General features: G+C 52.8%; 2 protein-coding genes across 2 annotated transcripts; one reads left to right on the forward strand and one right to left on the reverse strand.

Annotated features, from left to right (window-relative positions):
• Positions 1-9015: 9015 nt before the first annotated feature.
• Positions 9016-43141, reverse strand: SSH1 (slingshot protein phosphatase 1). The gene is made up of 15 exons (XM_082293222.1): positions 43050-43141; positions 38523-38563; positions 25565-25668; positions 23859-23923; positions 23009-23130; positions 21618-21686; positions 21163-21228; positions 19751-19945; positions 19372-19465; positions 18184-18312; positions 17505-17551; positions 16139-16285; positions 15355-15555; positions 13992-14598; positions 9016-13560 (listed from the first exon to the last, which is right to left on the reverse strand). Exons 1-15 carry the CDS (start codon positions 43113-43115, stop codon positions 12289-12291), a joined length of 3225 nt encoding a protein of 1074 aa, XP_082149348.1. The 5' UTR covers positions 43116-43141; the 3' UTR covers positions 9016-12288.
• Positions 43142-45312: 2171 nt separating this feature from the next.
• Positions 45313-50780, forward strand: DAO (D-amino acid oxidase; the record flags this gene model as incomplete). Its single annotated transcript, XM_082293293.1, has 10 exons — positions 45313-45506; positions 45625-45739; positions 46057-46133; positions 46533-46598; positions 46952-47006; positions 47448-47552; positions 48026-48108; positions 49580-49697; positions 50215-50313; positions 50646-50780. 10 exons carry the CDS (start codon positions 45313-45315, stop codon positions 50778-50780), a joined length of 1047 nt encoding a protein of 348 aa, XP_082149419.1.
• Positions 50781-56085: the final 5305 nt, after the last annotated feature.

Genomic DNA, 56085 nt, shown 5'->3' on the forward strand with positions numbered 1-56085 from the left:
TTAGAGAGATCAGCAATTTAAAGTCATGTTATTTTGCAGCTTAACTTCTAAATCAAGTGAAATATGCCAGACAGGACAGTCTTGAACCCTGGGTTTGCAGGTATCCGAGTTATACAGCTTTTCAAGTACTTTTATGTCCTTATTTATCTATTTATTTCCTGAAGCCTTTTGATTATTGTTATGTTTACTTTATCATTATATTTAATTACCAGGCCATACTGGGTTCTTCCACATCAAATTTGTATATTTTTATATTTCTCCTTCTATGGCTTCCATAATTTAGGGATCCCAGCAAGGCCACACCCAGCAGCATTGGGAAGAGCTGCTCCTGCTGAAATCAGGGATGTGATCCTACTTTTCACCTAACATTATTGGAATTTAGTGATTTTTAATGCAGGGGAAAGTTCCCTGCCTATGGCAGGGGGTTGGAATGAGATGATTTTTGAAGTCCCTTCCAACTCAAACCATTCTGGGATTCTGGGATTCTCTGAAATCTGAACTGATTGCAGTGACAAACCCACCCCACCACACTTTCTGTCCATGGAATTAGATTTACTCTCAGCATTAATTTACTTTTTCTACCTTGTTTCCTCCATGTCCATGGGCACGGAGTGAGTGCCGGGGCAGCTTTATGAAACTACTCCAAATCCTGTTTTTTAAGAGACATCTCCATGATCATCAAGTGTTGAGCAGCTGCCAGGATGAAATTGTTCTCAGAGCCACCACATAAGGGCTCTGGATAATGGGAAATCGATGCTGTCACTGGCTGGGAGGATGTACTGCCCAGGGAAGTGTTCCCCAGCTCCTGCAGAGGGTTTGTCTGGAGAGAGAGGGAGAGCAAAATCCCTTTGGACAGGCCTTATTCAATCCTTGGCCAGAAAGGGGAGCTGTAGAATTAGGGAATGAAGATAAGGAGAGCAAAATGTTCCATCAGATGTTTCGAAACAACAGCCAGGAAAGGAGAATTGTCTGAAAGCGTGGCAGAGCTCATGGGCAAGGGAAGAGGAAAACATGGATTAAAGGACAGGGTTAGGAGCCAGCACCCCTGAGCTTTATTCCCATCTCTGTGTGACATGGAACCATCACTGTGCTACTGCCAGACCTCAGAACTGGGGTCACATCACAACCCCCCCTCCCCAAAGGGCAATAAAATCCTCTGTGGTGAGTGAGGGCCTGCGCTCACATCGCTCCTGTGCTGCTTGGAACGGCTGGGAGATGCTGGAGATGGACAAGGAATGAGTGAACATTAGGCCAGGATGTGCATTAATAATTGATGTTATTGTTATTAATGATTTACAATAGATTTCATCAAGCACATCTATTACTGCATCTCCCCACTCTCACACCTTTTGTGCAGCAATATCAATGTCAGACACATCCCTCCCAACTCAGCTGGAAGAAAGGCATCAAAAAAAGAGTTTTTACAGCAAAAAAGAAACCTCTAATTTCAAGCTGATCTATTTCCTCGTGTATTTTTCTCCGTCATTGGACAGGACTGTGAAATATATTTTCATTTCTATTTCTTCAGTGAAGGGGAGGTAGGTCCCAATACTTAATTAAAATGTTGGGCCACTGAATAAACCCAAAGCAATTGCTTGCAACAGATGGGATTTCCTTTGTTGCTGCCTCCGGATGATTAACGAGGAGGAGAGAGACAAGAAAGCAGAACTGAAATTAAAAAAAAAAAAAAAGAGAGAGAAAAAAAGAAAGAAAGAAAAAAAAGCAAGCTGTATTTTATTTACAACATGAATATCCTGGGATTGACAATTCCTAGCATCCTGAGCAGCAGGAAAAAATCAGGCAGGCAGGGAAGGAGCCGGGGCTGGGCGCTGGGGTTCCTGGGCACTGATCACAGAGCCTCAACATTCAAGCACTTTGGAATCCTTTTGCCATCTCCTTCTGTTTCTCTCCCTGCTGTCTAGGATCAGGTTGGACCAAAGATGCTGGAAAAATCAGAGGTATAAGAAAGGAAACACATAAGGGTAAATCCAGGTGAGGTGTCTGTGTTTGAGATTTGGGAAGATCAATGTTTAACCCAGCTTTTAAAACCCCAACAGACTGTCATGGACAGAGCAGAATGGAAAGCTGTTCCTGCTCTTCTTCCTGCTCCAGTGGAAGGTGTCCCTGTCAATGCAGGGGGTGGAACAAGATGGGCTGTGAGGTCCCTCCCAACCCGTACCATTCCGTGAGTCTCTGATTTTTTATTGCAACATTTCCACAGTTCAGCACTGAAATATTGTCTCAGCCCTCCCTGTTTCTTCAGGAGAGCAAGGAGGTAAATTTGTGTCAGGAGGGATTGAACTGCAGCTGATACTGCCTTGGGGAGGGAGCTGATTCCTTGTATCCCTTCCCACCTCCTTCTTCTGCCAGCCCTATTCCATCCACCTGCTCCTTCCATCCCGGGAAGGATGTGCTGCTCAAACATCCCAGTGCCTGGTGTAGCTGACGGGAACGCTCCAGCTCAGTGATACCAGACCCTCCAGTGATATCAGAACCTCCCTCTCAAGGAGCATGGAGATCCAGACACTCAGATACCACCCCCCTGCTCCGTGCTTTGAGCCTGGCACTGCTTGCAGTGACAAATATCTCCCACCTCTACTTCTTTACATCATGCAACGTGTCCTCAGCTGCTTCCTGAGAGCACAGGAGCTGTTTGTCATCCCTGCAGGGATTTTGTCATCCCTGACACACTCAAACTGTGGCACGTTCATGCTCTGACTCTGTCGCGACAGTAACCGACAGCACGGCGTGGGATAATCACACCTATTTTTTAAGCAAACTCAGTTCAAAGCCACCACAGATTTCCTGTGCCTCAAAACACTTATTTTCCCTTATAAGGAAATGCACAATTGCAGATTGTCACTGAACAGAAGATGGGAGTTAAGCAGCGTGGGTCGGGTGGCTCCTTGAGGGATCCAAACTCTCACACAAACACTCATTTCTATCCCTCCCTATTTCTGCAGAACTGCTGTTTTACCAGGAAAATTTCAGCAGAGTTCACTTTTCCATATTTTTTTGCAGTGAAAGGGTTTCCAAGTTGATGTCATTCTCCTGAAAGGCTTATTCAGTGAAGTCACAGTGCAAGAGAAAAAGAACTTAGAGAAAATAATGCTGCTTTTTTATAGCTAAAATAAAATTACATTGGCTCACCCAGCGCCTGGAGAGATAGAGGCAAATAATCCCACATGGCAGTGGGAGGAAGCATCCTATGGACACTGCTGCACTGTAGCTGCTGTGAGAAGCAGTGAACTGTATTTACTCCTACACGGGAGTCTGACAAAATAAATCTTTCTCCAAAACAGTTTCACTGCACCAAGGGCTTTGAACCAACACCTGATTCCCATCCTGCCTCCTGCGCCCTGAGCACATCCCGTCTGTCACCCGCCTATTCCCGGCATTTATTCCCCACCCACGGCCATGCTCCCACCTCCCCTCCCCACCAGCCCTGGAACAGCGACCTTTAGGACCCCCCAGCCCCACGGCAGAGCCGGGACCCCTCACTCCTCACCTTTTTTGGGCACTGGTGCCGCTGCCGTCCCCTCCGACGCCTTGGGCTTTTCGAAGGTTTTCTTGGCATCGGCAACTTTAAGCACATTCTCGTCCTCCTGACTCTTCCTCCCCTTCCGCTCCGGCTCCTCCGAGCCCCCTCCTCCCGCAGTCCTGCCTCCAGGGAGCAGCTCCGTGCCCGCCGCTGCCCACTGCTCCCTGCCAGGCTTGGCCTCATCGCCGAGGGGCTCCAGCAGCGCCTCCGTCAGCGCCACAGCCTTGCTCATACTCAGAGCCAGGCTCTCCTTGCTGTGGGTCCTGACAGGAGGGGCCGGGGGGGTTCTTTTCGGGATGTAGGAATCGAGTTCATCGGCTTCACCTCCAAGCTGCTCCCTGCTCTCCGGCAGCTGGCTGCTGCTTTGTCTCGAAAGCTTCCCGGTGTCTCTGGCCACCGAGGGATAATTTGTGACCGCAGGGACCATTCTCTCAAGGCTCTTCACTACCTGCTGGTCTGGCTCGGGCTTCCCGCCCGGATGCTCCTCGCCGGCCTGGCCGTTCTGACACAGCTCTGGCGTTCTGTCGGGCTGAGGGGTGAAGCTCCACGCCTGCCTCAGGCTCTCGGCTGCCTTGCTGCTGTCCCTGGGGATGTAGGAGACAGGTGTTCCTGCCTCCTGCTTGCTTTGCAGGATGTAATCCATGAGGATGGCATTGCGCTCGAAGCTGTCGGACCTGATGGGCACGGTCGGCTTGCTCCCCTCCGAGGGGCCCTTGGGGCTCAGTTTGGTCACTTGCCTGCTCTCCACGCTGCTTTCTGAGTCTGAGCGGCTCATCTGCCTCCTCAGGACTCTTTCCAAGGAATTGAGCCTGCTGAGGCTTGGACTTGCCACCTTCCCATCCCCTGCGTAGTCCTCCTGAATCAAGGGTAGCGTGTCCTCTGGCTCTTCCCATTCCTCCTCAGGTTCCGTTTCTGCCTCCTGGATGAGGCGCCGGTACTCGCTCTCCTCCAGCCTGTAGACCACCGGCCTCACTGTCCTGCCCGTGCCCACCCGCCTGGGCAACACCTCCAGCTCGTACACCTTCGGAGGGGCTTCTCCCTCCTGCCCTCTCCTGCACCCTTTGGACACGGGACGCTCTTCCAGGCTCAGGTCCCCTGCCAGCCCCCGCTGCCCTCTCTGCCCACTGCTGCTCATCTCTGACCTCTTGGCAGGGCCTCCGGTGTCACTCCGGATGTTGGGGAGGTCCCCCCGCTCCCGGCTGTGTCCCAGGCCCTCCTGGCTGAGCTGCAGCAGTGGATAATCTTCACACATCCCTGCGGACTCTCCCCGGGAAGCTGGGCAGTCTCTCCCCCTCGCCTTACTTGTGTCATCCCGTAAATATCCACAGTACTGCCAGGTGGAGGCTTCCATGGCTGGGAGCTCTGTCACCGTAAATCCTGGTTCCAAGTGCTTTGGGACTGGCCAGCCAAGATTTTTCCCACCTTGGGTCTCGGCAGGCTTTCAGCACCGCCTTCTCCTCGCTCCGCTCTGGGAGACGGCAGCACTTGGAAGCGTCGGAGCCCGGGTCATGTGAACTGGCGTTCCTTGGCCTCATGGCCAGCGGAGAGGAACATCCCGTTGGCACGATGGAGCCTGTGCTCTGCTGCTCCTGACACCACACCCAGCACAGCTGATGCCATGCTGGTCCCTACCCAAACACATCCCACCTGGATAACTGGAAAAGCCCCCTCCAGCTGCTGATTTGCTGGTCCATGGCACTTCACAGTCAGGAAGTCTGCATCCTTCTCCAGGGATTCTCCTCTTTCCCCAACCTGCTCCAGCAACAGCTCCCCACAGTCCTGTGCAGCAATCCTGGCTTCCCTCCGATTTCACTGCTTTCAGAGGGATTTAGTGCCAGGCTGTCTGGGCAGGATCACCTCTGTCAGCTCCTCGTGGGTTTCACAGAGAGATGGAAACCCGCATCCGTGCCCCTGGCACTGTTCCCTCCTCTCTGCCCCGCGCCTGTTGGACGCGGAGCGGCTCCCCCAGCGCTCCTTCCTTGGAAGCAGCGCTGAGCCTTGGGCTGCGTCCCAGAGATCAGGGGAGAGATGCCGCCTGCACGGAGCGTGCGGGGCAGAGCCGGGGCGGCTGGAATGATCTGCGGGAATACGTTATGGCAAAGGGAATTGCTGTGACAGAGAACAGCATCCCGAGACAAACACAGGAGCCCGACAGCAGCCTCAGACACAACTTTCCCTGCGGAGACTCCAAAACACAATTATCAAAAATCCCTATTAACGCGCCGGGCATTTCTCTAAATAACCCTCCAAGGAGAACGTTCCTCCCTTTGGATAATGCTCCGGAAGGCGGTGGAGCCGGAGAGCTGGAGGGCTCTAATCCATTTGTACACAGCTGGGATGCCTGGCATTGCAGCGAGCCGCAGCTCCCAGCCCCGCTCCCAGCCCAGCCGCTGCCCCAGCGCTTTGCCTTTTATGGTTCCCCGAGCCGGGAAGCATCCCGAGGCAGGATGCAGGAAAACACCTAAATCATCCCAAAAGAGATGCCTGCACAGGCACCTCTGTGGTGTCAGGGCTGAGTTACCCCAGTGTCACCTGAAGAGTTGGCAAACAGCCCCCAGGACCTGGCCCCAGCCCAAATGCATCCCCCAATATTCCATAGGGCCAGAAAACCCTGCAGGGCCTCATCCAGAGCCCTCAAGGACCCAGGCAGCCTCTGAGCATCATCGACCCAGAGCAGCTGTGTGGGTGATGCCTGGATCACAGTCATGATGCCACCACCTCATCCCATGTCCTGTGTCAGGAGTGAATCCCGGCCACTGTCGAGGGGAAGGAGCGAGGGATGAGGGTTATCCTGGCCCTTATCGGCCCGGAGCCAGCCAGGCCCCTGGCTGGGACAGTTCTTTATCAGGGCACATTGCAGAGCTGCTTTGCACAGACAAAATCCTGTTTGTTTCCACTGGAAGTCTTAAATCCCTGCCGAGGCTGCCCAGAGCAAACACAACCAATTCCCAGTGGGATCAGGGCTGGTGGCCGGGCTCCTGCTGCTCCTGCCAGCACCGGCAGTGGGAGAACCTGGCAGCAGCAGTCCTGACAGGTAGAGAAATGCTGAGCAAGGTGTGCTGGCAGGTGCAGGAGTGAGGGATGACACAGCCAAGTCACTTCTCCTGTGGGATGAACTCAGTGTTGGCACTGAGATCCGGTCGATAATTCCGAGTGTTCCCCTCGAGCCCTCATGGCAAAGCCAAATTCCTTCTGGGCTTCTACAAACCCTCATGATTTGGGGATATCATGATGGTTTGGGCTTGTCCTGTGTGGGGATCGCAGAGCCCAGGGCTGGTGTGGAAGGGGCACAGCCGTGTCCTTGGACCTGCCCTGGGCACTGTGTCCTGTGTTCCGGGGAGCTGCTCGGAGCTCTGACACAGCACCAGCGCGGTTCTGCTCCTGAGCCCTCTGCATAAAAGGAAATGGCAGCTGCTGCAGCGTTGCTGCTGCCCCGTCCTTCAAACAGAGGGAGGAAGAGACTTTTAGGGAATACGCACCGAGGCCAGAGAAAACCCAACCGGCAGCACAGCTCAGCCTGTGCCTGCTGCAGGAACAGGCTCCTCTGGCCTCGGCAGCGCCGACTCGCAGCTTCTGCTTAGAAAAATATTTACATTTCCACCTTTCCAGAGGCCAGTGTGGCTGTTCCTGCCACGGCCCAGCAGGAATGGACACAGAGGCATCATCCTGGGGCTGCAGGTAGCTGGAGAACCACTGCCAGACAGCAGCTTCTCCTCTGCCGGCGTGGAAGTGCAGCCACAGCCCTTGGAGTCCTTCCTGTGGCTTCTCTGTGCGCTACAATCAGCCTCACCCTCCTGCTAAATCTCATCTTTTTACCCAAAACCACCATTAAAGCACCTGCTCACCACCCCTGTGGTCACCCAACTCCACATGGAACTGGGAAACACTGGCAGGGAACGGTCCTCCCATCGGAGGGCCCTTGAGGAGATCGGTTCAGGAGCACCTGCAGCTCCTCCATGGGGGAGATGAGGGGCCTGGCTGGACCCTGCACCTTCCCACCACCCTAGTTCCTCATCCGAGGGCACCCAGTGCCAGGCTGCCCCTGGCCACGGCAGCTCCAGGCTCAGGCACCTCCTCTGGTCAGTGAGGCTATAAATAAACCCTCCCTGGTCGTCAGAGAGAATTTGTGTTGCTCCAGATGTTGCCTGGTTTTGTCATGGCAACATCACAACAGGATGTAACATTCGGCTGTGAGGAACTGCTCCAAAAAGGACCAATTTCCAATCCTAACAAGAACATAAAAAGAGCCAGGGACTCACCAGCAGCCCAGGCATGCTCTGGCCATTCCACAGTCCCATCTTGTGGTTCCCCATATCCAACTCACACCCACCTCTGGAGCCGGGAACTGCTCCGTGGGGAGGCTCCATCTTCAGGAAGCTGAGCTGAGCAGGGAGCAAAGTCTCCATCGATGCAGCCAAGGGATGTGTGAGTTAAATGAGCCAACAGCACACATTGGCCCCAAAACAGTGTGGGCTGAGGGACAGGCTGTGCTCTAGAACCTCAAACCCCAACGGGAAGCTGTTCTTCCCAATCCAGAGCTCCAGGTCTCCCAGCTCAGCACAAATTCCCAGCGGCTCCACGCTGGAGAGAATTAACCCCGGGGTGTACGAGCTCCACACAGCCCCTGCTCCTGCTGTTTCCCTTCCTTGTTCCATCGTGTCAGCTCACCTGGAAACTCCGGGGAGGCCCTGTCACTCGGCCAAGTGCTCCGTGCCAGGGTCCTGGATCAGGGCAGGGACAGGTCTGGTACCAGCTCCCGGTGCCTCAGCTCCCGCAGCAGCACCTGCCCCAGGCCGTGCCAGAGCTGCTCCCACACCTGGGGATCCATCTCTCCCCTGGGGATACCCTCAGGTGAAGGAGACCCAAATGTTCCAAACCCACCCCCGGCAGCCCAGGCCAGTGGCCTCCATCCTTTGCAGATAATTTTCCCAGCCAGGGAGCTGCTGTCCGTGCTGAGTCCCTGTGGGAGCTCCTTGGCTTCCACACCTAGGATGGGGCTTTTCTGAGGGAATTCCACAGCCCACGCTGCTGTGGCAGCACCAAGCCCCTCTCCCAGTCGGGATTTGCCAGGCTCAGCAGGGTGCAGGTGTCACTTTTCCATGTGCCACTGCTCCGCTGCCGGCATCCTCTCTGGAAGGTGAGTGGCTTCTCCTGAACCCAGTCTGGGGTCTCTGAAGAGACCAGGCGGAGAATGAGTAATTTCCATCCTATTCCCCTGGATCCAGCCTTCAGGGGCATCAGAAAACAGCCAGGACCCCAAAATGAGGGAAGCAGAGCCAGGATAGATGGGGAATGATAACAGGGCAGACAGTGTCTCCGGGATATGTCCAATTCCCTCTTTTTGTTTCCATCCCTTCAGGGCCTGTTCCCCACGGCTTCGCTGATCCTCCCCCACCTCCAAACAAAGCTATAAAACACATTTGTAAAAGGAAAAAAAAAAGTTTATTTTTTTTCCTCACAAGAAGCACATAAAATATCCAGGACACTTTTACAAACAAAAGTAAAAAAAAAAAAGTGCATGATGCATCCCTCCCGCGGGCGTACAGTACAAAAATCCTGCAGATTTCCATATAAAACTGGGGTAAGAAATACCATGGAATAAAGGAACGTTGTTACGGAGTACAGCAATGCACAGGAACAGCTACACGTCACTCATCCCCTCGTCAGGGGCTGACCGGGACAGTCCCCACCGCTCCGGCCGGGAGTCGGTGACACGGCCGAGCCAAACCCCCTCGGCACGGGAAGGGGCCCCCGGGAAGTCGGGCACTGCTGCCCCACGGAGCGACACCACCCGGACCGGGAATAAGGTGCCGGTTTGTGCATTTCAGGATTTCTGGCAGGACGGGACAGGGTTTGGATCTGCCGAGCAAAGCGTGGTCGGTGATGGGATGTGTCCCTGCACACCCCGCCCGCGTTCCGGCAGCGCTGCATAGATAAATGGGATCAATGGGATCAATGGGGACACCGGGAGCAGCCACCGGCACCTCGGCTGTCACGGAGCCCTTTGGTTCTGCCATGCCCAGAGCAGAGGGAAGCGGTAGCAGGTGAGCAGTGCCGAGCTCGGCGGGGACAGGAGGGCAGGACAGGAGGAGAAACGATCTCACTGCTACCGGAAACACCAAAAGCACCAAAAACTCCCCAGAGAACAGCAAACAGCAGAGTCCAACAGCTCAGCAGATACACAGTGTTTGTAAACTATGAGTAAGGCACTCCATCGTAAGGACACGTACGACACGTGGGGAGGACGAGCACATCAACCTTGTCATGCAACAAACCCGACGGGACGGGGCAGGTTTGGCTACAAACCCCCGGGGATGGCACAGCGGAGCTTCCGGAGCAGCTCCCACCAAGCCGTGTCTGTATCCCGACCACGCAGGGAGGGAGCCCCGAGCCCCGAGCCCCGACCGAAGCCTGGGGCTGATCCAGCCAGAGCCAGGTGGGAGCAGCAGCGGGGGAAGGCGGAGGGTGCCGAGCTGAGCCCCGGAACACCCCCAGAACTCGGCAGGCACTCGAGAAAGAGGAAGGAAATCAGATGTTCGCTTGTATCAGTTCACGGAATTTTCAGAATTAATTCAAATCTGTCCCCAGCACCTCTTCCCTCAGCCAGGCAGCGATGGGAAGGGTCGGCAGCACACAGAAAAATAACCAGTGGGTGGCCCTGGAGAGCCGAGGGTGATGGTGGAATTGTGCTGGGGTCACTGCGGGCGGCAGAGGTTCCCGGACAGGGGACGCGGAGGGTTCCCAGGCGCTGCTCCGACCCCGCGGCACCCAACAGCCCCGGCGCCTCCCGCCTGCCCCTTCCCAAATCCGAATCTGGGTGCGAAGGAGAATAAAGATGATCCAAACACAGGGAATGGATCCGGCCGTGGCTTATGGGGATCCATCCTGCCCCGAGCACGACCCAGCACTGCCTCAGCCCAACTAAGCAGAGGCTCCAGCACAACTTCCCTCTCAGAGCAGCTTTTGCTCCACACCAGATCTCCTGGGTGGAACAAGTGCAAATCAAATTCACACTCTTTCAGGAGGGACAATTATTCACTGATTGCCTGTCCCTACAATTCCTCACACAAATGAAACATGCAGGATCTTATGCTTAAGGGGAAAAAGGGAACTCCAGGCATTTAGGGCAGGAAAACGCACGGGCTCCCTTCCTTGAAACACTGAATTTTCAATCAGAACAGTTCAGAGCAGCTGCTGCAGCCTGGCTCTGTCCCACCTCAAAGAGGGGAGTTGCAAGAAAGCCTTTCCACGGAGATTTTAAAATGTGGGCATACTCACAGCCAGGGTGAGCAAATCCACCTGTGTGATCCCTCAAATCTGCTTCGAAACATCACCTGAAGGCACATGGCCTCAGATGGGATCGGGGGGCACCGAGGTTTGGAGCACATGCCCTGCTCACTTCCCAAGCTCTTCCCTCTGGACTCCGTGAGGGCTCACATGGAGCAGCTCTTGACCAGGCCGGTTGCCAAAAATACTCACAGAAAAGTGCATTCCCTATGGAATGGGTGCACTGCTGTGATCCAAGCAGCAGCCCTGGCAGGAGGGGTAACACTGGACTGAGAGCACGGACAGCCCCCAGCTGCCCCCCTTCCCTCCAACATCCCTCTCCTCGGAGAGTGTCTGTGCTTCTGTCCAACTGCTCCCCCGAGCAGGATTCATGGGGCTTTCACAGCCCTGTGAGGTCTGGGACAGGCCCAGCCCGGCTCCAGGGCCACCCAGGCTCCTGACACCCATCATAAATAACACCCAGGATTCCTCCAGCAGCTCCCGGGCTGCCAGCAAACCCAGGGCACAAGGACCATCCTACAAAACCGACAGCACAACCACAAAAGAGACTCGGTCACCTAAGGGGCTCCAGGAGAGCCACCCCTCCTCGGCCACCTCCTGTCACTCACAGCCCAATGACAGAGGGTCCCTGGCACAGCATCCACGACACTGACACAGCTTCACATCACGAGGGTCCACAGGCAACCACTGGCCAGGCTCTGTCAGCACTGGGACAACACCGACCACAACGACAGCAAAACACCCCAAGAACACAACACCTGTGACAGCCACACAGCCGGGGTGACATCGGGGCACAGCATCCCCACGGACACAGCTCAGCACTCCATCACCTCCCAGCCACAGCCCGGGGAAGCCTCTGTGCCCACACTGCTCCAGGCCTTTACAGCTAATGCTAAGGGAATTCCTTCAAACAACAGCAAGAATTCTGGGAAAAGCCTTTTGGATAAAAGCCCCGAACAACAAACCAGGACGAAAAGCCAGCGAGAACAGAGGTAGTGTGCGTGTCACCATTTTAAGGATTTTCCACAAGTGCCCTGTTTAAACAGAGACTTGTGTTTGTTCTGTAAAAAAAAAAAAAAGCCATGAATAATTATTTTGAGTCTTTGAAACAGAGTATTTCAGCATTTCAGATATAGATAGATAGAGATACAAATATCTATCCATAACCACACACAAATCCACATTATTACACTTGGCAAACAGTACTAGGAAGAGCATCCTGCAGGACAACAGGCAAGTCACACACCAAGTCCTCCTCTAAGCCATGCAACACATTTTATTTCCCTTGTGCCCTTCACCGTGACCCATCGTGGTTCTCTCCTCCTCTCTCGGAGCACAGGGAGGGGATGAGGAGGTGGCACCACATGAGCTGCTGCAAGTCAGATGATAAAACAGCACTGAGGCAATGAATAAATGCTGCAAACCCCCAAAATCCAGCCCCCTCCTCCCCCTGCAAGGCATCAACTTTTGCCCATCCAGAGCATGTTCTTCAAGTTCCCACCCAGAGGCTTCAGCCCCGGTTTGGAGGTGCCGTCCGCGCTCCTCAGGGGGGGCTCACAGAGCACGGAGCACTCGCTGGACACGGCCTCCTTGGAGTCCGTGATGGTGGACACGTCCACGTCACTCGACAAATCCTCGGAGGACAGGTTCAGACACCCCAGCTTGGCGAGGGAATTGGACCTTTTCAGGGGTGAGGACACGGTGAGGCCGGCCAGGCGCAGCCTGGTCTCGATCTCCTGCGTGCGTTGCTTCACCAGCCCGGGCTTGCCCCGCACGCTGTGGATGCTGTCGCTGCTGGAGCTCCGTGTCAGGTTGGAGCTGCGGGAAGAGGAGGGGGTGTAGCAGATGGTCTTCAGGAAGTCCTTGGTGAAGCTGCTCGTGTGCTCCAGACGGCACCCGGCCGGCGTGGAGATTTTCTGGGAGATCCCCTCCAGGACGCGCTTCACCCCCAGCTTCTCTACGTCATTCTCGGCGTCTCCGGGCACCAGCGGGGCCGGTGCCAGGAGAGGCACAAGGCCAGGGTGGGACATCAAGTCCTCGCTTTCCTCCACGATGCTGGAGTTGACCCTGCCCAGGGGGCTGTCCCGGAGCAGCGCTGAGGCATCCGAGGGCAGGCTCTTGAGGCGCTCCAGCTCTTTGGTGTGCTTCCTGACCAATCCCGCTTTCTGCAGCTGGAGCAGAGACTCCTGGTGCTGCATCAAGTAACTGTTGGCGCTCGGCTTCTCCAAGTCTTTGCTGAACAACAGGTACTTCAGGTCCTTGGTGGGTCTGGGGTCCTTCCTGGCCAGAGACTCTTCCCTCACCACCTCTGCCTGAAGGAGGCTCCTGTCACAGTGGGAGTTTCTCCGGAGCAGCAGAGATTTTTCAGGGGTTTTTGGCGCATCTTTCCCTCTCTCCAAAAGGCCGCAGTGCTGATCGAGTGACCCACACGTGCCAACCTCCAGAGTCCCGGCTCCTGGCGCCAGAGGAAGCGGAGCCTCATTATGTTTAGTTCTGAGTGGCTCCTCGGGGTGTGCCCTGCTGGGCAGGTGCTCCATCAGGTGGGAGTGCAGGTGGGGCAGGAAGGGGGGCTGGGTGCAGATGGTGCTGCTGCGCCGCGCGGCGCCGGCGCTGAGCCTCTCGCACTGCTCCCCGAAGGAGTCGGGGGACAGTCCCGCTGAGGAGTACATGCAGTCAGTGCAGGACTGGTAGGAAGGCTTCACCTTGCTGAGAATCCCGAACACGGCATCGTGCTGCAGGAGAGAAAACAGGCACAGATCAACGAGCATGGAACGGACACCAGCACAGCCCACAAGGTGTGGGACAACCAAAGAGATCTGGAGCAAAGCCCATTCCCACCTCAGGCCCGGCAGCAGGAACTACAGCCATGTGCTTTCCCAGCAGACATCGTCTCCAAGGAATACCTACCGTGCCAAGCGAGGGTCATGCAAGCGAGCTGCCCACAGCACTTTACAGGGCACTCACTGGGCACTCTCTGGCATCTACATCCACAGCTCGGGCAAGCAAAGCCCTGGTCAGAAGCACTTCGAAAGGGGAGAAGCTCATCATGGAATGAAAGGCTTTATCCAAGTCAAATGAAACTGGGCTATGAGGATGAGAAGAGCAGTTTCACTTGCAGCAGAGTCAGCCATGCCAATCACCTCCATCTCACCTCCATACGCACCTCAAAATCCTCTGGGCAACTCCTTTTGCTGTTGTTGTTATTCAAGTTCTCCCTATTGAGCCTGCTCTCCTCCTTGTGCGTGGACAAACGTCGCTTCCACTTCTCCATGGGATTTTCCTCCCTGACACCGTCCTCCCCCGGTGCCCCAAGGACCATCCTTCCCTTCCTGGGGCTAAAGTCCAGTTTCTTCTTCGCCTCCTTCTCGCAGAAGCCGCCCAGCTCTGCCAGCAGCTCCGCTCTCTCTGGGGCCTTTCCTGTCTCCAGCAGCCTCCCCTGGGACGGTGCAGATGGAGGCTGTCCCACCAGGGCATCGCGCTCCAGCTGCTGCTCCATGTGGAAGAAGCCCTCTCTGTCCCTGGGAATCTTGTTCTCCAGCAGCGTGTCCGAGAGGCGGCGGAAGCAGTAATCGAAGCCCACGGAGCCGTCGGAGCCGGCGCGGTTGTCCAGGTAGGCCGACTGGGAAGGCATGTCCAGGTCGGCCAGGCGGTTTTCCAGATCAATGTCCAAGCTCTCCAGTAAGAAGTCTCCCGATCCCGTGGTGCCGTCGCTGTTCTGGGGCAGGTTGCTCTCTGCCTGCTGCTTCCAAAGTTTATTGTGGCGCTGCTTGCTGAGGATGGGACAAGGACACGAGTGACTGCCCTGCAACTGCAGCATGTCCAGTGCCAGGAGCTTCCCTCCCTCCCCACAGCCCAGAACCCAAGGGCTGGGCCCACACCTGAGATCCCACTTGGAAAAATCACCTTCAGCATCAGGACTTTTCCCCCCCCACCCGCCCATTCCAGAGCAGTGCCCTGAGAGCAACCATGGTGGGATCAGACCTTGGGAGACCCCTCAGGGCACAGAAGCCTCCTCAGAGCAGAACACCCCAAACTGACCCCTCTGCATGTGCCATGGCACAGCTCCTGCTGAACCGGGGGACAGAATTCTCGCCTGTATCCTTAGAAGATAAATACTACAGCCCTTGCAGTGACAGAGCCCTGGGGTTGGCACAGAACCACGAATGCTTCGCCTCCAGCACGGCCTGAGCTCAGTTCTGCCTCATAAAACAAGAACAATGCTGTGCTGAGCAGCACTGGCTGCTGAGAAATCCAAATGTGCTCCCCAAGCACGGAGAAACCCTCACTGAATTACACCAGAGCAGCTCTCCCAGCTAATTTCCATGCAGGGAGCCTGGCACAGGGAAGGTTTGGGGAAAGTATAATTGGCCCAGGATTCTGCCTGTGCCCTTCTAAAGGGACCCTTCAGCCTACACCCCTCACACATCTGTGGGCACGACACCGACAGAGCCCCATGGAGATCCAGCAATCCTTCGTGATGTTATCCACAATCAGCTCCTTTCCTTCCCACTCATCCCGAGCCTTACCTGGCATCCAAAATGCCCTCGTACTCCAGCAGCTGCCGCATGAAGCCGGCGTTGGGCCGCGCGATGCTGCGCTTCTGCTTCACGTAGTTGTAGGCCTTTTCCAGGGACCAGCCGAATTCCTTCATGGCATAGGCGATGACGGTGGATGCGGAGCGGCTCACGCCCATCTTGCAGTGCACCAGGCACTTGGAGTGGTTCTTCCTGCAGGAGGACAAACAGGAGAGTAAATCCCGTGTCACCGGTTATGGATTTGTTACAGAGGAGGGATGGCACTTCCTGCTTCTGCCCACCCTGCGCCACGGCTCCGGAGGGGAGGAACACTTCAGATTATGTGGGCCAGGAGAAGAGTCCCTGTCCAGAAAAGCTGGAAGTTAGAGATGGGCAGCCTCATTTCAGAGAAAGCCTCCTGCCTCCATCCAAGTCTTTGGATGCTGGGATCACTGGGAAAAGGCTGAATGTAAAGGCCCAGCAGGGTTTGACAGGCTCTGCCTGCAGAGACAGCTGGGGCAGGTCCAACATGGACATGTGCTGGAGCAGCTCCAGAACTTCTCCAGAACAGGAAACATCCTCATTTCCTTTTGGAAGCAAACGAAAGTACCAATAAAAACGCTGGGCTAGGAACAGGTTAATGCCAGTCCAGGAAGGGACAGGGCACAAGGGAGCTCCGGGGATGCAGAACGATGATGCCAAGGCCCTGCAGTTCACATGGCTTCAGGAGGGCCCCGGAGGAGACACGGAGAGCTGGGATGTGCCCTCCCCCAGGGCCAGGTGTCCCAGCACTCACTTGGCCTTGTTGATGAAGTGATAAGCCTCGTTCCAGTGTGCCAGCAGGTCCGTGGTCTCCTCGTCGTACACGCGGATGTTGTGATACGCGAACAGGCCCGGGAAGAAGTTGTCGATTTCCCGGGTGACGTTCAGGATGTAGTCAATGCTGTGGGCACGAGGAGAGACACCCTGAGCTGCCATGGTCATCAAACAGGCACTGAGGGACACTGTGGACTCATGGAATCCGACCCAACATGAGCTGTAAGGTTTTACCTACAGCCCTAATCCCAATCCCCCAGGACAGCTGGTGACACGGGGCACACAGGAGGCCGTTCAGCCGCCTCGCACTGCCAGCACATCCCAAAGTGTCCAAACACCCTGGGCACAGGAGGGAGAAGTTTATTTAATGCCATTTATTGTCTCTGAGTCCGTGTAACCCAACCAGGAACTCTTTGCTGTGCTGCACAGCTCTGGGGATGCAGAAAGAAGTGAATCATCTGGGAGCAGAACCCAGGGATCACCATCTCCAGCTGCAGGTTTTAGCTGCAATCCCTTCCCCTTCTTTCTCACCAAAACCATGAGAGAGTCACATGTTATCTCTCAACTCCTGCCAAACATCACAGCAGGGATAACAATGTACCCGAGAATGAATGTCCAGATTGATTTATCACCTCCTATCACTCAGACAAATCAAGGACACAGGATATTTGTCTCAGAATTTGTCCAGCTTTGCCTTTGGACGCTGCATGTCCCAATGCAGGACATAATCATTAACACCCTGCTTGATTTCCTTGTCCCAAGATGTGCAGACATCTGCTCCCAAGGACTCCAAATGAAGTATTTTCAGCCGTGCTGAAACCGTGAAGAATTTCAGTTCCTCACACCAAGGTTGGTGCAGGTCTTGGGCAAGCAGCAAATATTCATAGGCAGAATTCTCCCTGATCCAAAAAGTGTGGCAGGGAACAGAGCCAAGCAGCACCGTGGTGATGGGAGAGACACCTGGAGCTGCCCGCCCAGGCAGGTGAGGAGGAGTTTGCTCATCCCCAGGCAGCTCTGCTCCATCTGGATGGAGACTTTTCCTTAGTGCTGTAACCTTTGCCCCTCTGCAGCCTGCAGGAATTCACACCTGGCACAGCACTGGGCACACTGTGGGGATGGAGATCCTGATGGACCTCACAAATGACAAGGTTTGTTATTTTCCCTCTGTGCTGGTGATAAAAGTGAGGTTGGACAGATTTCTCCACAGAGCTGCTGGTGGGAAGTTACCCCATGACTGAGAATGGGCCCCAAATCATCCCTAGAGCCTACAAATGTCCTCTCCAGAGTCCTGGGGGAATTGCAGGCACACAGCAGAAGGTTTGGAGCCTGGCAGGGGCAGTACTCACCCCGAGCCCTGCAGCTCCTCCAGGTTGGAAGCGTTCCACTCAGAGCCCTGCAACAGCCACAAACACACGTTTCCAAGGGGCCCCAAAGCAGCCCTTTTTCCTAAAATTCTGCCACCCCCCAGCCCCAGCCATCCTCCTGAGCTGACTGGAATGTTGGGAACGGCCTCTGAGACAGGAGTAGGGCATGGACAGATGTCCTGTCCTGAGCAGGCAGGGATCTGCTGAAGCAGGGACAAGGGCACAACTGAGACACAGAGTTAGTTCTAGGGCAGGGTGTGACTGAGCTCATCCCAAATCACTGCCCCTGGCCACTCTGGATTTTTAAATACAGGGAGAAATAGCTCAGGGGAAGAAAGTGAATACACCTGTGATCCCAGACATGCCACACACAAGAAGTGAGGCACATCCTGAAAGCTCTGGGGGTGGTTACACCTTGGATTTCCCCCAAACCTTCGCAAGAGAAAGCTTAAAACTGTTAAAAAGCAGCTTTTGCCCTCAAACACGAGCACTTCCTCTGACTCTCTCCAGAACAACAACAAAAAGCCCCAACGGGCACAAACTGTTCATCTCTGGGAAGTCTTTGTTGCAGAGGCAGAGCCTGGTTTTGCCTGGAGTACCATCTAGTGGCAAAGGATTGGACACAGCACAGCCCAGCTCTCCTGGAGCTCCTCACACTCACCAGGTACAGATGATCAAAAATCAGGGATGGTTTGTCCATCTGACCCAGGATCAGCAGCATTTCATTGTCTATAAATTCCTTGAATTCCTTCAAGTTGCAGTTCATGTGTTTCTCCAGCTCGTTTCGGATCTGCAGAGCAAAGACAACGGATGGCACTGGAATCTTGGTATCCAACAGAAACATTCGTGGGCACTTCCCTCCAAACACTTTTCTGTCCTTCATTAAAAACAGCAACAGGGACTCAACCTTCTGGAGACCAGGAATTTCCCTATGTGGCATCTCTCCAACTATCCCAGAACGGTTTGTGTGGGAAGGGACCTTAAAGCTCATCTCTTCCCTGTCCCTTCCACTGTCCCAGGTTGCTCCAAGCCCCGTCCAAGCTGGCCTTAAGACACTTCCAGGGAGGCAGCAGCCACAGCTTCTCTGGGAATTCCATCCCAGCCCCTCACCACTCTCCCAGGGAAGGATTTCTTTCCATTATCCCATCTATCCCTGCCCTCTGGTAGTTTAAAACCACAGTCCCTTGCCCTGGCATCCTGGTATCCTAAACCCCCAAACTCAGAAGCTGTAAATGAAGCTTCAGGTAACATTTAAGAGGGGGAAAAAAAGTACTTTGGGGTACTTGCTCCTTAAAAATAATTTGAGAGATAAAAACCAAGAGCTTGTCTGCAGCAGGAATGAGGAACATGTCCACAGACAGACAAGTTCTCAGCTTCCTCCTACCACTTGCATGTTAATAACCTCCCTTAAAAACCAAAAACCCACCCCAAAAAGAACTATTTCCACTCTGATCACGTCTGCACTGTGGGTGGATGGATTACACCAGCCTGGGGGATGGATCCAAACGAGCTCTAGCCTTGATTTGTGATTTTCCATCCATAAACTCACCAGCAACACGCTGTCTGCAAGGTCCTCTGACATTTGTCCAGGGAAAAAAAAAGGAAATAAAACCTTAAAATTTGACTTGAAACTCACACAGTTGTTACTGAGGTCCTGCAAGACAGTTCTGATGCTGGGATTATCCTGATTTCTCAGGAGGGAGGTGCAGCAAAGCCAGAGCAGAGCCTTTACAGAACGGTTGGAATGCACATTCCAAAGCCAGCGATACCCAGGCATATGGTGCCTCCTCACCACCCTCTGGAGAGGGAGTCTGGCAGGAAGAATAAGAGTGAGAATTTTTATATTTACCTCCTTGGAAGTCACATTTTCCAGGTCTTTGCTGGTCATGATGCTCCGGAGCTTGGCTTTAATGAGCCGCTCTGTTCGTTCCCTTTCCGTTGGCCTGGGAAGAACAAGAATAGGAGAGGATGATTCCAGGCTGGCAGCACATGCACAGCACTGAGGAGTAGGGGGAAAGGGAATTTTTATAAGAATAACTGGAAAAAAGCAGCTTGCTGGTGCTCATACACTTTATCACCAGCTGAAGTTTCAGGTCTGATTATTTCACGCAAATTCTCTTTTGTTGCTTTCGCAACCCCAAAAACGAACCAGGGCAGGAAGAACAGGGAGAAGGGGAGATTTCCTTCACGAGCCAAGCAAACTTTTCCAAATAAAATCCAGCACTGACTTGTCAACAAAGAGGGCTGGGGAGTCGGGGCGGGTGGACTCCAGGTCCTGCATCGCGTTCCACTCGTTGATGCAGCTCTGGTCCGAGCTGATGCAGCTCTCGTAGTAGGTGGCCCACACCAAGGCCACCCCCCCTGGGAAGTAGTTGTACCTCCTGGCAACTTCACAGGCTTTGTGGAGGATCTGTAAAGCAGACCTGCAGGGTGGGAGAAGAGATTTGGGCAGCTGTGAGCAGACAGAGCAGGAGCTGAGAGGATTTCATGGAGAAAAAGTGATTTTCAGCATTAGTTGTTGCAGTTTGCTCTTTGAAAGCAGCAGATTTATGGTGTCAGAGCTCAAAGAGGCACAAACTGCACCTTGGGGGCTTCTCACAGCACGGCCAAGGCAGGGGCTGAAATCTTCTCCTAATTAACAGGGAAGAAGGAGGCACAAGTCGCTCTGGGATCTAATCATTAACCAACTTGTACAGCCAAAGGAAGATAAAGAACAGGGACAATTTTCCATCCACCTCCAGCAAGGAGCCTGATGCATATTTACCAGCATTCCTGGCCTCTGACAGGCTCCAGGGACAAGGCCCAGATTGGGTCATTTGTTTTTGTAAATCCTAACATTACTTTTTCCCTCCTTCCCTCCTCAATTTTTCCTTTCTTTAAGGCTCTACTCCGAAGTTGTTGCACTGAACACATCAACCACGGCCAAGGCTGGCAACAGGAGGGGCCAAATTCAAAACTGACAGGAACAGGAGCTTTATTTGTGTCTGTACCAAATCATCCCTAGCACAACATCCTTCTCCACATCTGTATCTGTTCCCTATGAGATGCTGCAGGAACAGGGATCTCTCCAGGCTCCAACGGGAGCCAGCATTGCCCAGGCACAGGGAGATGCAGTTCCATGTGGAGCAGTCTCTTCAGGGAGGAATTTGCTGGCTCAGCCACTGCTGACTCAGCCACCTCTGCTTCAGGGGTTTGGAATCCCTGCACAGGGGAGGGGTGGCAGGAGCTGAAAGGTGAACGGGCACCTGGGGCTGCAGGAACCCCAGGAATGGGGCAGGACACAAGGAATGCCATAGGCTGGCAATGGGCCCTGCACCTCCTCTGTCAGCCAGCGAGAGAAACATGCAGAGAGGAAATTCTTGGTTTGCAGCTCCAGGAATTCAAGTTCATCTTTCATATTTATTCATCTCTCTGGTGCCACTTCCCCCGTGCTGAAGGACACAGAGCTGCTCTGAACTGAAGCAGCAGATCCTGGTTTGGGATCAGGATTCCCACAGCCCCTCTGCTGACACAGGGAAGCAGCTCTCTGCTGCAGCTCACTAAATACCCATCGTGGAGAAGGCTAAAATGCAGCTGATTATTTTTTTTGAATTTACTGACAGAAAGAAGAGTCTCTCCCTGAGCCCAGCCCCTCACGTACCACATGGCTTGCACCGATACAGGTTTGAAGATGTGCATCCTCCCTGCAGTGCTCACACTGAAGCCACTGGTGGAGAGAGGGAAAATCAAGTCAAAAACCACTTTTCTCTCCATCCCAGCCTGCTCTCTGCAAACAGCTACTGCACTGGGGCACTCACAGGCCAAAAGAACCAGGATGAGAATTTCTCTCACTGATTTTCCAACCTCTCAAATAAGAATGGCAAGAGGCTGCCAGGAATGGGAGCTCCAGCCCTCAGTGGGGTTTCAGAGCATTCCCTGGAACCATGGGAGCAGTGTGAGGGCAGCAAGACAAGAATTCACTGTCTAAGTAAGAGGACTCTGCAGCCATGAATCCAAAATGGGCACTTCATTTGCAAGGTGACGGAGAATCTCTCCTAGAGCAGCCCCCAGATAGGGAAGGACATTCCCATTTATCCTTTTAATGTGGTTTCTTACCCATCCCCATCCAGATGGATTTTAGTATCACTCCACAGACGAAGAACCATTCCTATAGTGCAGCTTTTACTGGAAGAGAGATGGTGAGACAGGATGTTAAATATAGGCCACAATGTGATCATGCCAATAGCCTAAATTATTAATACTCTTTAATTTTTAAAATCCTCAAGCCTTGCTCTAGTAATCCCTCGTAATATTTTAGGCCATCAAATAAAACTGGAGGCTGGAGTCTGAAGGTCTGACAAGGTGATAACTCGTGGTGATTGCTCCATGGGATCACTCTAGCTGGTGGAACAGATAAAAATGGATTTCAGGGGTTTATCTGACCCAAAAGAACACTTTCAGTTCAGACAGGCAATCTGGCAAGAAAACCCTGCTATGATGAAGGCCAGGAACTTCCAGCAGTAAATAATTAAGCTACTGAGATATTCAGGTTTTAAAGGAAATTGGGATGCAGACAGCAACACAAATCCATCTTTCCTCTTGTCTCACATCAGTAATCACCAGGAGCAAATGAATGTCAGGTTGGTTCAGAGTGGAGGCGACACGGTGAACTTCCACTGCTGTGGCACACCAAGGGAATGCCACATGGGAATTTCAGAGCAGAACAGAGGCAGCATCAAAGCCAATGACAATAATCTTACGAGGAAAGCACAGCTGGGAGCTTCCCTACAGATCCCTCTGCTGTGCAAAGCTTCCCCTTCCCACTTTCCAGGGGAAACCACCAGTAAGGTTTTCCAGAATTAAACAAAACTCACAGTGGCTGCACCACAAGGATGGGGCAGCTTGTTAAATCCTGGGAGAACACACACAACAGCCTGGCAGCTCCAGCCTCCGACTCCAGCTCTGCCAAACCAGTCCCTTCTCCCTGAGCCAAGAGCTTTGCTGCCTTGGTTTACTCACCAGAACTGGAATGATCTGAGAGGGGCTGCGATAACAAAGTATTTCACTTGCTTTTCCAAATACTGTGTGCTCTTATCAGTCAGACAAAAGGAACAGCTCGTTGCTGACACAGTTGTTTGTTGGTTTTGGAGCTACTTCTGCAGTATTGTTTTTTGACGTTATTTGGCAACAAAGCTACTCCCCAAAAGCAGCTCCATTGCATTATTCCATCAACACACTGGAGTCTGGGGGACAGAATGAGCTCCAGTTTTGCAAATGTGTCTGCAAGAGCATTTTGCAGGGAGCAGGCAAAAACTCCCACTGGTGAGGTGGATGCCACGGCCCTGGATCCCACAGAGACCGGAAACTTTCTGGAATAAAAATGCCAGAAAACTCAACCCCGTGTCCTTTCTCTTGCTGGAATCCGCAGATGCAGGTAACCCAACTGCTTGGGGACAGTTTGGTGCTGCCAGAGAGCCCATCCTGCCTGGTTCCCAGCTCTGACCTACCTCTCCTTGCTGGAAAAGTCCACTCCCAGCAGGATGTTCTCCTCTGTGTCCTGCCGCCCGCTGCTGTACACCACCACCATGTAGCGCACGCGGTCGCTCCACACGCTCTCCAAACGCACAGCCTGCAAACCACCTCTGCCTCATTAGTGCTGCCACTGCTGCACGAGGCTTCTGAAGTTTTCATTATGCCCAAAAGCTTTATTTAGTGCAATATGGAAGATACAGCAAGGCTTGCTGCTGGTGAGGGGAAGATTAGCCGAGATTATCCTCTCCAGTTTGGGGAAATGCTACAAAATGTAACCCAAAGGTTTGTTCTGAAGTTTCAAGCAGGAAGTGTAAAAACATTGGTGATGCACTGAGCTGGAAACAGACAGGCTCAGAGGATTCTCCCACTCGCAAGCCTTCACTGAAATAGGTTAGTCCCACAGGAGGCACAACTGGCATCCACTTCTCTGCAGAGAAGTGACTTTTACAGCAGATTTTTATCTGCAGGTTTCTTCAAAAGGAAGCCCAGCCCAGCTGATGCAATTTCAAGGCTGACTTAAAAGTGTCCAAGAGCATCAGCAAGGTCTTGTCTCTCCTCCTGTATTAGTGTTTGTCAGCTGGCTGGAAAATTGAATCTAACAAAACAATACATTTCAGGCAGAGCGATTCCCTGACCCAACTCATTACCTGGACATAAGGACCAGGGCAAAAGGAGTGGTCAGGAAAATGGGGCAGGGCTGGAAACCAGCACAGAGTTAAGGCAGCTCTGAAATGTAGGATTTGCCAATGCTTTTCCTGCTCCTCTACAGGTCTGTTGCATACACTTCCAACAGAAATGAGAGCAGGAAAATGCACCTGTCCTTACCAGTTTGATCCTGTCCTCGCAGCGCAGGAGGTTGATCATCACCTGGAGGTGCTGGGGCAAGTCACCTGCACAGAAAGCAGGGCAATCATCAGAAAGGGGCTCTTTCTGCACTAAGAATCAGCAGTGTCTTGACCTTTAAAGAAATTGGATGTTTCCAAGTCAAAAAATACGAATTAAGGAAGGTCAATTAACTTTGCTGTCCCAGAGAACACTAAGAACAGTGAGATTCTTGGATGGGCATTCCCTGGATGTGTGAGAATCCAACCTTATGGTATTTGGAAGCCACCAAATCTATTGAGACCAGCTGTGCCTGGCACAAGTGAGGATTCTCTTCCTGTCACAGCACCTTAGAGAGGACAGAGAGGTTTGGCCATGAGAACAGGTGAGGAAGAAGAGGAGGAAAAACTCAGATTGAAAAAATGGGAACAAAGGAGGAAAGAACACCTTTGAGCTGTGAATCACCCCCAGCATGTGGGATCAGCCCCACTGTTCCTACAGAGGGTGTGGCTGAGCATGAGTGACCTCCAGGGGGATGAACTCTCCAAGTTCTGCTCATGCACCAAGTCCCTTCAGCTCTAGGTCTGTGGGTACATTTCTGTTTGGGGAAAGCAGACGAAAGGAACAAGGAATCTACAGGAAAACAAACCAAGTTCCCATCTAATAACTCAGTAATGCACTCATAACTTTCCATGCGAGATAAAATTCCTTCCGTAGGCTGTTTGCTGGGTATATGGAATTGCTGACAGTTAAAGTAACCCAAAGCCAAGCCTGGCATTCAAACACCCCCTTTGTGCTGGAGTGTTTGCTAAGCAGCACCACACAGTACCATACTGTGCCTTTCCCACAGGCTCCCAAAATGCCCCAAAATCCCAGTTCTTCCTGCCCAGTAACCACCCATTCCCAAACTGCCAAAGACGGAGGGGATAAAAACTGGGGAAGCAGAATCCGCTTCCCTGAACGCCCTTATCTGCTTCCAAATCCGTATGTACACTCACCATACCACTCCCTACCATTTCTTCCCACCAGTTTGGCAACTGGAAGGGACTGGGGGAAGCAGGACAGTCTGTTCTTAAATCATGATAAACTCCTACAGATTGTGGTGAGCTGACAGGAAAGGGGGTTTTCCTGAAACCAGGATATGAGGAGCTGACAAATGTAATTCTATCCAGCCATCCAAATCCTGATCAAACATCCCTTCCTCTGACCAGCAACATCCAAACAAAACCAGCAACAGGAAGTTTCAAAGCAAAAAGTCCCAAGCTTTGGATTACCGGAGGCTGGGAGAGCCCCTGGAGAAGTGTCCAGGACATCCACGACTGCCCAAGGGGAGGCAAAGATTAAATCACTGAAGCTCAAGTGACATTTCCTCATCTGTGGCTGGGGAAAATAGGGAGAGAGATCCCACACAGCCCTTCTGGCTGCCCAAGCTTCCCTGCCTAATGAGAACCATGCAAAATGCCATGATTTCCACAGAGAATAAATTTCTACTCCAGTCACAGTTCCAAGAGAATGATAAAAGTTTAAACCAAAACTCAGTGATCCCAATAAAAAACTCAATAATCAGAATGTGGGTTGAAACCCTGGGCTTGCTCAGCAGGTTGTACAAGACCCACCAGGACAACCTGGGCAGTCACCCACCTGTGCCATCAGCCTGTCCCTTTGGATGGGAGGGAAAAAGGATCTCCAGAGGTGATTGAATCCATTACCTGCATGTTTGTGGGGATGCTGGAGGCTTCGCTGGCCCTGGGAGCTGTTTCCTTGCTGTAAGAAAAGGGCTGCACCTTTCACCATGAAAAAGCTCTCGCTGAGGCTGGAAAAAAAAACCACACAGGAGTCAGCTGAAAGGAAAGAGCAGTAAAATGTCCACATCTAGGGAAGGAAGGGCTTTCCTCACTAAAATAGTAGGATTTTGCCACAGCCACTTGCATAGCATGGCTCTGGGATTATTCATGGATTATTCATCTGTCATTTTCCACCACTGTTTTATTACTTAGCCCCTGCAGGAGATACTTGCCTGAGCTGTCATGGGCTGGAAATAACTTTATCACTTGATTATGGAATTCTGCAACTTAAAAGAAGCAGAGGGTTGGACTTTTTACAGGCTGAGACCTGCAAAGGGACTGGAGAGCAGGTTCTGAGCCCATCGCTTCCTGCTCCTTCCAGTTCTTGACATTTCTTTGGAATGCAAAAGCAAGAACCTGCAACTGTGTAGATTTTAAAGAGAAACAGAGATGGAACCTGCACATCCCAAGGGAAAGGACACGGCTCTGAACCCTCAGGGAAAAACAACCGGCGCAAGAGCAGAGGTGTGGCTCTGCTGTGGCTGGATCAGCATCCTGGGACACAGAGTCTGGGCAAACACAGCGCCATTTCCAGAGGGAAATGACACCCAGGGCTGGAACATAATGGAAGAGAAGGCAGAACAGCACCGGCACAGCCGGATTTTGCCGCTCCTGGATGCACATGAGAATCTCGGAAATGGTTTGGAGCAGCTCTGGCCAGAAGCAGTGAAGCTGCATTTCCCACATGGCTGAGAATCCCTGTCTCCTGAGGTACCTTTCAGCTGCACAGGGATTGCTTAGGATGTGTTTCCTCTGCTCCCCAAACAGCACAAGAGTCATTTGTTGTTCCAAAGCCCAATTTTCCGCCGCCCCACGCTCACAGCCATAGATCACCGTTAATTACTGTCTGCATCTACTAAATAGAAATGCTCCATTATGAGACTGTGCTACACAGGAGTTACTTATGCTCCAGCAAATGATCCCACTGGACTTACTACTCCCAGCACTCATCTATTCCATATTTTATCCATGGTCTTTGCCTTGGGGCAGGAGTGAGCATTAAAGCTCCCAATGCTCTGTTCTACCTCAGCAATTTTGTGAGGACAGACATGAAATCCACATTGTTTCAGATTTTCCAGTCTCTTAAAAACACAGCCCAAGTTCCCAGGCAAAGCTTCCTCCTCTTTCAACTGAATTTCAAGAATTCCCCAGAAAAAATCTGGATCAGGTTTAAATTTGAGATTTCAGCTGCTTTTAAAAAATGAACTAAAATTTTTGCCTGAATTCCAGGCTCCACAAGATCAATAAAACGCAGCAGGAGAAGCGCACTCGAATTCCGACAATTCTCCACTTCCATTCCCACAGGATTCCAGCACTCCCCCCTCACCTCACTGGCTGTGTCTGAGCAGGAGCCGTGCGGGGTTTGCTGCGATCCGAGCTCAGCCTGGCTCGGGATAACGGCACCCACGGCTGCAAACGGGAATGTGGCTCCTTCCAGCAGCCAGCCAGGAAGAGCCTTGTTTCCTTCTCACCCCAGACCTCACAGGAAAGCGTTAAAAAAGGCCAGAAGTGACACAAAGGCATCGACCCCCACACAATGTATGGGATATGCAGCACTCACAAGAGGCAGGGAATGCTTAGATCATGCACAAGGAGATAATTCACAACATTCCCATCCCGAGAATTTGGGGAAAAGTTTCTTTGGGAAAGCAAAAAAGTATCCTGAAATAGGATATTTTACTCCAGTCTTTTACCCCCAAAGGATCTTTGATCTCAAAGTAGTGACTAAGATTTCTACAGCAGGAAAAACCTTGGAAAAGACAGAGCTCCTTCCCAAAGTTATCAGGATCTCCTGCTCTGATGGTACCTCTTGCCAGATGTTCTCCTCTCCTGCAGTCAGGAAATCTGTGACAATAAAGCAATTCCCAGCTTCAGGCAAAAGGGAAAGCTGTGCTGCTGGAGCAGCAATTGGTCCAGGAAAAGGACAACTCACACTGCAAAATTTTTGTTCCCGTGTATCCACGTGCGTGGAAACGAACCGGAAAGGAAAACTAGGAGCCTGCTGAGAGCAAGGTTTCCATTTCCACTGAAATCCCTGTTCCTACCTTGCACACAGCCCTCCCGTCCCCCCAGCATTCCCCATCTCCACACCAGCTCCCGTTTCCATGTGCCCAGCACGGTGCCGGACACAGGGAACACACCCAAACGCCTCTTTGCTCACAGCTTACACCACATTGTAACAACATTACCCAACCCCGGCCCTTATCTCCGCTCTGGGAACTCTCTGCGCTCTGCCACTTCACACAACTGCTCTGGACACAGCTCAGTGAGAAAGGCAAGGCACGAGATTCCAACTCCCTTTTAAATCCTGCAATTCCAGTAAACAATTAAAACTCCGAGCTTTTTTAAAAAAAACCCCTCTCCTAAAGAACACCCAAATCCTGGCATGAAAAACGTCCCCAACCTCTGCCCCACAGCAGAGGTGACAGATGCCCCAAAGCAGCACAACCCAATGGCTCATACATACTAATTCGGGCTGGTTTTCTCTGCACGGTGGCAGCATCGTGCTGGCCCCAGCGTCAGACAGAAGTCAGGGAATTCAAAAAGATTCATAATCAGCTGTAAAACTCACATCCTTTTGCTTCTAAACCCATAAAAAACCACCAGAAGGCAAAGAAAAGCTCGACCGTATTTTCTGTGTGGAGCAGAGGAATCGCGGCTGCTGATGCTCCCCGGGAACTGGATGGCTTTTAGGGAACACTGTGTCTTCCACTGATATCCTGGCTTGAAAAAGCACTTGTCCCAACACATCCTGATGAAAGAGGGCCATTCAAGAGGGGAAACAACCAGCTGAGGCTCGGCTAATCGTTTCCCTCCTCCAGACTTGTTTGTTTGTTTGCTTCCCCCCCGCGTGCTCCGGAGGCTCCTATGAGCACCCACACAGCCCCTCGCTGTGGGAAGTCCATATTCCCTGGAGGGATGGGACTAGAGGAAAAGCATCCTATGGACTGATGCCTGTTCATTCCTTTACAGTTAAAGCAATGCTTTAATATAGATACAGGAAATTAAAATGGTCCTTCCCTCACTGTACAGCTCCCCTGTTGGATTTTCAGGCCATTCCCGAGTTCCTCAGCTCCTGCTGGACGAGAAGTCTCTCAGGGGCTCGGTGTATGTGTGTTAGGGGCTGGCTGGCACTGAATTCCCTGAAGATTTGTTCCTTACAAACCCTAATTCTTTCTGCAGGCACATGCTGTAAGGCCACACTGGTCCCACCAGCCTGACCAGGGGCAGAAGGAGCTCTCTGTGCAGTTCTCATCCAGTTTTCAACCAGTTCGACTGGCACACACCACAGAAACCACCCAATTCCTGGATGCCCTTCCAGGAATCCCGACCAGCAGAACTTCTCTACAAGGAATCACTTCAGTCTCTTGAATAAACACAGAGCCCACGAGTTTTGTCACAGCCCCTGATGCTCCAGTACAGCTGCAGACCAGTTCTCCTCCCACTCCCTGACCTCAACTTACCAAACAGAGGGCATTATCACCCCAAGGGAGCAAAAAACCTACACTTGCAGCACCTGAGAAACGCCAGCAGTGTCAGGAGGAGGGTACAGACAGTGACAGTCCCTCCTGCCCCCGGGGGCTGGCAAGGAGAGGGTGCTCATGGCCACGGCCCCACTGAGAGCCGGCCCCAGAGGCTGTTGCTCCATCTGTTGGCTCCGTGCTGCTCAACTTGAAAAGGAAATATTTCTTCCCCTTTGGGAAAGCTCCAGAGGAGCGTGGCCGCAACACACATCAACCCCATTTCAAGTTGCTGAAGAACACAATAGGCAGCGCCTTCTCGGCGGTACAAACTGCCACCCCCCGGGGCCGGGAATGCCAGTAAGCAATCCCTTAAAAATACTGGATTTTGGGAAAAGAGACAGAGCTGCTCATGGTCCTGGACAGCCAGAATGAGCTCCAGTCCCAGAACAGTTTTCCCCAGGCAGTTTGCTTTGCCATCGTGGCTCCAGCTGTGGGGTGTCCCAGGAGGAATCCTTGCATGCCTCGGGTGCTTGAGTTCCATGTTTTAATGGGGAATCTCACATAAGCCATAATCATCTTGCAGGACACAAGGAAACACTCTATTAATACATCTCACAGCTACAGAACTCATCTCAAAATAAAGATCCATACAGAGAAGTCAGGAGAGAGAAAAAACACTTTTCCTGGGAAGACCCAGGTGAGTAAGCAGCCTCCTGCAATCAGGTCCTTGTTTAAGGAAGAAAAAAACCCCAAACCCCCACAAGAAAAGGAATATTCACTTCTCTCAAAATGGGTCATGATTTTACAAAGGCAAACATGGCAATGCCTCCCAGTTCCTCGGGTTTCATGGCATCTTCTACTCAAAACATTTCCAAACTGATAAGGTGAGGGAAAAACAGGCCTCCCGAGCACCACAGAATGGAACACACTTCCCTTTCCCATAGCCCAGTTGATAAGGAGGAAGAGAACTGATTTTTTCCCCTTTTTTCTTCCCCCTGTTTGCTGCTTGGTCTGGAACAAGCTTTGGCCACCTCAAGACAACTGAGAAAGAACACAGAACAGCCCTGGAGAGAGGCCGAGTCAGCCCCGCCAGATGCTCCTGCAGCCCAGTATTCCAGAGGGTGGATTTTAGGCAGGACACTGCTGCAGTGAGCAGAGGGGACTGGCATTGTCCCACAGCCACACCTAAACAGCAGCACAACCCAGGCTGGGAAGGAGCACATCAAACAGGAAGGAAGATACTGCGAGAGAAACAGGAAGAGTCGAGAGCAGCTGTGTGGCTCCTGCTCCCCAAGAAAGCTGATGGTTAAGGCAGAGGCACTGCTTGCTTTGGCCTGATAGAGGCACATCTGATAACACTTCCTGACCACAAGAGAGGCCTTCGGAAGGGGCCTGAGCAACACAAAACAGCACTGGAGGAAAAGGGACTTCAAAGCTACTCCTTTCCATGGTACTGCACAGCCCCGGGGCTCCAGCAGCAGCAGCAGCGAGTCCCTTCTCCCGCTTTTAATGGAGTGTCCAAGTGGCCTTTGCTCTGTGTCACACAGGGATTAACGGCCACACAAGGGAATCACCTGGACAAACACAGGTGGGAATATCACCACAGCCATTCCAGCTTAACCTGACATGGAGCAGGGCTGCCATGGGAGGGATGAAAAGTGAGCTCGCTCCCCATGGAGCAGCACCTGGAAAAGTCCACTTCCAACATGTGCAATGATGGTTTAGAACAAAGCGCTATTGCACACGTGTAGGATTTGTGATATGCTGACAAAACCTGAGCTCAGGACTGTGGGAGCCCAGCATGCCTGGCAAGGTGGTGAGAACTGCTCAAGACCACTTGAACTGAGGTGGTTTTGCTACCAGAAATGCAAAGCAGGAAAGCTCTTCCCATACCTGTGACTTCCATACCCAAAGTCATCATTCCCAGACATCCTGAGCTGAAGACAAGACACCCCCAGAAGAAAAGCAGAATGTGGGCTGCAGGTTCACAGGGAGAACATCTCTCCTTCTTTGGACACAGCCAGGGCATCTTCGTGCTGGGAAGGGGCCAGGCAGCACCTCCAGCTGTGGGGGGTTGTAAAGCCTCCCTGCAGGAGCAGACATCTCTCCCGTCTATTTTGAAGGAAGTGAGATGTTGGGGAGATAGGAAAACTCAACACACTTTGCTGTTCTCAGCAGAGCAGGGACCAGGGGGAGTGTGAGTGTGCATTGTTGGGCTCGGAGGCGTGGGGATCGTGGGCCACATCCCAGCAGGAATGCTGAGAGGGCTGCAGACACTGCAGGCCATTCACACACAAACACTCCTCTGGCACAAAGGGCAAAAAGAGAAAAATGAAATCAATCATGAAGCCCACAAAAGCCAATTTCCCAACAGAAACAGACTGCTGATGATGTCCCTCCAGCTGCTCCTGGGATGCGTTGGGCTGGAGCAGCGATCAGCATGGATCCACACGGAGCCAAACCAGCTCAGTTGTGAGTACCCCACCCTGGGGGCAACCCCAGGATCCAGGCTGTGCCTGCAGACAACCCAAGAGCAGCTTGGATAAACCCTCCAAGAGAAAGGGCAGGAAGAGGGAAACAAACAAATTAGCAGGATCGTTCCCCATTCCAGCAGACTTGCGCAAAGCAAATTGACAGAACTGCTCCCAAACAGCCAGGAATGAGAAAATTCTAGGAATCCCTAGTACTTGGATGGTGAAAAGCCAAATAAAATAAGAGATTGTTTCACAAGGAAAAAGAAATCCTTTCTGCTCATCCCATTAATCGCAGAGTTCAAAAAGGCACGGGGCTGATCCCGGCATCACCAAGCTACGCCACGGGCTTGGAACTCGGTCTGCATCCCAAGGAACATTTCTGAGATTCCCACTGAAACACGATGTCATCTTGGTGACAGTCCCTGTCTCAGGAGGCCAGGCCAGATCCTCTCCAAACCTCAGCCTGCACGAGCTGCTAGGAAAAGGAGCATTAACCCTACAGAGTCCCCAGCACTGGCATTCCTGGTGTGCACCCCTGACTGTCCCCAGCCTGCTGTGCCAACCCAGGGCCACCCTCCCTGCCATGGGGGCTGGGCAGAGCTGCTCCACGCAGCAGCTCACATTTGTCTGGACTCATGGACTCGGAGGACAAGGCTTGGGAAAGCAGCAGCTGGCCCAGGGGAAGAGCAAGAGGCACACACAGAGATCCCAGCATCAGCAACACCATGGATTTCCTTGGTGGTCTGAGGGAAGCTGGCTATTCCCAAAACATCGGCTCCCTATGTTTTCCTACAAGTCACTCTTCTGGATGTTGCCACGTTATTACCACAGCTGTTCCATGACCACAGGTAGGGGGAAGCCAGACCACAGAGCCATGTCCAAGCTGAAGGAGAGGTGGGATGATACAGAGCCTCCGCCCGCGCTCCCGGCAGGAGCCGATCCCGCTCCCGTCCTCCACCCCAGCCAAGCTGTCAGCACATGGGCCCATCCTCCTGCATTCCTCCTGTCAGCCCATTGTTTTAATCCTTGGAACTATTTTATTAAGTCACCCCACTTCACCCACTCAGCAATGTCTCCCAGAGACAGGCCAAAGAAACAAGTGGAAACTCTTCAACGGCACCGCTGGAAAAGAAAAGGAAGGTGAATAACAGCTTGAAGGATTAAGGGAGCAGCTTCCAGGCGGTGTGAGCGAAGGTCAGCCAGGACACAGACAATGGCATCGGAAGCACGGCTGGGAATCTTGGTGGCACAGCAACCCAAAAACCAGCTGAGCTGCTGGGTTTCAGAACGGCTCCAAAAAAGGCAGCAGAGACCAGGGAGTACTTGACACTTTGGTAATGTGGAAAAACAAAATAAAATAAATCCAGGCGGATCACGCGGGGTAAGAGCAGAGTGAGAAAAGTTCTGGCTCAGCCCTGACACCTCAAGTGTTTAACTAGACCACAGCCTGCCTTCCCAGCCTCCTGAGGGTATATGGCCAGCACTCCCAAAATCAGGAGACTGCCAGGCAGGGGCAAAGCTCACTCGCAATGGAAAAGTGGTGGTAAAAACATCTGGATCATCCTTCTTTTCCCCCTGCACCCCAAAGGCATTTTTTCCAAGCAGGATGGTGTTGCAGAGGGAAGCAGACAGCTGGAGTTCAGGATGTTTTGCAGGGCTGGGAGCGAGATGCCCAGCCATGGGCAGCAGTCTCCACTGGGATGTGAATGTTGGACACGGTTGGATGTGACCATTTGGATGGCAGACAGGGCAAACAAGGAGCCTGGCAGCTTTCCGGGAAATCTGAACAGGACATTTTGTCCCATTCCTTACCTTTCTGGCTGACTTGGTCCCTGATATGAACATTTCCTTCACCAGTAGCTCTAGCAGCAAGGATTACTTCAAGAAACCAAAATTTTCAGAGAGGGAGGACAAGCTCTGCCGAGGAGAGTCCGGATCCCACATAAACCTAAACAACTGATGGATGTGGTGTGCACCCTAATCTGTTTGAATCTGGGCTTATTTTTGTGCAGTGGTGAAGTGATTGTGCATCAGGGATTTAAATGCTGCAAAGGGATGTGTAAATGTTTGGGAAAAAACTCAGTGCTCTCAGGAAATAATCTCAACATTCTTCGTTAGAAGTAAAACCAGGCCTAGGAAGGTGTTCTGTCCATTCCCCATTCCAAAAACATCTTAGGAGCACTTGCCAGGCAGAGCACAGCTCTGATTTGTATGAGAAATCCCTGACTCACAGATCTTGGCACACCATTATCAAAGATTAAGATAATTTAAAATCAAGAGGCATTTGGAACCAAAATATTGTTCTGACCCAGCTCTAACACCTAAATAAACAGTGACCACACTGGCCTTTTACAGAAACAAGTGCTCAGTGCACAGCCAGCACATCTGATAACAGGGCTTCGTGGTTTGGGTTCTGCTAAACTGCTGAGATTTCATGGAAGAAAAAAAAAACCAAAAAGGTTTAGATACAATTCCAAAAGAATCTGATCATCACATCTTCAAATTGGCAGCTCTCCTGCTGTTGCTCTACCTACATCCAAGTAAACTCCTCATATTGCTCAACTTCAAGTCAGCAACGGTCTCCTGGAAAGGCCAGATCTGAAATAAGTGTCAAATAAGTGAACGTTTCCTCAGCTCTGCGGCCTTTGAACATCCACACACAGCCCAGCACAAAACGTAAAGGCCTAATTATACCTTCCTGAGCTTCCAGGGCCACACCTCCGGGCTGAGAGCTCCCGAGGGCCGGGGGCTGGGCCGGTGCCTCCCCATTGTACGGAGCACGCTAAGGCAGGATGCTGCCACCAGCCAGGATGTGATTCAGCATCCTGTTTTGAACGCTTCATGAAGTCAGCAACTTCTGCCCCGAGATCTCCCACCAGCTCCCCTGGACACAATCAATCTGCAGCCAGCAGGACTTGTCAAGGCTGTAATGAGCTGCTGTCTCCACAAATAAATCTTCAGGGCAGCTGCCCCCATGTTCCCCCCGCCCTGAGCGCCTTCCTGGCACCATGAACATGGCCATGAGTACAAGGTGTTCACTCAGTGCTGCTCCAGCAAAAACTTCTCCTAAATCCCCAAAGAAATTATGGATCAAGGTGTTAAGAGAGAATTTTGGTGCACTAAAATATAATACACATTAAAGATATAAAATAGATACATATGTGATATAAGATATAATGGTGTCCTGTGGTGTGTGTCAGAGGGATGATCATGGAATCATTTAGGTTGGAAAACACTTCCAAGATTGAATCCTACTGTTCCCACAGCACTGCCAAGGCCACCACTAAACCACGTCCCCAAGTGCCATATCCAGGCAGCTTTTCAATTCCTCCAGGGATGAGGACTCCACCACGGCCCTGAGCAGCCTGTTCCAATGCTTTTACAACCCTTTCCATGAAGGAATTTTTCCTGATATCCAATCTAAACCTGCTGTTGCTCTGTTAAGAGTTTGTCTGCAGCAATGACTCCTCCTGCTGATCACTGATCTGCAAACGTACACGAGCCCAACCCTGAAAACCTCTACCTCCCACAGCTGCTCTTGCCAGCTCTTAAAATTTGGTTTAGAGGTGCCAAACAAGAACAATTCTTTCCATAACCATCTTCAGGCTTAATCAGAGCCTGGAGATACCCAACTTCCAGGCCCTTGCACAGTGGTTCAACCTCTATCTCCCAGCAGAAGGTGCCTGAAAACATTCACCCGGCTCTGCATTCAGGCTGTGACTGGAAAGCCAATAATGGCCAAGATTACAAAATGACTGGCTAAACAAACCTATTTATATTTGTAATTAAAACCAGTGATTATCTTGCTGTGTTTGCCAACCACATCTGAGAAACAGCCAACACTCACAGAGCGATTTGGGTTGTACAACATCTCCTCTGACTCGGTGTGACAGAGCCAGCACACGGCCAAGGCTGAGAATCCACGGGGTCGCACCAAAAAGGGGAAACTGCACATCCAGCCCTGTTGCTGGAGCAGGCAGCTGGGAAAGAGCTCGGCTCTGCCCTGCCTCCTCCTTGATAGCATCTCCTCGGAGTTTGCTAGGAGCCGGAGCAGCAGGATGTGGGGCTGAGATAAGGCCACAGGCACCGCACGCACGAGGCTCGCACGGAACTCGATCTCAGAGAGCTTAAGGCTGTGCTCAGGTCTAGGCTAACACATCCTCCCATGAGCTTGGCCTAGCCCTGACAGCAGTTTTAGTAAGATTCGGGTGAGCTGTGGGTGTGCTGCACCCTTAGGAGAAAAAAGGGTTCAAGCCACAGCATCTCCCTGATGGTTATCCAGGAGGGAAAGTTTGAGTAGACACTGATAACACAGCTCAGATGTGCAGCTTCTGGCTGCACCAAGTCAAACAGGGCTCTCACATCTCTCTGTGCCCTTACTTTTCCTTCTGCTCTGAGACTTTATCCTCAGGGAGAAACACAGACTCCAGGCTGCCTGGTGGGAACAGTGTGGATGTTACATCGTTGAAGCTTCCACAAAATTTTTGGTAACAGAGAAAAAGATGACTTAAAGCAGATTAATGTCTAAGAAAATGCAGATAGCAACAATATCTCTGAAAGCAAAGCTGAACCTAGAGTGTGTCCCCGTGGTTTTTGCTGGGATAGAAACTGTTCCAGGGAGAAAGAAAAGCATTTTGGAATGACAGAAACCATAAGGAAGGATGACCAGGGAGCAGCAAGACGTAGCTGGGTGCAACACCATGATGCAGACCTGTTCCTTCAAGAAAACAATCAGATGGAACCAAAATCATGGAACCAGAGTCATGGAACCAGATCCAACTACGCAACAGCAAATGAAAATCCTGGAATGAACAAAAAAAATTTGTTCACCAGGCAGATGAATACATGATGTCATAAATGTGGACTAGCACAGCCACCCTGTATTGATGAAACACAGCCTGAGCTGGCAGCACGTTGGGGACAGGTTTCCAACAATCCTTCCTTTTCCCTAACCATTAGATCGCCAAGGTCTGCAGAGCCAGGAGCTGGACTGCTGACCCCTGTGCCCGGGGCACGTGTGACAAAGCCCAGCTGTCACCAAGGCTAGACCAGGATCAAACCGAGGCACAAACACCAGCACAGGCCACCCTGCAGGGATTTTTCAGAAGAGAAGCAGCACAATGAAGTTGAACAATTCTGCCACCCCCTGGGCACCGGGCAGAGTCTCAGCAGATTGATCCCGAGCAGGGAAGGGGACAGCAGTCAGTGGGAACGGGACAGGATCGACTCACAAACGAACAGGAGCTTCATTTATCATCTGTGTTGTGTCTACACATTTCCTGCAGCTCTTGGCAGTGTTTCCCCCTGAGGACAGCAGAGGCTGTGCACAAGAGCCATCTGATTCTCGAGGTCTGTCTGGCTATTTAATTACCAGATTCTTATCCTGACAATCGTATACAGAAGAGCAGCCTCAGGAGACTGAAGGATGGAGGAAGCTTATGGGATCTCAGTGTTCAACGTCAGTGCTGCATCATTTTTCAACAGCCAGGAGAAAAGCATCAGCCTTTAAGCCTGGTCTAAGTGCATCTACACTCCTGGTAGCCTTGGTCAGTGGTGGATGTACATGCCCAGCTTGCAAAGAGGCCAGACAGACCAAAGGTGGCCACAAATCCAAGGATCTCCCCAGGATTTATTTGCACAGTGAGAACATTTGCAGTGAAGAGGATAAAGCTGGATTTTGTCTCTCAGCAGAGAACTGTATATCCAAAAGAGGAAGCTGCCATCCTGCTTGGTTACACGTTACTGTTTAATACAACATGGGGAAAAGCACAAGAATTAGGGTTCAGCAGGTTCCTGCTGGGGCCCTGCATTGTACAAGGAGCAGAACTGGGAATCCTGAATTTTGGTTGATTGAATACAAAAAATCATTCTCCACAAGGTCAGCTCTCAAATGGCATAACAGACAGCCATGAAATGCCCATACACAGGAGAGCACACAGAGCAGACACAGCACTTCTGTCTGCACCCCATGTGTGTGCAGACAGGACAGCTATGGAATTCCAGGCTTCCCAGGTGGGCTGCAGCCAGGAGACACCATCCCAGAACATAGAAACAAAAAAGTCCAACGATTTCCTACTCTGTCCATGAGCAGCCCTGCTTTCTGGTCTCTGACTTCACTTGCAGGGCAAACACAGTCTCAGCAGCAGCATGAGTGGCTTTGCTTTTCCTGAACTCAGGACAACAAAAGCAGGAAGGAGTGACAAGGAGAAGAGACTGACTGCTGAACCACTGTTGTGCCTTTACACTTCTCCCTTGGGCTGTGGTTTACAGGTTAGAGGGTAAGAGCTGCCTATAAGAGCCAGGCTTAGAGTGAGCCATCCAGAGCATTACTCAGACTCCATTAGCCAGGGCCCCAGCACATGAGCTTGTGTCACCACTTTGGATCTGCACAGTGTCAGCAAGAGGAGCCTCTCCTCTAGCAGGACAGCTCAGCCCTTTCTTCCCCTCACACGAACACAGTGGCTCTGCACAACCCCAAGGAGGCAAATTCCTGACATTTAATACCCAGGAATAAGCAGAGCTCTCCCCTCCCCAGCCTGGGAGCAAAGCCCCCTTCCCAAGCGGAGCCCCAGCCTCAGGGAGCAGCAGTAGAGCCAGAGATGCTGTGATAACATTAAAGTGCTGTGGCCAGAGCTGACCAGCAATTTTCCAGTGTCTTCCCACCAGGGGAAAAAGGATCACAAGCTCTCTTTTATGCTTTCAGCTCGTTAAACGCTCATCTCAAAACTGATGAGGGAGAGAGCATTCCCAGGTTCAGCTCTCTGCAGACCATGCCATCCCCTCCAGGCAAGGCACAGGCTCGGGGATCTCTGTGGGATCAGGACTTGGATGCTTGGCAGACAACAACAGTGGAAACGATGCTTAGAGCCCAAAAGCTCTGCTTACCTCACATTTAGTCTACGCTCTTCATCACTGCCGACCTCCGCCTGAGGGGAGAAAAGGATATAACAGAAAGTTACGTGTTTGTTGTTTCCACATTACACCTTTAAAGAAAATCCCTGCTCCAACAGGCTGTGAGGGGCTGTTTTCCGCGGGGTTTTTCTTCCTGGTGCCAGGGATAAGCGAGCCTCCCTAGTCCTGTATGCCACCAGCACCCGGCGCCGGGTGACAAAGGGGCTCACGGGGATTTTAAAGCTATTAGGTCCTAATCCTGCAAGCTGGTCCTGGAGCGCAGAGCGCTTTGAAGAGCGCCAACCCCGACGTCACCGCAGCGCACACCTTGCTCCCACTGCACACACACGTGAGGGCAGCAGCTGGCAGCCAAGGCTGGGCACAAATAACTGGGATTCGGGGTGTCCCAAGCACGAGGACACAGCCAAAAGTGCTCCCTGGGACTGTCCCAGCTCCAGCACCTGATGTGCAGCTCCAGGGCTCACACCAGCAGGCCAAGGAGGCCACCTCCACCTGGATGCTGGCACACGTGTCCCCAGGCTAGGAGAATGCCCACTGCCTTGCATGCCCTCTGCCTGCTGCCTTCCTGGGGAACACGCTGCTTTGGTGGCAGGCATGGATTAAAATGGGCACTTTTGCACCAGGCACTGGTGGAAAGTCCCCCAGAAGCAAATCTGGCTGCTCAGGTGACACTACACTTTATTTATTCTCCTCAAAAGAGAAGTGTGACCTCAGTCTGCTGCCAAAACCAAGCGTTTTCACAGTCGTGCTTTCCAGCCATCCCCTTCAACTGCCCTATTAGCTTCTAGACAAAACTCCTTACTAAAGAAAAGCAGAGTTGGGGCTAATTGCATCCAGAGCTGACCAAAAAAAAAAACCCCAAAACAACAGGCGCTAGGATAGTTCTGTTTTGGTCCTGTGTGAGTACACAAAGGAGAAAGGGCTGGGAGCATCCCCTTGGAGGGCAGGGCTGTGCTGGGGAGAAGGTTTGGGCCCAAGAAGTAAAGCAGGGATCTTACAGGAAATCCTTCACACTCACAACACAAAGCTGGAGGGACATGAGCCTTGAAAGAATCAGGCTCCATCAGGGCTGACACTTGGGGAACATCCTGGTATTTCCTACAGCATTGCTCAGAACCCACATCAAATAAGGGTCCCCGTAAGAATTACTTGTTTCCAGGTGGTTTTGTACAAGTTAAAAATAAGCAAATTATATAATTTCAAATGTTCAAGACCGGAGCTTTGTGTGTGGGGGGCACCTGGATTGCTCCCCACCCTCTCAAGTGAGGACTTGGGAGGCTAGAGGGCACAGGAGCTGCTCCGCTGACAATCTGTGAGAATCAAGTAAATCCAGGGAAAAAAATATCCTGCAAACGCAACAGCAGAGGCCGGATATTGGAACTGCGGCCATTGGGAAGAAGGGAGATGCACAAGGCTGTCCCGACTGACCCAGCAGAGGGTGAGGAGCATACCACGGCTATTTTTAGTCTGTTTACAGTGCAGAGCTGGGCTGCAGGCAGGGCCCCAGAACACCCCGAGTCCCAGTGCCCCCACTGGCAGATGCCCCAGCCCTGGGAAGGTCTGGCAGGTTTGGGACCTTTGCAGGGTCACCCTCCTGTTTGTTTGGGGCTGTCACGTAGCAACAAGGGGGAGAAAAACTTTTTTCCTTTTTAAACAAATGTGACTGCGAGGATGATGACTCTTGGATGTCGTCAGCTGGGGCTCAGCAGCAGGGCTGGGCCTGAAGCTGCTGTGGGCTCCTCTCCTGCAGGAGCTGAGCTGTTCCCATAGCCAACTTTCCCTGTATTTTCTACTAAAAACTGCAGGAAAACCAAAGCAAGGCTGCAGCAAGGCTGCCACACTGAGCCTTGTCCTGCTCAGAGCACCCCTTGGAGCTGGCAGGGTTTGGGGTGCACCACGCACTGTGGAGATGCCGTGGACCTGCAGCTGCTTATCCCACCATGGCCGGACCCCACCAGCCACTGCCACGTCCCTCCCTGGGGTCTGTGCTGAGTGTGGCCACACTGAAGGGCCACAGGGAGTGGGAGGTGTGTGGAAGGGAGGTGCACAAGCAGGGAAGGTTTGCAAGTGGGTGTGAACCACTCTCTCCTAAGAATTTATGGCACACTATGTCAAGGCAGCAGCAAAACTCTTGCAGGCAGCAGCATCCATTTTATAAATTCCTTTGGGCTCGTGAGTTAGGAGAGGCCACAGCAGCACAGTCACAATTAGCAAGGATGTGTGGTCATCATTTCCCATTAAAATATCTTCTAGTAATTATTCACATCTGCTAAAAGCCCCAGTGAGCCCTGATTTTCCTTGCAAGAAAGACCCTAAAAGAACAGGAGCAGGCAGGCACTTTTTGACAGGATTTTTCTTTAAATTAACTTGGCAAAAACAACATGCTGAATCTGGAAATCATAATTTTATGGTATTTCATGCCAGAAGAGACCATTCTAACAGGACTCAGTGTCTTCCTCTGGGAGCCACCACAGCACACCTGAGCTGTGGGTGCTGGTGGCAGAAGTACCCTGCCATGGACAACACCTGGCAGCAAATGTGGGGCAGCATTTTTGGGAGGAATTGTATGGTCACCCCCCAGAAAATACAATCACCAGCAGCAGCTCTGACACAAAGCAATGCCTAAGAGAGATGTACATGGCAAGACTGCTTTGACTCCAGTCTAATTCCACTGCCTGCTCCACAGTTACAGCTCATTTTCATCTCTCTAGATTGGGTGGCCACTAGGTCTTGTTTAAGACCCTGTCTAAACCAGATCCCACAAAATTCCTTCTGAAAACTCCTTCAGAAAGTGCAAGTCCCATCTCCAAGCTCCTCAATGAGCACAGCGTGGCCCAAACTGGGTCCCTGCAGCCAGGGACCCCTTGCAGCCCCTGGGGCAAGGGAGAACCTGGGAGCTTTGTGGCTCCCGCCTCCTGCTCCCCCCTCAGACCAGCTAATCGGGGGAGTCACAGGGACGTGACAGGTGACAAATAGGATTGTTTACCTGGCAGGAGTGGGGACAGAGCGAAGCCAAGGGCAGTGAGCATCAAAGGAAAGAAGTGTGGGGGGAGAGGGATGCATGGGGAGGATGTGCAGAGAAATACCAGGCCTGTCTTTGAGGGTCACAGCAGAAATGGGTTAGGAGGGAAAAAGGCAAGAAGAAAGAGAAACCAGAGGTGCAGCTGTGTTTGGATGGTGTGGGGGAGCTGTGGGGGAGGAAGCAGAAGCCCAAGGCCAGGCAGAGGCAGGAGAGGGCATTTCTGGGGTACAAGAGGGGAGGGGGTGTGCAGCAGAGCTGGGACATGCAGAATGCTGTGCCAGCAGGACACAGATATACAGATGGCACCACGGGGCAGGTGAAATGGCAGGTACAGGTTCCTGGAGCAGCAGAGCTGGGAGAAGGAGAGGGCAGCAGCACGATGGAAGCTGTGCCACAGCAAGAAGTGGCACAGGTATGGGGTGGAGCAGGATGGGAGCTGCTCCCACAGATCTGACAATGGTCACCTTGGGGAAGGGCTGGCAGGAGCTCCCTGAGGGGCAGGAGCTGCAGCAGATGTGGGGAAAGGTGGTGCTATGGCAGGGACGGAGGGATAACACAGGGCAAAGCAGAGCATCCCTGGGGCAGGAGGTGGTGGCAGCTCTGGGATGCCAAGGAGGGACAAGGTCTAGGGCCAGCACAGCTGCTCCATGAAGACAGGCCCAGCACTCTGCCCAGAGATTTACCTGGCAAGAGGGAGGTGAAGCAGGCTGCCCCATGGTTTAGGGAGCTCAGGCTAATGCCAGGGTTGCAATGGGGGACAGCCACGGGAGAATGGGGCTGTGGCGGGGAGGGAAGGCAGGACAGACCCAGGCCTCGCTCAGCCTGGCAGCACCAAAAGGCTGGGGCTGGGCAGCACCGAGGGCTATGAGAGGAAGGGGCTGGGATGGCTGGGGGCTGTGAGGGGCTGAGCTGGGCCAGGCAGTGGCGGGGGTTGTAAGGCTCAGGGCCATGGGGGCTGTAATGGGAGGAAGGCTGGAGGTAAGCGGCTATGGGGGACCAGGGGGCTGTAGGGCTGAGAGCCATGAAGGACCAGCACCTGTGAAAGGGATGAAACCAGGGGCTGGGGGGACTCTGAGAGGACGAGCTGGGGCCAGGGGTCTGTCGGAAGTTAAGGCCATGGGGACTGCGAGGGGATGAAGACAGGAGGCAAGTGGCTACGGAGAGCCAGGAGGCCGCGAGGGGGTGGAGCCAGGGGCTGGAGGGGGAAAGCTGTGAAGGGCCAGAGCCGTGAGGCCGGGACCATGAGGGACCTGGGTCTGCGAGGGTAATGAAGCCAGGGCCTGGGGGATATCGGGGGGGACCATGAGGGACCTGGGTCTGTGGCGGTGACGAAACCAGAAGCTTTGGGATACAGGGTACCGGGTGGGACTGTGAGGGCCCTGTCACCCCGCCCTTCCCCGCTCCCCATCCGCCGCCGCCGCCCCCGGGGCCCACTCTCCCCTTCCCTCTCCATCCCTGCCCATCCCGTCGCCGCTCACCTCGCTCGTGCTGGCCGAGGAGGCGGCGCTGGGGGTCGGCGAGCGCTGCAGGGTGACCAGCGCCATGGCTGCGGCTGCGGGGCCGCGGCCGCCTCCCCCTCACGCCGGGAAGGGGCGGGGCCGGGGCGGGGCCGGGGCGGGGATGGAAGGGGCGGGGTTCGCTCTATGGGCGGGGCTTGTTGGGGTGGGCGGGGCCTCCGGGCCCATCCCGCCCCCAAATCCCGCCCCCAGATCCCGCCCCGTCCCACCCCAATGTCTCATTCCATGGGCAGGGACACCTTCCACTATCCCCGGTTGCTCCAAACCCCGTCCGACCTGGCTTTGGATACGTCCAGGGATGGGGCAGCCACAGATTCTGTGGGCAACCTGTGCCAGGGCCTCCCCACTCTCACAGGGAGGAATTTCTTCCCAATATCTCGTCTAACCATGCTCTTTGGCAGTAGGAAGCCATTCCCCCTTGTCCTGGCACTCCAGGCCCTTGTAAATAGTCACTCTCCATTTTTCCATCAGGCTGTCTTCAGGTACTGGAAGGCCACAGTTAGGTCCCTCTGAAGCCGCCTCTTTTCCAGGCTGAACAATCCCAATTCCCTCAGCCTCTCTTCCTACCCAAAAACTGAGCCAGAAACACCCCATTTTTCCAGATCCCACAGGAATCTTGTGTTCAAGAAGCAACTGGATGTGGCATTAGTGCTCAGGTCTAGTTGACAAGATGGTGATCAGTCAAAGGTTGATCTCGGTAGTTTTTCCACCCGAAATGATTCTGCAAATCCAGGCGTTGGGAAGTCATAAAATCATGGACATTGGAAAAGACCTCCAAGACCATGCCCACTAAACACATCCCTGTGTCCTGGTCTGCCAGTGGTCACCATGGAGACGAGTCAGGGATGGCGTTTTGCCACCGATGGTGGTGACCCTGTTTTCCGTGACTTCAGGGCCCCCTGCCAGCGGCACCACGTGGGAACTCCACCTCCCTGGGACCAGAGCAGACTTTGGCCCTGCTCTCCTGAACACTCAGACCTTGCTCTGCTGGGCTGTAAAACAATTCTGACTCTGTGAAGCCTCTGGACACGGCAGTGACTGCTCCAGGGACCCTGCACTCTGCAGGTAACTGGTGAAACGTGTATTTTCTTTATTTTTTGGTGGATCCTCCTCAGCTGGTGCTGCAGGGGCAGCCGGGGTACTCCCTGTCCCAGGTGGAGGAGGTGACCTTGGTTCCTGTGGGTTATAAAACCACGGCAGATGGGAAGCAGCTCCTGCTGCGCCATTCCGATGATTCGTCCCTCCATCCCGACAAATGTCAGTCCTGCTGTTGTCACAGCAGAGATGCTGGACTTCACCTTGTCCAAAAAACCCCTGTGAGTTGGAATTTATTCCTGCTCTGAAAACCAGCCAAGGATCTGCACTCCCCAGCCCTTCCCCCAACTGGTCTTTGTCCGCTCCCTGCACAGGCAGTGACCACGAGCTTTTCCAAGGCAGGAAAGCGCTGTCAACAGGGAATCAGAGGATGGAGAGGGGCTGCAGCCCCTCTTGGCAGCTGGAATTTACCCACAGCCATTCTCCCAGCTCTGCCCAGAAGGGTTTGGGGTGGTGGCACAGCCACCCTCTCGTGCAGCCCCGAGGGTGACAATGGTGTGAGGATCCAACCTTGCACTCATCACCTCTGGCATTGCTGCCTGGAAAATGCCTGCTGATTCCCATCTGGTTTATCCATGCTCACCTCTTGCCTCCAGCCTGTGCCAGTGGCTGGGTAGGATTGTGAGCAGGTCAGAGTGGGTTTGGGTCACTGGGAATGGAAGGTTCATGGTGTCCCTCGGGAGATGGAGCTGTGGTGGGTGCTTCAGCATCTCCCTGGCTGCTCAGCCCGTGGCTGGTGGGAGGCAGAGGAGGATCCCAAGGCTGTGCCACCCTGTCCCGGGGCATGGCACACCTGGAGCTCCTTGTGCCACATGAGGAGTGCAGCTGTGGCAGCTGAGCTGCAGCTTTTCTGCTGGCACAGCCAGGGATGGAGACACATTCCCCAGCCACTGTGAGGAACCACAACCACTCCTCCATGCTTCCAGTGACTGGTCAGAGCTCGAGCAGGACCTGGGAAGCTTTATAAGGAACGCATGCAGATGCACCATGAGGACCTCAGCCCTTCCCTGCTGCTCCAGCAGTGGAGCTGAGGCTCCTGCAGGAGCTGATGTTCCCCCTGATGTTCCCAGCTTGTTCAGCAGCCCCAGCACTGCCCTTGGAGCCCTCCTCCCCTCCAGGAGCCCGAGCCATGCGCGTGGCCATCATCGGAGCCGGGGTGATCGGGCTCTCCAGCGCCCTGTGCATCCATGAGCAGTTCCACAGCCTGGTGCCTTCCCTGGAGCTGGAGGTCTACGCTGACCACTTCACCCCCCACACCACCAGCGACGGGGCGGCCGGGCTGTGGCAGCCCTACCTGAGTGACCACGGCAACCTGCAGGAGACGTAAGGCAGGAGAAGGAGGAGGAGGATGGTGCTGTGTCCCTCTCTGTGTGTCCCATGAGCTGACCTGGCACAGCTCCATGGGGCTGGCAGAGCCACCACTCTCCCATTCTCATCACAGGCTCTGGAATAAAGAGACGTTCGATTACCTCCTCGGGCACCTGCACTCCCCAGCAGCCAAGGAAATGGGACTTTTCCTCATTTCTGGCTACAACCTGTTCACAGAGCCGGTGGCGGTAAGCAGCAGGGCACAGCCAGGGCTGGGAAGGGCTCCAGCTCAGTCTGGGGTGGGCAGGGCTGTGCTTCTTCCCTGCCAGTGCTTCCACATTTCCAAGTTTGCCTCGTGACAGTGCCTGGGACACAGTGTTTTCTGTGCTCCCGAGGCAATATTGGTGTGAGGAAGGGCTGAGCCCTCTGAGGGTGGGAGGGACAGAGCCTCTGCACATCCACCTGTGTCCCTCTGGGATGGGCTGTGTCCTGTGATCCCCCCACCACTTCTGTCCCACAGTGATCCCGGTTCATTCATAATCTCAGAACTCTTTCCCTGCTGTAGGACCCATCCTGGAAGAACATTGTCCTGGGATTCAGGAACCTGACACCAAAAGAACTCGAACTCTTCCCTGGTTACAGGTATTTTTCAGTCTGTTTTCTGGAGACTCAGGTAGGACAGTCCTGGATACCTCCTGGGTACATCCCTGGCATGGGGCAGTGGGACAAGGAACTGCAGGCACAGAAATTTCCTCACTTCTTAACAGCTGCTTCCTTTAAAATAAGTAGGAAACAGCTCAAAGGGCCAAAAAAGCAGCAGCCCAGCACAGAAACCATTCCAGCTCCTCTCTTACCTCACCAAAGTGGGGGAGGAAAACCAGCAGAAGGCGTTTTATGCTGGAAAAAGGGGGGGAAATCATGCACTCATTGTGTGAGGAGAATCCCACAGGGAATTGGGGTCCCAGATCCGCAGTGGCTCTCGGGAATATTGGGGCAGGAGGCTCCTGTAGGTCCTCACAGCTTCCTCTCCTCCTGTTTCAGCCATGGCTGGTTCAACACGGCGCTGATGCTGGAGGGCAGGAGTTACCTGCCCTGGCTCACCAACAGGTGAGTGCTGCTGCTCCTGGTTCCACCTCTGGCTGCACGTGTGGATTTTCATCCTGCACACCAGGATAGGGGAGGCAGAGATGCATCCCTGGGAAGCAGGGAAGAGGGTCTGGAATTCCTGCTCATTGCCCCAGCAGGGTATCAGTTTCCCCACTTCAACAGTGAGCCCAGGAGTGGATTTTTGCATGACAAAAATGAAGTAATGGGATACTTGGAGCTGCATCCAAGTGCTTTTGTCTTTGGAAGAATATGGGGCTTGATTTTATTCCTGTAGTTTCTAAAGCTGAGCAGGTGTCCTGGTATTGAACATTCGCTTTTAATTTGCCAGTAACAAATGAACTTGTGCTTCCCAGGCTGACGCAGAGGGGAGTGAAGTTTTTCCATAAGAAGGTTGAGTCTTTCCAGGAGGTGAGTGGGGATATGGAGCCAGGGCAGAGGGCACAGCCCCATCCCAAAGTGGAGAAGCAGCATCCAGCAGGCAGGTGCTGCTCCGGGATATTCCTTGGCAAGAGTGATGGGCCAAGAGACAGCAGCAAGGCTATGGCAAGATCCGGGAAATAAATTCTATCAGGAAAGATAAAAGGTCTTGGGCATTGAGGGATGGTTGATGGAGGATGGGGTAGAGCAGTTATCCAGCATGGATTGGCAGCTTTCTCTGGAATGGCTTGGTGGCACACATGGGGTGTCAGCAGGAGCTGGCTGGGGAAGCTGTGTCCTGGATCTGGCCCCTCCGGTTTATCCATTTCCTGACCGTTGGAAAGAGCACTTGGCTGATTTGGAAGCAGGAATGTTGTGCCTCTGTGGCAGCATCCCCACGTGCTGCTCCCAGCCATGTCCCTCTCTCCTCAGCTGTTTTCCCAGGGTGTGGATGTGGTGCTGAACTGCAGCGGGATGCGTGCGGGGGACCTGCAGCCCGACCCGGAGCTGCAGCCTGGCCGGGGCCAGATCATCAAGGTGAGCTGGGGAAGGCCTGGGGGCTTTCCAAAAACCCATCTGTTACCATGAGGAGCGGGAAAAACCATGGGCTTGTGGCTGCACTCACACTGGGATCAGGTCCTGATTCCCAGCAAACACTGCTCATGTGAAACCAACCAGGATCCCATTCCCGGTTCAGCTGTGGGAACACCCTCAGTCTCCAGACTGTTTCTCCATAGGGTGAGGACGGGGGGAGGTCAGAGGCACAAAGCTGGCAATAAAAAGACATAAAATCTTTGGGACAAGAGGATGATTATTTGGGGAAACACAGATTCAGGCGAGTAGGAAGCTGCTCTCTACCTGCACTCCTGTCTTCTTCTCTTCCTAGAGAAGAGAGCACAGGGAACACAGAGCTCAGGGAGGGTCCCACATCCGGACCCCGTGTCCCTCCTGCTGCCCCCTAAGCCTGGCACCCACTCTCCAGCTCTGACTTCCTCCCCTTCACCTCCCAGGTCCTGGCCCCATGGGTGAAGCATTTCATCATCACTCACAACTTGAAATCCGGGATCTACAACTCGCCCTACATCATCCCGGGGTAGGTGACAGAGGCCGAGGCAGGGCTGGCTGCCGCTGGTGACATTCCCCTGTCAGTGTCCCCAAAGCCCTGGCTGGGACAGGCTCCTGCTGCTGCCTGCCAGGCCTGGCTTCATCCCTGGTGCTTTCCTTGGCTGTGTGGGAGGAGAGCAGAAGGATGTGGGCAGCAAAGTGAGGGAGCTCCTGGTCAGTACAGAGAGCATCCTGCACCCCAGGGCTTCCATGTCCTGTCCTTTTCCAAGGACCAAATCCCACCAAAGCAAACTCAGTCCTGGCCAAGTCCCCAGACAACCAAACACTGACAGTGGAGTGGATGTTTTGGGGGAGATCTTTTGTTTTCACATTTATAGCCATTGTTATTATCAACGGTGTGGACCAAACTGTGCTGCAGCAGCTCAGGGTGGGGAAAGGCACTGCTGATCCATGTTCCCATAAAAACAGGGCAGGAATTCTTTTACTTTAACAAAACCACCCTGGGAAAGCTCAGCCTTCCCCTCACTGTCCCCTGAGCTGCTGGTGAGCCTGGGGGCATCCTGTTTGGTTTATCATAGAACCATGGAATATCCTGAGCTGGAAGGGACCATAAGGATCGAGTCCAACTCCTGGCCCTGCTGTGGGATAAATAAATCCATCTGCTCTTCATCCCAGCTCTGCTTCCTCCCGAGGGCCTGAAGCCACCCTGCTCTGGCAATGGAGAGGGGTCTTTAAGCTGGAATTTGAATGCTGCATCTCTGGCACTTGCTATTGTCCTAATATTTCAGGCTTAGGCAATAAGCCAGGATGTAAACAGGAGCTTTGCAGGCTCACAGCCCCTATTCTGAGTGATTCCCAGTCACAGTCCCAGCCACGGATGAATTCCTCTGCCTGTGCTTGTTTTAGCTTGAGCTGTCAGAGCTGGGCACCAGGCTGATCCCAAAGGAAGGAGGAGCTGGATCCAGTGCTCACACGGAGGACACCCCTTCCCTGCTGGAGAGCTCAGCCCTGGAGGGTCCCTCCTTTTGCTTTTGTGCTTCCCAACAATCAAGCAAGGTTTTGGAAGGGTCCAGCCAGTCCAGACCCCTCCAGGCCCCCCTCAGCCTTAACCTGCCTCTTGTCCTCTGTTAATCCACAGGAGTTTGAGGCAGCAGCAGCACCAATCTGTTTTGTGCTCCCCTCCGGAGCCATCCCATTCCTTCCAGCTCTTCCTGAGCCAGGCAGGAGCAGACCTGTTTGATAAGGATGGAATGATCTGTCTGCTTTGCCCAGACAAGGAAGGGCTGACAGGATTTAATGAGTGGCTTGCTCACGAGCAGACGTGCAGGCACTGCTCTCCGCCTGCTCCGTGTGGGAGTTTCTCCCACAGAGATATTTTGCAGGCTCAGGGTGCAGCAGGATCCAACACCACACTCACACAGTGTCCCTCCATGTGGTGGCCCCCAGGGGACAGCTGGGGACAAGTCACCACCGTGTGTCTCCTTTGGCTCCCGGTGCAGGAGCGAGTTCACAGTCCTGGGAGGGATTTACCAGCACGGCAACTGGAGCGAGGAGAACAGTGCCAAGGATCACAAATCCATCTGGGACAGCTGCTGCCGGCTGCTCCCGACTCTCCAGGTGGGTAATCCGACTGCCAGCATGGGGCATGGGCAGCTGAGAGGCTCGGGATGTGGGAATGGGCGCTGGGACAAACCACAGGACCTTGATGTTTCCATGAGTCGGTGTTCCCGTGTGTCCATCACAGACACCTGGGGCTCTTCCACCTGGCTGGGGCTGGCACTGAGACAAGGTTTATAGGGATAATAGTCACTCATGTAGCTGCTAAAAAGTAGAAGCAGAGCTTTGGGAGGTTCCAGCCCTTTGGTTGTGGTGTCCCCACACCTCTAGAGAAGGGCTGTGTGGGGTGAGACTGGTTTGTGTCCACTCCCAGTGCTGCTGTTATTCCCTGCATTAGCAGGAAAGGTGGCGTGGCACTTTTGCCTCAGCACTGCGATCTCAAATTGTTCTGCCTGGAGCTGCTGCAGGATGGGGAACCCCCTGTCCCCACTCATCTCAGGGCTCACCTGGTGCTGTGGGGTTTGGCTGGTGGGATTCCAAGGAATGCTGTGCAGCGCTGATGTGCTTTTGCTTGCAGAAGGCAAAGATCGTGGAGGAGTGGAGCGGCCTGAGACCAGCACGGCCCACAGTCCGCCTGGAGCGGGAGAGCATCCGCCTCGGGAATGTCCAGGCAGAGGTACCTGCACAGCCCCGGGGGTTGAGTGGAATTAATGACAGTGTTAATTGTACCCGGGGCAGTGATAAACAAGCCCTCGCTGTCCCGTGATTGTCCCTAGCTCCATCTCCCCACCAACAGCAAGGGAGTCTTTGAGCCCAGGGATAAACATCAGAGATTCTGAAACAAATTATTGATGTGACTGCCCCATCCCTGGAAGTGCTCAGGGATCAGTTGGACAGGGCTTGGAGCAACCTGGGCAAGCACGAGATGGCCCTGCCCGTGGCAGGAGGTGGGACAAGATGGGCTTTGAGGTTCCCAACGCATCCTGGGATTCTGTGGTTCTCCCCCAGGTGATTCACAACTACGGCCACGGCGGGTTCGGGATCACCATCCACTGGGGCTGTGCCATGGCAGCAGCGCGGCTCTTTGGGAGCATCCTGCAGGAGAGGAAGCAGCGGGCCAGCCCTCCAGGGCCCCGCTTGTGAGCACCTGCTCCTCTGGAATATGTGACAAGAGTAGCTCAGGAATCACAGCAGAATGATGGGATCAACACAGGGATACACACATGGGCTGCTCCACCCTGCTCCAGCTCTGGCTCACAGCATCTCATTTCCAGGTCGCCGCCATTCTCCAGATGGCTCCGCTCCCTCCACAGCCTGCCTGGAGGAAGGGCTTTCAAATATGCACTAATTATCCATGGCAAAGTGCACCAAGTGCTGTCTGGGATCAGGCTGCAAAGGGCAGGCAGGGTTCAGCTGAACCCTGGACATTCCTGCAGTTCATCTGCACCAAGGGACGGGATCTGAAATGGAGCTGGGGACACCTGAGGTCTCTGCTGGCTGCTCCAACACCCAGTGTGTAATTAGATTTACAGGCTCCCCCCCAGGAGGCAAAAGCTCCTTAGTAGGAAGAAGCTCTGAGGCTCCCAGGGGAGTAGCAGCAGCTCTGGGAGCACGTGCCTGGGTTACACCAGTTTTCCTCACATTCCTGCCAGGACAAAGCTCGGCCCGCAGTACCTGGTTAGTGTAGCTGGCCCCAGACAGCAGCACTTGCCTAAAATGGCCTTTCCAAACGACGTTTTTAGCAACAAAAGCAACTTGTTCCAGCCCCGTGGAACTTGCCAGACTCTATATATAGCAGAGAGCATAAGAAAATAGCTCTTCTTGTCCCTAAAACTCCCACGGGCTCCTCAGCTTCCCATTTCTCCCAGCTGTGGGACATAGCTCAGAGAGAGGGGCTGGCTGGGGAAGGGCTGTGCATCCCAGAGGAGGAGCAGGGCTTTTTGGGGTGTTCAGGGATACTGTTGGGGCACTGTTCTGAAGATGCAGCCTGGCTGATTTTCCCATGCCATGTGCCTTTCCTGCTCTACAAAGCATCCCAGACAGGGATGGTCGGGAAGCCTCAAATCCAAAGGCTGTTCTGAGCCCAGCACAGTGCCTGGCTCGCTCTCCTGTGTGGATAAGCCAAGTGTTCCTTACTCATCCGTGATGCAGCTCCTCTCTCCCCATGACTTCATGTGCCAGGAATAGCTCAGCAGCCTGGGCCGTGCTGCAGCCGCATCTCGGGAATGGGGGATGCCCGAGTGAATCTCTGTGCTGTGCTTGGGGAAATTGGGAGCTGGACAGGGGAACCTGGGAGCCACTGCCATGCCCAATCTGTCCAAAGAATTCCCAACTTCCCTGGTAGCTCACCTGAGATGTTGCAGTCAGTGGGTAAGATCAGGAGAAGGGTAGGAAAAGGAAAACAAAGGCTGGAGAAAATTCCCCGCTGATTAATGCTGAATCTGTGATCCCACCTCAGGAGAAGCCATTGAGGGGAACTGGATCCCCTTGGTTTCACTTGTTCCAAATAGGAGACATTCCAGGAGCACGTTCTCCGCTGTAAATCCAGCCCCACGTAGGTGATTTTGGGAAAATTCCGCTGGACAAGCAGGGATGTAGGAAATCATCGCACACCTGGCACCAAGCAGCTGATTGTTGTGATCTCGGAGCCTACAGGAGCCCCTGCCCTGTGATCTCCCACGGCCTCTTGGCACACAGGAATGAGCAGATTTGTAATTTTATTCACAGGTTAATTCTGTTTGTTTTCTAAAGGCCGCAATTTAATCGGTGTGACCAATAAAGGGAATATTCAAATCTCTGGTGCGTGATGCTTCTTCCTCTTAGTGATGGCACAGGAAGGGCCTCAAATGCTGATTCCATAGAAAAGTCCCAGCAGATCATCATTCCATGTCTCCACACACATTTTTCCTAAATATTTCATCCTGGAGGAGTAGGAGTCATCACCCCAGATTCTGAGCAGACCAGGGAACCTGGAATATCATCGTGTGAAGGTCTGTGGTTGCTGACAGTGCCCAGAGCATTAAGAACTCACAGAAATCACAGAATCATGGATTTGAGTGGGAAGGGACCTTAAAGCTCATCCAGTCCCACCCCCTGCCATGGGCAGGGACACCTTCCACTATCCCAGGTTGCTCCAAACCCTGTCCAACCTGGCCTTGGACACTTCCAGGAATGGGGCAGCCTCAGTTTCCCAGGGCAAACTCCCCACCGAGGGATTGAAGTTCACTCCTGAGGCCAGGGAGAGGTCAGGGAAGGGGGTCTGGGAAATTCCTGCAAGACCTTTGATGCACACAGAACACCACCTCCCGTGTCCAGTGTCAGCACATTTTAGGAATTCCCAGTTCTCCACAAGGATCTCCTGTGACCCAGAACAAAGCTGGAAGCACATCAAGTATCAGGGAAGTGAGCAAACAGCAGCTCACTCCAGGAGCTTTTGGACAACGGTCTCAGGTACAGAGTGGGATTGTTGGGGCGTCTGTACAGGGCCAAGAGTTGGACTGGATGATCCCTGTGGGTCCCTTCCAGCTCAGGATATTCCATGATCCTGAGAATGAGTTTTAGAAATGCCTGAGGGTGCCAAAAAGTAACCATGGAAGAAGGAATATTCCCCCCAGCATTGCTTCAGCCACACAAACCCTTCTAGTTCCCAAGTATTCCCATTCCCAGGAACAAGGCTCTGCATCCCAGGCTGGGAGAAGGAAGCTGGATGCACTCTGGGATGAGAACACCCTGCATTAGCATGAGAAGGATTTGCAGCTCGTTAGTCATTTTGACTCATCCTTGAACCACCCCCTGCCTGTAAATTATTGGACATCAAAATAAGAATATCAGTGACAGGGCAGAGGAAAACAGGGTTGGGCACTTAATTATGGTTTAGAAAAATGATAGGGAAATGAAAGGTTTACATTAAAATGTAAATTAGTAGAAGGAAGCCTCCCTGCCCCGAAGTCCAGACACATGTGGAGCCACCTGATGCCAACACACCCAAGGAAGAGGCCAAACTGGCTGGGGCTTCGTGTCCAAACAGAATTAAATATGAAAATCAATTAAAGATGTAAGAGAATTTTAAAACTCATAGAACATTAGAATGGTTTGGGTGGGAATGGACCTTGAAGCTCATCCAGTTCCACCCCCTGCCATGGGCAGGGACACCTTCCACTATCCCAGGTTGCTCCAAGCTCTGTCCAACGTGGCCTGGAACACTTCCAGGCATGGAGCATCCACAATATTTAACTGCAGTGAGGTTACTTACAACGAGAACAGGAATCCTGTGACTTTTCTTTACATCTAAATACACAAAACAGACAGAAAATGAGTCAGACCTGCAGAGTGCTGAGCCCAAACTGGATCTCAAACCTCTGAACACCAAGACAAAAAAAATTGCAAAGTTATGACCCCTCCTAAACATCGCCCAGAAGAGCCAAAAACTCATTTCCTGAAAAAACTATTTATTTGTTTAACATAAAATATCTAATGTGGACTTCAACTCTCCAATGCCGTGTCAGGAACAGGAACCAGAGGAGTATTTTACAACAAGCTCGAGATACACCAAGTTTTTCAACATTAAAATGTAAATCCAGCTTAGAAACTGTACATTCAGACATGGAAACATTCACTGCTCTCTGGGCAAGTATTTGGGAATAACAAATCATTCCATCCAAGCACACTTGGGGAATGACGTTCCCACGCCAACTTGGCACGTTGATATCTTGGGCCACTTGGCAAATCTGAGTCCCACAATTCTGTTTGAATTCCAAAGCACCTCACTTCCCAGTTTCAAATGAAGCAGTTGCAGTAATTCCTTCACCAGTGAAAAATAGTGTGGAAAAGGATTCTTTGGAAGTTGATTTTGCACCTAAACGGTGCTGCCCTACTGATAAAACCTATTGGTGGTGATTTCTAACTGCTGTGTGTCAACCCCAGTGTTCCCAGTGAACAAGCTAATTCTCTTATTAATTATATGCAAATTCCTGCAAATCCTGAATTCCAGCTCTGTTTCTCCAGTGCCCAATGGGCTCCTGCCAAATTCAGCCAGGTGGGATCAGCTGTGGTGGGCTCCTACCGCTCTCTTTCATTCAGCTGATCCAAAGCCCATGGATATCCACGGGGGATTTTCCCAGATTTCAGTGAGTTTTGGATCAAGCTTTGACAAAAATCAAAGACCCAGCAGCACCAATCTTGGTATTTCTATCATTCAAAAGGTTTTTTAGTGCAGAATTCATAAAAAGTGAAAAGCAAAAAATGCCTTCCATTTTTTGGTTAACACTGTAAACGTCACAGGTTAAAACTGATCTATTCAACAGCATGGAAAACGTTGCATTCCCTATAAATCTTTACCTGGGAAGTGGCTTATCTGTAGGATCCAGATCCAGGTGTGCACGAACAGATAAACTTCACCTAAAACTCTCTAAGGGCTGTTGAATGCAATTCTTTAAAACTGCTGAACATTCACCTAAAAAAGTGAAGTGAGATGTGAACATTAACCCTGGGAAAGCAGAATTTTAACTCAAGGCATTGAGTAACAAACTGGGCTGTGGGGTGGGTTCCTTCAGGCCAGGCCTGTGCTGCACTTTGGATTCTCTGTCACCTCTACTCAGGCTCAATTCCAGAGTTTTGGGACGTAAACACAGCTCATGGCAAGCCCAAGGAAGGAGGGAGGGGAGCACCTGGGGGACTGGAATGGCCTCGAGGGCCTCCATCAGCAGGAGGAAGAGGATGGAATGGTAGAGCTGTCACTGAGGGGTGAACAGCCTGACTGTGCAAAGGCAAACCCAGCTCCAGTAGATCTCAGCTCCAGGACATCCCAGCCCAGCAGTTTTCCAGCTCACTGGCCACATGTGGGATAATACCTGATTAAACTCATCCAGGATCTGCTTCCTCACTGCTGTGTCCCATATCCAGCACATCAGAGGCCAGTCCAAGGGAAAGCAGAGAGGTTCCCCATCCCTGGAAGTGTCCCCTTAGGTCATGTTTGGATGGGGTTTGGAGCAACCTCATCCAGTGGAAAGTGTCCCTGCCCACGGCAAGGGGTGGGACTGGATGAGCTTTAAGGTCCCTCCCAACCCAAATCACTTTGGGATTCTGATATTCCATGAAAACAAGTCCCTCTGGCTCTGCTCCAGGCTGCCCCAGGCACACAGGGAGAATGACCCAACTCAGCCTGGCAGAAGGAGGTGAACAAATGAGTTGTGGTTGCTGTCAGTGCCACGAGAGCCCTGTCTGTTTACTGGGATCAACTGGAGCTTGAGCCTGCTGGAGAGTGAGGACCCAGGGACAGGGGACACAAAGGGAACCAACCCAGCTGGAACGGATGGAGGGTTCTGTGCCATCACCCACAGCTGAGCCCGGGGATCCCAGGGATCCCTTGGGAGCTGAATTCATTTTTGTCTCTCTGGGAAAAGCCAAGTTTGCCTGTTTCCACCAACCATTCCTGGAATCCTTCACTGAG

This window comes from Coloeus monedula (assembly GCF_965178545.1).
Source record: "Coloeus monedula genome assembly, chromosome: 18".
NCBI lineage: Eukaryota > Metazoa > Chordata > Aves > Passeriformes > Corvidae > Coloeus > Coloeus monedula.

What these genes read in the sequence shown, in the direction of transcription:
- SSH1 (XM_082293222.1), bottom strand. Translation starts at nt 43,115, where the DNA reads ATGGCGCTGGTCACCCTGCAGCGCTCGCCGACCCCCAGCGCCGCCTCC. An exon ending in GAGGAGCTGCAGGGCTCGGG is followed by an intron (nt 16,286 to 17,504) that starts GTGAGTACTGCC and finishes TCGTGCCCACAG; the next exon opens with CATTGACTACATCCTGAACG. An exon ending in GTTGCCCAGAGGATTTTGAG is followed by an intron (nt 13,561 to 13,991) that starts GTGCGTATGGAG and finishes TCTCTCCTGCAG; the next exon opens with CACGATGCCGTGTTCGGGAT.